The sequence below is a fragment of the Schistocerca gregaria genome, chromosome 7, assembly GCF_023897955.1.
Source record: "Schistocerca gregaria isolate iqSchGreg1 chromosome 7, iqSchGreg1.2, whole genome shotgun sequence".
NCBI lineage: Eukaryota > Metazoa > Arthropoda > Insecta > Orthoptera > Acrididae > Schistocerca > Schistocerca gregaria.
The window spans coordinates 288,241,982-288,314,070 of NC_064926.1; the positions used below are offsets into that span (position 1 = coordinate 288,241,982).

Below are 72,089 nucleotides of genomic sequence, written 5' to 3' on the forward strand. Positions count from 1 at the left end.
AAATAAAACTTGAGAATTCCCCTTTTTGGGGAATGATTTGTCTAAAAGTAGGAAAGAAAACAAATTACAAAAACATTTGTCACATACTTGTATGCTCCTTGAATTTTGAATGGGGAAAATCCGCTGGTATTCCTTGAAAATCTAAGACACTAAAGTGAAGACTGAATTTCAAATTCCCAACCAGCTTTTCTTGTGCTGCTCACAATTTCGTGCATCATTCAAAGATGCATGGAATGTTTCTACAAACTGCTTTGTTTCTTACTTTTATACAAATAATGTCACGAACATTTACACCTCTTTCGAAAGTGTAATTTTACATGTTTTTATCCCCAGATGTCTGCGACAATAGACGATTCTGTCTGAACACTATATTAGTAAAATAATGACACAATTAGCAAAGTACTTATATTATTAGTTAAGAAGAAGAAGACGCTATACGTCTCTAACTTAATGCTTAAGGAGCAACAATTTCTGAGAGAAATAAACCATTTGCTATGAATGGATTAACCGCATATACTCCCTGTTATCTTTAAATTTGCTTTTTATCTAGGAACTATTTTCTGCGCTATTGCAGTTTTGGATTATTTGCCATTGTCTAGTTTAAGATTTGGTGCCATATTACAGCACAAAAATAGGATAAAAATAACAACTTTGTTGTATGGCTGTGTCATTTTTGATGATAATGGAGTCAATGGCTGTTATCAACAACATGAGTAGACACTAACCGATTTCAATCAATATGTAAAAACGTCTCCTCTTTACCTTTTACTGAAGCACGCTATGCGTGCGCTGACCATTTCTGATACAATTACTTCTTTCATTATTACAGGCCAGCTCTCTTTTACTGAACTACTCAGGATGTTCTTACTTATAATTTAATTTCTAAATCTTTAATTACTAGACATACTGACATACTGGTACAGCCCAACATCTGTTAATGCATACCAAATACATTCTAACCCAAGAAAAGTCGACGTACCACGAAGGATTACATGAATGGGACGAAACTCTGCAGATCCCGAGCTGGTCAAGCGCCTTCTGCCCACAGTGCTCCAAGTGTTCTCAACTATGGAGAGATTGGGCAGCCTTGCTGGTCAAGGTATAATTTGGCAAGCAGGAACACATACAGTAGAGGCTCACGCCGTATGCAGTTGCGCATTATCTCGCTGAAACGTAAGTCTCCGATGGCTTACCACAAAAGCCAACAAAAAACGGTAGAATATCGTGTGTAGAAGTGCCGCAAATAACATAGAGATCCCATTGTGAAATGAAATGCTACGCCAGACCATCACTCCTGGCTGTCAGGCCATATGGTCAGAGAGAGGTTAATGTGCTACTGGTGTCCAGGGCGTCTCCAGACACGTCTTCGCTGGCCAACGGAGCTCGAGCCTTTAAGACAATTCCACTTATAGGTCCTAGGCAGCAGTGGACTACCATTTGGTCACCAGCCATACGATACGCCATCAGGAATAATCGTCTGGTGTGCCATTTCAGTTCATAATAGGATTCGTTTGGTTGGTCTGACTTTAATCTCCTTCTCTTCCCTCCTCCTATGATTGTCATACGGACCATCTTTACAGTACAGTGGTACGTTGACGATATTCTACATCGCGTTTTGTTACAATTCGTGGTAAGCGATCCTGGGCTTACATTTTAGCTACGTAATGGTGAGGTTTTCGGCTGCGTCTCTTGGTTCTTCCGAAACCGTAACATGCCTAGTGCGGTTAGCAATGCTTCCATTGTTCAGAATGTTCGGAGCAAGACTCTTCAATCAGCTCGGAATTTTGCTGATTTCACGAGCCAGTTAGACTAGTTGGTGCTAACTGACTTTCGTTCCTCATATGGATAAAATGATCAGTGTTTATATTATACGTACATTATGTGCATTTTAATTTCTGGTTGCTTTTGTATACTCAAGCCTCTGGTTATTAGTGATTGTTCTGTCATCATCGGCAGGTTACTACCATAAGAGTACGATGCAGCGCTTAACGCAAAATCAACTTATCCCACCCTTTTTAATAAAGCTTTTGCCGGAATAAAAGTGGCTGTTTATTTTGTCATTCTTCGGCAGCAATAAAGGTTAATAACTATCCAAAAAACAAGTAGTGGATTGAGAATAAACAACGTAAATGCGAAAATAGTGCAGAGTAGAAGAAATGAGAGTATCGAGAGACTCAACATCGTAATAGGTGGTCACGAAGTAGACGAAGTTAAGGAATTCTGCTAACCTGGCAGGAAAGTATCCCACGAAGGGCAAGCAGGCGGCACATAAAAAGCAGACTTTCACAGGGAAAGGGAGAACAGTGGGAGAATCGGTATAGAAAATAAATTAAGCGTTTGGACGTTGTGCTACAGAAAAATTTTGAAAATTAGGTAGACTGATATGGAATGAGGAAACTCTCCGCAGAAACACCCGTGAATGTAACTGCTAGCAAGCATGACAAAGGTATTGGACAGGATGGTAGGACATATGTTAAGACATGGCGGGAAGAATTTCTTTGGTACTAGGGGGAGCTGTAACAAGACATAAAGGAAAGAAGTACGCAACAATCGACTATCGGTGGATTCCTTTGGTTAGGCATCTCGCCATTCTAATAGATTCAAATTTAACTGCGGATGTTTCCGTAAACATCTCACAGCCTGTACATCATAGGGACAACTCTCTGCTCTTGTGGAGAAGAAGAGGACGCAGATCACCTTTACTTTTGGTGCCCCGGACCACTTGAAAGTACCCCAATCCTTTTACAAGAACCGGTGCAGCTTGGTCTTGCGTTGCAAATTTCCCTTGGGGTTTACCAGTGTGACAGGTTCCCATTACTTCCTGCGTGATGTACAGATTCATTGTTGCAGCAGGTTTTTGCATCTAAGGCCAACGTAACGCGGAAAGTGCACTCTACAAAAGATTTCTACTACGAGTGGTATATGCTCGCATCTCGTGGTCGTGTGGTAGCGTTCTCGCTTCCCACGCCCGGGTTCCCTTGTTCGATTCCTGGTGGGGTCAGGGATTTTGTCTCCCTCGTGAGGGCTGGGTGTTGTGTGATGTCCTTAGGTTAGTTAGGTTTAGGTAGTTCTAAGTTCTAGGGTACTGATGACCATAGATGTTAAGTCCCATAGTGCTCAGAGCCATTTGAACCCTTTTTGAAGTAGTGGAACGTAAACGTGTGCTTTATCTACGACTTCCATGTGCATGTAAATAAATACTCGGACAAAAATTTTCTGTCAACACCCGCATATTTTATGTAACTGTGAGAGATCTGTGCGGTTTAAGACCAACAAATACAGTTGAAAAGGAAACGTTGAACGAACTGTGTTGCTAAGAGAGTGGCATATTATTCTCTCCATTCCACCACCCGACAGCTGGCGTTTCGTTCGCTATATTGGTTCCATCGGCTTCAAATGGTGTTTTGATGGGGTAAAACACATCGAGATTCTTCATTTTCCATATGACGTGTGAAGCACATAGGTCTACATTTAACTTAAACTAACTTTTCTTCGGTAAAACCAAAAATCGTTTCCGGAAACTGATAAATCAGTTACGGATGTTAAAACCTATGATGCACTGTAGATGTTCACATTTTCGACATATTCGGAATTACTATTTTATGCTTCGTTATAAGGATTGAAAAATGTGTCTCGGTCCGAAACTAATCACGGAATGAAGAAAAGTAGAAAATTGTAGTTTGGACCTTTTTTTTTTGTTCTAATGATTAACTGAATTTGATAACCCAAGCTACTCCAGCATCCTGGGAGTTTGTGCATATTTACTCAAAAACTTAAAATAATTCATCGGGAACGTAAAATACTCTGACAAAAACTACAGTTTCTTCTCAGATAAAACACTAGAAAATCTCTTTTCCGAGTATGTTCAAAGGGATATCATTAAATCTCGCATTGTAGATGGTGTTTTGGTTGAGGTGGATGGAAGTGGGTGGTTGTGGCGGGTAAAAATTGTTATGCTAACTAACTAAGACTCGGCACAGCCAACACTCAATGCGTTTTCTATTCTCTGCCTTACCAGCTCGAACTATTATTTTGTAATTATGTGCTACCATTTATTCGATTTGATTTTTAACCTTTTATACCAATTCATTATTTATGTGTAAGAAACGTTGTAGCTCTCAAATTAAGCCTCGATGCAATCCAGTGCTGTTCAAAGAGCGCACTAATCGGCTTCATCATGTTCATTCACTACAAATAATAAAATAAGATTACCAGTAATGCCAAAATCAACACCGGAAGATGAAACAGATGCTAGTTCGAAGAGTTTTACGGAGTAAAAAACAGAATTTCACAGCTGCAAGTTGTTCACTTAAACTTTCCCCGATAATAAACGAAACAAAAAAGAAACAGTGCTAGAAAAAGCAATCACTTCAGATGAACAGAACTACCCAGGTCGAAAACACAGGCGGCACTGAACTGAGTTGCGCTATATACGCCTAGCGGCTGAAATGTTTACTACACAAACTTCGCCGACGGCAAGGTTGTTTTTTAGCTACCCCTTCGTACTTGTTTTGCACGTAACCGAATTCATGAGCCACTGTGAGCACGAACCGTACGCCAGATGAGTGACTACCCACAAAAGCAATGAACGTCGATATGGCTCGAAAAGAAGCATACCCTAACAAGGTCGCTGGCGGTGTGGAAGCGTCCTGAACTTTGGCGCCTTAATATCTTCGCAGAATATTTAGGTAACGATTCAGTTTCCTTGGAAGGCAGGAGGAGGCACCCTTTCCCTGCGAAAAAAGGTCCATGGTTATACCTGAGAAAGATGAAAAATCGTGCATACTTTGTATTTTCAAAGCGCTGTTATTGGACTTCGTGAAGACTTATGGAAATATGAATAAATTAACTTTACTGGGCTATCTACGTTCTTTTCAGAGTAGTGCCACAGAAAGTAGTTTCTCCTCACAGAACAGAAGCTATAAGTAGTGACACCTTCTGATATTCGAGAACGGGACCTTACGACATGACGTTTGTCACTTCCAGTCAAACATCGGTATTTTTAGCGAGGGAATAATGTAGCAGCCTACCTTTTATGTAAAAGTTGGTAGTTGGTTGTTGATGACTGCAGATACAACATCGCTTTTACAGTACTCTGCGGAAGGTAGGTCTTGGATATTGGTCACTGATGGGATCGTGTATATGATTAGAGATCACACCCTCAGCATCATGTAAGGCCTGTAGATAGTGTATTGAGTCACGCAAACTGGTTGTAATACAATAAAATAACATCAAAACGACAGCGGCAGGTCTTTCATTTCATTACGCTTTATGTAAATGGCAGTGACATCTTTAATAACCTCTAATCGGTATAAGCCAGTACAAGAGTCGTTTCAGTAGGATTTTGCCTGCTGTGTAACATTTTTTTCGAGGAACAGAGTTTCTCCATTAATCAGGGTCAAGAGAGTTTGCACATCACAAAGTTATAGATTCTCGTCAAAAACAACTGGAGACAGTCACCACTCCTGTCTTACAAATCTATTCGTGTTTAATCTCAAGACAGGTCCAACACATTGAAATATTGTGAAACACTGTTTTTATAATCTGCACATTTTTCCATCACTGAAATCCACTGACTGGAGAGGTAGACGCGAAAGCGTAATTACAGCACTATGTACTTACAGTGACTTCTCGGTATGTTTATACTGCAAGTAACAATTTTCCCTCCTCTTCCACTCACAAATATACCAGGGGAAGATGACTATCAGTAGAACTCGTACGAACCAAAGTTTGTCCTACATTATTTTCGTGGTCCTTACATGAAACGCATCTTGGCAATAGTAGGATGGTTCTGCAGTAGTCGAAAGGAACGTCACCCTTCCTGTCAGGGGTTCCCATTTAAGTTCCAGAGCGTTTTTGCAGCACCTTCCGTCTGATCGAATCTAACGGTAGCAAATCTAGCAGCCCACCTCTGACTTACTTCGATGTCCTCCTTTAATCCGACCTATAGGGAGATCCAAACGCTGGAGCAGTACTCAGCAGTGGATCGAAATAGTGTTCCATATGCGATCTCTTTTACAGATGAACCAGTCTTCCCCAAAACCCTAATATTCAGAAGCCCACCTTTTGACATCGCCACTACATTCCTCACATGCTCGTTCCATTTCATATTGCTTTGTAAAGTTAAGTCTAGATTTTTAATGGACCTGACTGTGTCAGTTTGTACATTACTGATACTGAATTCGACCATTACGAGTTTATTTCTCCTACTGTTCTACATCAACTAATATCTGTCTGTATTTAGAGCGAGCTGAAATTTATAACAGATTTGGTCTAAGTCATCTTGTATGCCGCTACAGTCACTCAACGACCACACCTTCCCGTACACCACATCGTCATCAGCAAGCAGCCGCAGATTGCTGTTCATCCCGTTCTTCAGGCTTATATGGGGAATAATAGCCGTGCTACGCCCTCCCAAGGGCTCTCTTGATGATGCCCTTGTCTCTTTTGAACACTCGCCGTCTACGACAGTGTACTGGTCATACTGCTGAAGAGGTTTCGAACCACTCACATGTCCGAGAACCCTTTTGTACGCTCGTACCTCCATTAACAGTCTGCCTTTGCGCAACCTGACAGACACATTTATGAAGTCGAGGAATACTGTATATGCAATCTTCATCCATAGTTCGTAGGATTTCACGTGAAGAAAGGCACGCCGAGTTTCGCACGAGTGTTGCTTTCTGAAACAAAATTGATTTTTAGGTATATGTTATTTCGTCTCAAGGGATTTCATTACGTTCTAAGTCGAAATACGTTCAAGATTTTTGCAACATACCTATGTTAAATATAATGGACTGCAATCGCTTGAGTCAGTTCTTTTACCCTTCTTATACGTAACCACTTGGTTTCAAGTTGCTAGGGTCAGTGCGTTGGTCGAGAGATTAGCAAGGTACCTAAAGGGCCAATCCCTATGAGTACTCTTTGCAATGCAGATTAGGGATTCCATCCAAGGTTGGCGACATATCGTCTAAACTCCTGATACTATGTCATCCATACTGAAGTGTACATGGGGGCAAACGACGATACGTTTGCTCAATATTCCTGGGTGAGTGATTTCTTAAAACTTTCACCTACTTGAGAAATATTTCAGTCATTTATACATGTAATAAATACTCGATTGCAATAACAGTAAAAGCATTGCAAGAGCTCTACTTAAAGCACATATATTTATTTTCTTTAATTTCGAAGTTTTTTGTGCCTCCATTTACTATAACTGCCATCAGTTGTTGGTTAATCTTCTTGATTCTTGCATGAAGCGCACAAACATATTTATTCACTTATTTTTTGTTTTTTTTTGTATGATTTTTGCCTTACCTGCAGCTCTTGAAGTAATTTTACTATAGAGCATTTATTCGAAAAATAACTACTATTAAACAGTAAAAACTTTTATTTTCGTTTTGTTGGACATAGTTGTCCCAGTGTGCAACAATGGTAACTAGTGTACTCGCATTTGGATAATTTGGCATGACATGAAATATTTGCTGTTACGTGAATAAATAATGTGGGATGGTATTTTAGGTAGTTTTCGAAATGTATTACAATCTTTATAATTTATATTAATGAAAAAAGCCTAGTACTAGTATAATTACAGATCTCCTTTAGTTCATGTGATCCAGTAAAAGAGAGTTCTCCGCTGCTGATAAAAGTATTATACAGTATTTGGACGGCTTCTAAATCACAAATATAATCTGTTACAAGATGAAAAGGATAAAATTTTAAAGAAAGGTGATATGGAAAATAAAGATGCGCATGTTACCATTGAAGATCGTTAAAAAGACGTACGTAGTGCAGTTAGCAAAAGAAGACAGTCGGAAGAAGTCATATTATAGACAAAGCTGTGGTACCAGAACACCTTCCACATTCACCAGAATTTTAATGGAGCTCTGCTTACGAATAAAGACATTTCCTGAGTTTGGAAAATATCTTTCGTTTAGCATCAGTGAAAATGCTCGGCAGCAGGAAGAAGAGGAAGGATAATTTATTAGCAGATATTAATACCTTCGGAAGTTAGCAAAAGTGAATTCACAAATCAATAATCAAGAGATCAAGAAGTAAACTTCGAAAAGACCTGAAGATAAAGGAAGATTACATATAGATTACACCATGATGAGGCACATATTCGGATATAAGATGCTGGATTGTACGGAGTGCCCCAGAGCGAAATAATAAAGAAGTGAATTAGGAAGCATGGCGAAGAAATGGTCAAAGCAAGCATCAGTGAAATTATAAGAAAGGACGTCAACATTACAACGGGAATGACATTGTTAGAAGCCGACGAGGGATCGAATAGATGGGAAGAGACATTAAAGGCATTCTTGAGAAAAAAAAATTAGAGTCGATATGGGACACTTTGGGGATGAAGTACTAGATTCAGTGTTCAGGACAGTTGTGGAAGACTTGCATCAAATAAGGAACGAGAGATGGTATAATACTTTCAGTATTCCCGAACTCAGTGAAGGACGTGATAACCAAGCAACTGTACCTGTTATCCTGAGTCTGAAAGCTTGGGGAGGTACCATCAGTCTTTCGAGAAAATCTTCAAGATAACAAGGGCTGGAAAGTAACAGAACTATGGCATAATCATTTTCATGGCTTAAGCATCCTAGACGCTAAGGACAAAAGCATACACAGGTATGAAAAAGAAAGTCTGTATGACAGCCGAAGAAACGTTTGTTCTTCGGACAGGTAGTTTTCTGAGACAATGCTACATATCCATTAATAATGGCAGCAATACTTAAGGAACATCAACATACATTCATAATACTTCTCGACTGGGGAAAAGAAGATGACAATGTAAAACGGTGGAAGTTGATCAAAATTTCAAGAAACATTGGAATAAGCGAAAGGGAAAGACGGGGTACATACGGTATGTAGAGAAGGTCAATAGAGAGCCTTAACAGTGAAAGACCAAGAACCAAGTGCTCAGATTAAAAAGGGTGTAAAACAGGAATGAAGTCTTTCGCCAATACTCTTCACTCCACAGATCGAATTATTGAAACAAAAGAAGGTTTCACGAATAATACTCAAAATCGGCATGAAAGGATATCAACGATAAGATTCGTGGATGACTTCGCTAGCTTACGTGAATGTAAAGAAAAACTACGGGTTTACGAGTACAGAATTTGGTTTGAGAATAAAATGTACATTCCTGGCCATTAAAATTGCTACACCTGGAAGATGACGTGCTACAGACAGGGAGAAAGTGCTGTGATATGCAAATGATTAGCTTTTTAGAGCATTCACACAAGATTAGCGCCGGTGGCGACACCTACAACGTGCTGACATAAGGAAAGTTTCCAACCGATTTCCCACACACAAACAGCAGTTGACCGGCGTTGCCTGGTGAAACGTTGTTGTGATGCTTCGTGTAAGGAGGAAAAATGCGTACCATCACGTTTCCGACTTTGATAAATATCGGATTGCAGTCTATCACGATTGGGGTTTATAGTGTCGCGACATTGCTGCTCGCATTGGTCGAGATCCAATGACTGTTAGCAGAATATGGAATATGTAGGTTCAAGAGGGTAATACGGAACGCCGTGCTGGATCCCAACGTCCTCGTATCACTAGCAGTCCAGATGACAGGCATCTTACCCGCATGGCCGTAACGGATCGTGCAGCCACGTCTCTATCCCTGAGTCAACAGATGATGACGTTTTCAAGACAACAACCATCTGCACGAACAATTCGACGACGTTTTGCAACAGCGTGGACTATCAGCTCGGAGGCCATGGATACGGTTACCCTTGACGCTGCATCACAGACAGGAGCGCCGGCGATGGTATACTCAAAGACGAACCTGGGTACACGAATGGCAAATAGTCATTTTTTGGGTTGAGTCCAGGTTCTGTTTACAGCATCACGATGACGACATCGCAGTGAGCGCACATTGGAAGCGTGTATTCGTCATAGCCATATTGGTGTTATCACCCGGCGTGATGGTATGATATGGTATGGTATGGTATGGTTACACGTCTCGGTCACCTCTTTTTCGCACTGCCGGCACTTTGAACAGTGGACGTTACATTTCAGATGTGTTACGACCCGTAGCTGTATCTTTCATTCGATGCCTGCGAAACCCTACATTTCAGCAAGGTAATACACCACCGAATATTTCAGGTATACAGAAAATGCTCGACGTCTGCGCTGGCCAGCACATTCTCCAGATCTCTCACTCACTGAAAACGTCTGGTCAATGGTGGCCGAGCAACTGGCTCGTCACAATATGCCAGTCAATACTCTTCATGAACTGTGGTATCGTGTTGAATCTGCATGGGCACCTGTACCTGTACACGCCAACCAAGATCTGTTTGACCCAATGCGTAGGAGTATCAAGACCGTTATTACGGCCAGAGGTGGTTGTACTGGGTACTGATTTTTCAGGTCCCCTGAATAGGTAAGGCGTGCACTACACGCCGGAAGTGACTACAATGGTAGCGGAGTACATGTGGAGTGCACATGGGGGTTTTTTAGGTTAGAGAATTCCCTCCCTAGGCCCGACAAGACGCCCCATGAGACGCGGCAAGGTAGGAGTAGGCAAAATGCAACAGGGAATAACAATATTAATGTGCTAATAGTAAACTGCAGGAGCGTCTATAGAAAGGTCCCAGAACTGCTCTCATTAATAAACGGTCACAACGCCCATATAGTACTAGGGACAGAAAGTTGGCTGATCCAGACGTAAAAAGTAATGAAATCCTAAACTAAGATTGGAATGTATACCGCAGAGACAGGCTGGACAGTGAAGGGGTAGGCGTGTTTATAGCGATAAGAAGTGCAATAGCATCGAAGGAAATTGACGGAGATCCGAAATGTGAAATGATTTGCGTGAAGGTCACGGTTAAAGCAGGATTAGACATGGTAATTGGATGTCTCTATATGCCCCCGGGCTCAGCGGCTGTTGTGGCTGAGCACGTGAAGAATAATTTGGAAAATATTTCGAGTAGATTTCCCCACCATGTTATAGTTCTGGGTGGAGATTTTAATTTGCCGGATATTGACTGGGAGACTCAAACGTTCATAACGGGTGGCAGGGACAAAGAATCCAGTGAAATTTTTTTAAGTGATTTATCTGAAAACTACCTTGAGCAGCTGAACAGAGAACCGACTCTTGGCGATAATATATTAGACCTTCTGGTGACAAAGAGACCCGAAATATTTGAAACAATTAATGCAGAACAGGGAATCAGCGATCATAAAGCGGTTACTGCATCGATGATTTCAGCAGTAAATAGAAATATTAAAAAAGGTAGGAAGATTTTTCTGTTTAGCAAAAGCGACAATAAGCGGATTACAGAGTACCTGACGGCTCAACACAAATGTTTTGTCTCAAGAACAGATAGTGTTCAGGATCAGTGGACAAAGTTCAAAACCATCGTACAATATGCGTTAGATGAGTATGTGCCAAGCTAGATCGTAAGAGATGGAAAAGAGCCACCGTGGTACAACAACCGAGTTAGAAAAGTGCTGCGGAAGCAAAGCGAACTTCACAGCAAACATAAACATAGCCAAAGCCCTGCTGACAAACAAAAATAACGCGAAGCGAAATGTAGTGTGAGGAGGGCTATGCGAGAGGCGTTCAATGATCTCGAAAGTAAAGTTCTATGTACTGACTTGGCAGAAAATCCTAAGAAATTTTGCTCTTATGTCAAAGCGGTAGGTGGGTCAAAACAGAATGTCGAGACACTCTGTGACCAAAATGGTAGTGAAACAGAGGATGACAGACTAAAGGCTGAAATGTCTTTTTCCAAAGCTGTTTCACAGAGGAAGACTGCATTGTAGTTCCTTCTCTAGATTGTCGCACAGATGATAAAATGGTAGATATCGAAATAGACGAAAGAGGGATAGAGAAATAAAATCGCTAAAAAGAGGAAAGGCCGCTGGACATGATTTACACCGAGTACGCGAAGGAACTTGCCCTCCTTCTTGCAGCGGTGTACCGTAGGTCTCTACAAGAGCGTAGCGTTCCAAAGGATTGGTACAGGTCACAGGTCATCCCCGTTTTCAAGAAGGGATGTCGAACAGATGTGCAGAACTATAGACCAATATCTCTAACGTCGATCAGTTGTAAAATTTTGGAACGCGTATTATGTTCGAGTATAATGACTTTTCTGGAGACTAGAAATCTAGTCTGTAGGAATCAGCATGGGTTTCGAAAAAGACGGTCGTGTGAAACCCAGCTCGCGCTATTCGTGCACGAGACTTAGAGGGCCATAGACACGGGTTCTTAGGTAGATGCCGTGTTTCTCGACCTCCGCAAGGCATTCGATACAGATCCCCACAGTCCTTTAATGAACAAAGTAAGAGCATATGGACTATCAGACCAATTGTGTGATTGGATTAAGGAGTTTCTAGATAACACAACGCAGCATGTCATTATCAATGGAGAGAAGTCTTCCGAAGTAAGAGTGATTTCAGGTGTGCCGCAGGGGAGTGTCATAGGACCATTGCTATTCACAATATACATAAATGACCTGGTGGATGACATCGGAAGTTCACTGAGGCTTTTTGCGGATGATGCTGTGGTGTATCGAGAGGTTGTGACAGTAGAAAATTGTACTACAATGCAGGAGGATCTGCAGCGAATTGACGCATGGTGCAGGGAATGGCAATTGAATCTCAATGTAGACAAATGTAATGTGCTGCGAATACATAGAAAGATAGAACCCCTATCATTTAGCTACAAAATAGCAGGTCAGCAACTGGAAGCAGTTAATTTCATAAATTATCTGGGAGTAGGCATTAGGAGTGATTTAAAATGGAATGATCATATAAAGTTGATCGTCGGTGAAGCAGATGCCAGACTGAGATTCATTGGAGAATCCTAAGGAAATGCAATCTGAAAACAAAGGAAGTAGGTTACAGTACGCTTGTTCGCCCCCTGCTTGAATACTGCTCAGCAGTGTGGGATCCATACCAGATAGGGTTGATAGAAGAGGTAGAGAAGATCCAACGGAGAGCAGCGCGCTTCGTTACAGAATAATTTAGTAATCGCGAAAGCGTTACGGAGATGATAGATAAACTCCAGTGGAAGACTCTGCAGGAGAGACGCTCAGTAGCTCGGTACGGACTTTTGTTGAAGTTTCGAGAACATACCTTCACCGAAGAGTCAAGCAGTATATTGCTCACTCCTACGTATATCTCGCGAAGAGACCATGAGGATAAAATCAGAGAGATTAGAGCCCACACAGAATCATACCGACAATCCTTCTTTCCACGAACAATACGAGACTGGAATAAAAGGGAGAACCGATAGAGGTACTTAGGGTACCGTCCGCCACACGCCGTCAGGTAGCTTGCGGAGTATGGATGTAGATGTAGATCTATGTACCTAAACTGAGTGAAAATGTAATCCCATGTCAGTTCTCTTGTAATAGATTAGTCCCATGAATACCCGTTTATCATCTTCAATCCTTCTTGGTGTAGCAATTTTAATGGCCAGTTGTTTAGAAATAGCATAAATGAGATTATGAATAAACTTAACAGCAAAATTGCGGACCATCGTGTAAACAAAGTGAAGTTATTTTCGTGGCTTGGAGACAAACTAACTGAAGGTGGATGACACAAGAAGCCCGTACGTAGCCAACTAGTGTAGATAAAGAAGGCATTGTTGTCTAATAAAAGTACACCAGCATCAAACTGCGGCCATACTTTGAGGAAGAGTTATTTTGTGAATGTACGTTTGATCACTGTAATGTGTGGTACTGATTCATGGATGTAATAATATCGAAACAGGGTTGAATCGAATCATCTGAAATGTCATACCACTGACGGATATTGATATCTTCATGAACTTCATGGACTTCTCCTCAGAACGGCGAGAAAAGAACATGTGGCAAACACTGACAAGAAGAAGGGACAGTAGTGGACAATGCGTGTTAAGTTCTCAGGGAGTAACTTCCATGTTACTCGTGGTAGCTGTTGAAGGTAATATTTTAGCGGAAGACAAACTGCTGCAATGCATCGAACAAATAACTGTGAACATAGGGGGCCAAATGGTACTGATTGACGAGGAAGATAGCAACGAGACAGCAAGTCGTGTCAGTCACGACAAACTGTTCAAACGACAGATGACTTAAAAGTAACTGGAATAAACAACAGTCCTTCAAATTTATTGAAATCCTCGGGACAGCAAGCGATTGAAAAAGCCATTGCACAACTATTACACTTGGTATGCAAGTCCGTGAAATATACTGAGACATCAAATAAGGTAATAACTTCATTTACAAAACATGCCGGTGCTGTATAGATGTGAACACCACCAAACCAGCAATGACTGCAGAATACAGAAACTAAACACTTACTGAAGAATGGGAAAACTTGAGGCAAGTAACCAAGGTGAAATTCGTTTTGTGTTACGGAGATATGTTTGGTCAAAGACAAGTAAACCTACCTTAATAGAATTTACAGATTTAGAGAAAGCTATGGCCAATATTCCTGGGCTTTGCTCTCCGAAATTTTGAACGGTGCAAGGATGAAGTACAAGTAGGGAAAGATTATTCATAACTTGCACAGCAACCATACTGTAAATACACAAATGGAAGGAATGGAAGGGGTGCAGTAGTTGCGATATGAGTGGGACAGGGTTCTAGCCTCTCTCCGTCGATACGGAATCTGTACTTTGAGCAAGTAGATAAAAATCAAGAAGATATTTCTAAACTGGTAGAAGAAAGAAGAACTTTGAGGTTGCAGACGTTGCAATTCTGTCAGAGAGGGCAAAAGGATTTGGGAGAGCAGCTGAGGGAAATTGATAGAGTAAGCAATTTATGAATGTGACATAACCATAGTACAACAATAGTAATGGAATATAATCCAATTGGATTTTCTTCCTTCAAATTTGGTTAATACTGGGAGCCTTGCATTTTTAGAGTCAGACGTAAAGACATACTTCCCTTCCAACACACACTTTTCTGGCCTAATTACCTGTAGCGATAAATTAATCACTCATATTTATCATTGAAGGTTACGTATTTGTGACGATTACACTGCTGCAGACAGTCGCAAGTGTGAAGTAAATATATTTCCAATATTAGTACTTAACTGATAATGTACAATATGAATGTAGCAAAATGCAGGTCTTCGTTTGATAGGACGTATACTTTGTGTGCTAAAATTTATTTCAGCGTTTATACACCTTCCTTCCTATTACACAAATGATACACTTTTTGTCCTAGTGCCGTTGCGTTGTGGTTCAGACTTCATAGTTATTTTTTAATGAAACATAATCTCTAATCGCCCACTGACCGTCTTGGCTTAGTTTTAGAATGAATTTTCCAAACGAATCTCGATCAAGATCAAAGTAATTTCTTCAACAAAGCCATAGTCAATTCAAAGTCACATCATTCTTCAACCGAACTGGTAATCCGCTGCTGAACTTCTCATATCGGTGAAATGTAATTCACTGATTGCCATGCATCTCATGAAGTTACATGCTGCGTTCACTGATTCTTTTCACCCTACGTCCCATACAGTTATATTTAAAATCAGTTAATGTTGGGGTAAGGAAATCGCTTTGGTAATGTGTTTTCAACAGACGAAATGGCGTTGCTGAGATAGAAAGGGGGAAGCAAAGTTTTTTGGTATGCAGATTATAAAACTGCCTTAGGCTATGAAGTTGTGCTGCTGGCATTGGTTGCAGGTACAGTGACTTGTAAGATATGACTTGAATTTTACCTGCAAAATGGCATTAAGATGAAATTTGTGCAATGACCCGTGGAATAGATAACTGCTGACACAAAAGGAATATACATTAATTGATACACAACGGTGATACCGTTTTTGGAGCCGATATTCATTATTTTCAAAAAAATAACCAACAGATAACAAAACTAACTTAAGACCTTCATTGTAAACCCTTAAGATTTTTTTAAAGTAAAAAGTTTCACCAAGAGGACACTACTCGACATCGCCGAAAGTATTTTGCTGAGTGCGAAAACGGTTGGTGGGAGAGTGAACCGCACAGGTTTCAACATAAAACAGAATTTAAAAACCTGTAAAGAAACTGATGGTATTGCACGACTTAGAGATTTCTTACAAAATGGTGGTATTTAGAAATAAAAGACATTTTTCCCCAAAAAAATCGAAATTACGTAAAATATATAGCATGAACCCTACTTACTACTGTAGAAAAAACGACAACTCAAAAGTTATAGAAACGTATAATGCAATTGCCTTCTTCAGTTAAAGCTCATGGCTACTTGAGAAATGTATTAACCGAAGCGAACGATTGGTATTACTTTTAGAACGTTTTCTGTCAGTATAAATGCGTTTTTTTTTATTTTCCGTCACTCACGTTTCACTTCGAATGATAAGCAACTAACAAGTACAGACAAAACAAGCACGTACTTTAAGATTGTTTACCAAAAACGAATAACGTTAAGACGAGAAATCTTTTTGACAGTAGTATTTTAAGTGACTCATATGCCTTCTGTGACACTATCTGAAACTAAAAGGACCCCTGCTCCGTCCGTAACTATTGTGGTATTAAACTGGTTGTATTTCAATACTCGGATACACCAGGCCTGTCGTACAGTAAATTGCGGATTCAACATACATTTACATTTATGGTACACTTTGTACAGATGAATTTTAAAAACAGAATCTCTGAGGAACATTTCAATCCAATAAAAATTAATGTTTGAAAATTCTGCCTGAACTGTATCGTTAATGTGATGAACTGCGAGTTATGAGAAGTGCACAAAATGTAGTGTTATCGAAAGGAAATACAGCAAATCTGAGTACGTGAACCAAAACTCAGTATATCAGAAAAAGGGCAATGGAAAAGTAAGATAAAGAAATTGGACAATAACAGGAAATGTAAATGAAGTGTAATTCGATGGGAAAAAGTATAATGTGTCTATCTAGATCCAATGGTACACTCCAAAATCTTATTTTTGATAGACGACAACTTTGGTATCTAACCAAAGATTGTAGACGTACCTCTAATATGAATGACACTTCTTAGACGAAGATGTCAGTACAGTTCTATTAAAAATTATGAAAAATACACCGCTGAATCATATTGGAAGAGAATGAGTGACGCAAGTTTGTGATTCAATTTCCTGTGGACGATACAGTTGTTCCAGACGTTTCAGTAGGACGACGTCAGAATGATTTAGGCGCGTTGGCAGTTAATCCGTGTCCAGCGGAGCAACAGCAGTGGGAGTCCTCAACAATTTGCATCAGGTGTTGCCTACTCCACTATTGGCAACTCGTCTCCCGGCCTCGACACACAGCAATCGACTTGGCGCTACCATCCCACCGCAGTGGACGTGACTTGAACACATGCCACAGCAGTGCGCATAGTATATAAAGGACATACAGCCAGGCACAGTCACAGATTACCAGTAGCCGTCAAGCTAGCAACATGTACAAACAGGTGAGTGGGGTTGGCTAGTGGGTTCTTACACGTTACGTTGCACAATAGTTAGCACTATTGAGTATTACTTAGAGATGTTCTAACACTGTGGTCGTTAAGTAACGGGAAACCTGTTTTACGTAGTAAGCAAGGAAATATAATTTGATATGTATCTTAGTAGACAGTCCATTCTAGTATGGAGCAGGGAAGGAAGATGGTGAGATAGTGGCAAAGAAGTACCCGACGCCACACACCGTCTAGTCGGTTGCGGAATTCTGATGTAGATAATGCACTTCTAATAATTAAACCCAGCTCTGTAATGTACATTTTCAGGAAGCTGGGACTAATGTGAAAGGTAACGGACAATCACTGTGCCCACGAACCATTCGTGAAAATAGTTGGGGAAGCAGTAAAATTGTACTGGTAGCAGGGGAACCGTCAGAACACACCATGAGACGAAGTGCTGCGTTTAAATCCAGATGATATAATTATTCACATATTATATTAAAGGCATAACTACTTGTATATGGTATAAACAGTCTCATAATATTGGAAAAGCCTTACATTTCTTTGAAGACTACTTAGCACTTAGCAGTATGTCATTATTGTTCACAGATTAATACGTCTAATGTAGGACCAGATCGTTTAATGCTACGATAGTTTCTTGTTGTGAATTTAACTCTGTTACACTTCAGTGTATAAAGCATCAGGTACTCCTCGTTCGACGTCTCGGCAAGTATCACAGTTTTAGAAAAGGTACACAATAAAATTGTGTAGCCTAGCAACTCTCTTCATAACAATATTGCAGTTCACTGAACGACATTAAATTTCAAATCTGTCTATACTGCGTCATTATCATGAGTTAAGAACACAATTTTTACAACAATATTATAATCTGACGGTGAATTAGAGGAATCGTCTCGATCTGCTCACCGGTGAAATGTGCGAAATCTTTCACGAAATTTGTGAATAATAGTTTGGAGAATTTACCTCACGATGATACTCAGCAGTACCAGTAACCACAGTGATTTAATTTTGATGAACAACAACGATGCTAAGGTCTGTAGAAGAGCGTACACTAATTGAAGGTAGTAACGAAGTGCTGTGACAGAACACCTGAAAAAAAATCCTTTACGTGAATGTTAGGCAACCGGCAGATCACGGGTCGGGCCCAGTTCGCGGCAAAAATTCGGAAAGCTACCCCTAGTTGATTGTCTACTGCAGCTGAATATCTCAGAGCCATATTTTGTTGTTTTATTATTTCTCGTAATAACATTAGTCAATAATTGTCCATTGAGGACGTGTTGGATCAGTGCAGCTGTTGAAATTGAGCGTAACGTCTAAAGACTGAGCTGCAACCAGTTGGTTTGATTAAGCTGTAACCAGCTAACTTTGTAGCCGTATTTTTCGATGGCAATATTTCAAGATGCCTAACAACACATCTTCAGATGTTTACATTTATATATGTGTCTTGTACATTGTTTCTTTTACTAACGCCGTTTGAGCATCTTGCACCCTAAGTTATTAAAACAACAGTTGTAAGGCATCGTTAGTGAAGATATAGTGTTTACGACACGTAAATAAACACATACATCTGAAGGTGGGTGAACAAACAATGAATAACATAAACGTGTGTCTTAGGCATAATTTTTCGGTTTGGTGTGTCGGGAATATGGTGCCATTCATATCGACGCGGTACTTTATAAACATTAACAGCACGGACGCTATAGTTTTCCCTTTATGCGTTGCTGTCGTGCCATGTGATGAAGCTGCCTGCGAGCTTAAGTACGTGAACCAGGCTCGCGGATCACCAAAGGTTGCCCATGTCTTTGTCTTAGGCTGCTGCTAAGCCATAACTCCGCCATTTCCTTTCTTACAAGTGTTCTAGTTCCGCTAGTATGCCTAAGAACGTTTGTACAGTTTTATAAACGAGGGATGAATACTGGCAGAAGCAAGGCTATCAGAGGCTGTTGCGAGTCATATATAGATTGCTCAGGGGGTAAGAACATTGTTCGAGGAAAGCAAGGTTTTATGTTCGAGCTCTGATCTCAGACACAGTTGCAACCGTGCTTGAAATTTCAAAACAGCACACACCCTACTGTAGAGTTAACCATTCATACTATACAATATTTAGCTATTAACGGGACTCAGTATTACTCTTCGACATTGGGCATAGGATTATTAGAGATTGCCTGACAACAGGAAAAGATTTAGGACATGACAAGGACAGGTCAACTGAGTAAAGAACATCATACTTTCCATAAGATTAAAATTTTAAACTTTCTCTCTTAGTAATCTGTACCGCATTATATCTAACTTATTCTGTACATCCAGTAGGCCAGGTGGCTTTCGCAAGTAGTCAGTGCTTATTGAATGCGCTGTCCTTTGCAGGTGCTCGTCGTCCTGGCCGTGGTGGCTGCCTGCCTGGCTGCCCCCGGCCCCAAGCCGGCCCCCGGCCTGCTGGCCAGCTACGTGGCCGCCGCCCCCGTCGCCTACACCGCCCCCGCAGTCGCCGCCCCCGTCGCCTACACCGCTGCCGCAGCTCCAGTTGCCTACGCCGCCCCCTACTCTGCTGCCTACGTCGCCCCGTATCACGCTGCCTACAGGACAGCCATCTTGGGATAAACTCCCCGCATTCCTTGCACGCTACGCTGCCTGTATCTGATGATTCAGTAAACAAAATAAAAAGTTTAATTTTATATTTAACTGGTGTTTATTTGACGCCATTAAGTGATTTCTCAGCAGAAATGGTTTCTACCCACCGTCTGTATATCTGTATAAGTTGTGAAATGTCCAGCAGCTTTGACATCAAAGTTAGCAGAAATAAATGATTAAGCAGAAGCTCCTGCGAGTGCCGGTAGCATCACTCATCATCTACTAAACAATGAGTATGAATCAAGGTAGACAGTATCAAATAATTCAGTTATTCTGAATCTGATTTGCGCACACTCGTCTTAAGTATGGGCAAATAATATCCTTACAGCAAGAAAAGCGTGTATATAGGTTACAGTTACTTGTGTGTGGCATCTGCTAAAAGGAGATATCTACATTTTCCTAATTCCAAGCATGTTTCGACAAACACGCGTCACTCTTTTATAAATGTTCTGATGTTGCTCGATTAATAAACAACCTCTGTGGGCTACCAGCGATCGGGCCCTATATTACATATGGCAATAAATTAAATCACACTTACAAATAACTCTTGTAAGGACTCACAATTTCACAGCACCTGAAAAAATACCGGCAAGAATTCGTCAGGTGCAACTTCGTCGTTCGGCAGCGAGACTTGCATCACTTTTCTAAAGCCGACCCTAACAAGCAACTGTAACACGTCACAGGATTTGTACTGCAGTAGCGAATGAATCCAGACTAACATTAATCACCAAATATTGGTTTATTATTGCTGTACGAAAAGTATGGGAGGGGAGCGATAGTCCGACCAAGATAAAAAATGGTAAGATATCAATAAAGGTCTGGTTTATTAGAATAATTAGCCCCACACTCCCTCGCATAAATTATTATGACGCGCAGCATCTGCTATACTTAATACAGTTGCATTTACCTGGTCTCCCGATCGGCAATGTTGAGAAAAGTACAGATATTTTATCCATAGTTTGCCGAATGAAAACAATGATTTACTTTCTCCAAATCGTAGGTTAAATGTTGCACATAGACGTAACAAAATATCGTATACTGAGCTGAGTCTAATCGGCACTCTGCTGCGTGTTTCATCAAAAACCATAATCAGTCACACTGCTGCTAGCTACACGCCAAGCCGTAGGAAAAGGAAAACGTTAACCCCTTACCTAGGACTGCTGAGAAGAATACATAGGAGCGCTGTTCAAAATCGGTTCAAGAAAAATCGGTTATTCTCTAAAAACAAATATTGTAGCCACCCACACTACAATTTCAATACCAGATCATGCCCTGTTTCTCTAAAGTTGAGTGGTAACAGGAATATTAGACCACAGCCTATCTGGTACATATAACTTCTAAACGGCCTGCATTGGACGCTCGCAGCAGCACGCAACAAAATGCGGCTTATGCGCAAAACTGCTCAGCACCGACTAAAACTCTCCGTCCGAACAGGCCATGGAAGGAACAGCGGTACCGACTGGTCGCCTTGTCATCAGTCCACAGGCGTCACCGGGAGTGGAGGGGCATGTGGTCAGCACACCACTCTCCTGGCCGTATGTCAGTTTACCATAGTGGAGCTACTACTTATCAATCGTAGCTCCTCAGTTTGCCCCTCAAGTGCTGAGTGCACCCGGCTTGCCAACAGCGCTCGGCAGACCTGATGGTCACCCTTCCAAATACTAACCCTGGCCGACAGCGCTTAACTTCGGTGATCAGACGGGAACCGGTGTCATCACTGCGACATGGCCGTTGGCTCAGTACCGACTAACGCATAATAATTAATATGCATTGCACTACATGACAAGCCCACGTATTACAGCGAACATCTGGCCACAAAAAGCTGCCTGTCTCAGTACAACTGTTTCCATACAAGTGACTCTTTACAACGGCCAAGCTGCAACTGATTCCATTCCTTCCTTCAAATACACCGCACTCATGTAAGATCACCACGCCGTACTCGCTCATTGGGTGCAATACACCCTCCGAAGATCATTAGCGGGTACTAAATACCTACCATGTAGGAGCGGTTCAAGAAAAAAAAAAAAAAAGAGACGCTGTCATAATAGATATGAAAAAATAAGTAATTGAAATCTAGGGTTGTTGAATATACAGACACTTTCAATTGTAAAAGCAAACTTCATCAATGCTGACCTATTATCCACCCGAAAAATATTAAAATCAACACAAAGTAGCTGTGTGGTCCGCGCGACGGAATGTCGTACCTCACGGCCCGGGTTCGATTCTCGGCTGGTTCGAAGATTTTCTCCGCTCAGAATCTGGGTGTAGTGTTGTCCTTACCAACATCATTTCATCCCCATCGACATGCAAGTCGCCGAAGTGGCATCAACTCGAAAGACTCAGACCAGGCGAACGGTCTACCCGAAGGGTGACCCTAGCCACACGGCATTTCCAGCACAAAGAAAAAAGAAACGGCATGTGGCTGAAAGTTGCTGGTTCGTTTGCACTCTATTTTTCTGCCAACTATATTTTGGCCTTTCGTAAATCGCCAGAATATTATTCCTGTGCTTTGCATCTTTGTATTCTGGTCAGCTTCGATTAGTAGAAATGGTTTCCACTGACGCATTTCCTGTCTTTGGACACCTGGTTTGGCCATCAGCCACTGGGAAATGTTCACAGATGTTGAACCATGACGCGATATAGTTTCAAACGAGTTTACGCCACCCTTTTCATGGCGGCCGGTGTGGCTGTGCGGTTCTAGGCGCTTCAGTCTTGCACCGCGTGACCGCTACGGTTGCAGGTTCGAATCCTGCTTCTGGCATGGATGTGTGTGATGTCCTTAGGTTAGTAAGGTTTAAGTAGTTCTAAGTTCTAGGGGACTGATGACCACAAATGTTAAGTCTCACAGTGCTCAGAACCATTTGAACCACCCATTTCATGATTTTCTGGTTGGGCGGCAGTCTGGTTATTCTGCTTCTTATTTTGTCTGGTTGGCGATTCACGCTGGTTTGGAATTATGGGTGAAATCAGTTCAATTACATGCCGTAGTGACTAACAGGCAGATGTACAGCTCCGCTTATACCAAATCTTAAATGGATCCTTTCATGTTGTGAAATAGAATCGTAGTTTGCTCACTTTTCGTGAAGTCGAGGATCAGTATTCGATCGATCGAATGTTTTTCAACTGTCGTTTTCATAATTCAAACATAACATCCCCTTCTGCATTACAAATGATTTATTGTCTTCCTAGAAGTCATTTAATGCAAACATGTCTATTCATTACGCTTTACAACAAACTTAATTTGAGTTAGCTACATTGAAAACCAATGTGGGCTTTGGGCTTTGTGAATCAAACACATATCTGATAGATATGCCTTTTCTCTGAATTATTTCTTTCAGATCTTCTCATTTATTACCTTACATACACCATTGGCCATTAAAATTGCTACACCAAGAAGAAATTCAGATGATAAACGGGTATTTATTGGACAAATATATTATACTAGAACTGACATGTGATTACATTTTCACGCGGTTTGGGCGCATAGATCCTGAGAAAACAGTACCCAGAACAATCACCTCTGGCCGTAATAACGGCCTTGATACGCCTGGGCATTGAGTCAAACTGAGCTAGGATGGTGTGCACAGGTATAGCTGCCCATGCAGCTTCAACACGATACCACAATTCATCAAGAGTAGTGACTGGCGTATTGTAACGAGCCAGTTGCTCGGCGACCATTGACCAGGCGTTTTCAGTTGGTGAGAGATCTGGAGAATGTGCTGTCCAGGACAGCAGTAGAACATTTTCTGTATCCAGAAAGACCCGTACAGCACCTGCAACATGCGGTCGTACGTTATCCTGCTGATATGTAGGGTTTCGCAGGGATCGAACGAAGGGTAGACCCACGGGTCGTAGCACATCTGAAATGTAACGTCCACTGTTCAATGCGAAGAAGAGGTGACAGACGTGTAACCAATTGTACCCCATACCATCACGATGGGTGATGACGAATACACGCTTCCAATGTGCGATCACCGAAATGTCGCCAAACGCGGATGCGATCATCATGATGCTCTAAACAGAACCTGGATTCATCCGAGAAGATGACATTTTGCCATTCGTGCACCCAGGTTCGTCGTTGAGTACACCATCGCAGGCGCTCCTGTCAGTGATGCAGCGTCAACTGTAACCGCAGCCATGGTCTCCGAGCTGATAGTCCATGCTGCTGCAAAAGTCGTCGAACTGTTCGTGCAGATGGTTGATGTTTTGCAAACGTCCCCATCTGTTGACTCAGGGATCGAGACGAGACTGCACGCTCCGTTACAGCCACGCGGATAATATGCCGGTCATCTCGACTGCTAGTGATACGAGGTCGTTGGGATTCAGCACGGCGTTCCGTATTAGCCTCCTGAACCCACGGATTCCATATTCTTCTAACAGTCATTGGATCTCGACCAACGCAAGCAGCAATGTCGTGATACGATAAACCGCAATCACGATAGGCTACAATTCGATCTCCTTACACGAGGCATCACAACAACGTTTCACTAGGCAACGCCGGTCAACTGCTGTTTGTCTTTTAGAAATCGCTTGGAAACTTTCCTCATGTCAGCACGTTGTAGGTGTCGCCACAGGGTGCCAACCTTGTTTCAATGCTCTGAAAATTTAGTCATTTGCATATCACAGCATCTTCTTCGTGTCGGTTAAATTTCGCGTCTGTAGCACATCATCTTCGTGATTTAGCAATTTTAATGGCCAGTAGTGTAACATACTTACAAGATGCTGTACCATCATCTCGTTTAGATCTACTGCTGTGGTCCTTGTCACAACTATGCTCAGATGTGACACGAACAGTTAAATAATTGAACCATACGATGTTATTAAATAGAATTTCTTATAAATACCCAGGTCTTTGAATGGATTACACATGCGGGAAGGTAAGTCATCCGTTGCTTTTCCGGAAGGTATGATTTCTCAATACACTGCACAGTGTTCCAGTATATTCCTGCAATATTTTGTTCTTAAATGATATAGATGAAGGCTTTCAATAAATATCAAGTGGAAATTCAGTGACTGCAGATACCACTGATCGTTCCCATGGCATAGCTTTGGGCATATGCTGAAAGTACACATGCATAAGATTTTTAATTAGGGCATCCACGGACTGGATACATTGTTTTGAAATGTTACCGCTTCAGCCGTAAATACTTTATTTATAAGAAAGATCAGTTTCGCATCCTTCTATCTGCTCATCCGGTGCAATAAACTGAAGTCATATTCTGATGAGAAAAGTGAATTGCACGACCCAACGTTCACAGTCAGAGAAAAACTCGTGACTATGAACGCTGCGTCTTCCAATTCTCTAATCTAATCAGAACGTCACTTCTTTTACTGCACCTGATTGTTCAGCTAAAAAGGTTTAGAAATCGGTCGTACTTACAAATATGGTACTTAAGGCTGAAGTGTCTTTACCTTTCAAAATGAACGCATGCAGGCTATAGGTGATACCGGGGCACAGTGGCCGTTGGGGCAAGACAGCGAGTTGGTATCACTTCGGTAAACTGCGGTTAGAATATGCCACCGACCAAGGATGGTGATGGCAACAATACCATCGTCCTTCTACAAAAGCGTCAGCGCAGTCAAATTGTCGAGCGAGAAAAGGCAATCATTTTGTCTTTTCTTGTTAGTGAATGAAAATTCTTTTTGGTCATGATACTTTGTTGTGAACTCGAAAACAACGGTCCAACTACACAAGTAAGTACAACGATTAAAGCCCATAGCTTAAGGATTTTTTTGACACTGTAAGCAGCGATAAATGTTGACTACGCGTTCATAAACGAACTAAAATATTTACAATGCTGTGAAGGGCCAAAATACCCCATGTAAACAGGGGCACCTGATCTCATGGTGCCAACCTACCCTTTATTGTCACTTTGTCAGTACACTTGTTTAAAAGGTCTAACGTAGGCGACACCGTAAGCAGGTTATGTCCTGCACTGATCTGAAAAAGGGTAGGATGTTTCATATTTTTGTCATATTGATTTTCATCGATGCCTCCTTACACGTGACCAGCTGTGCTTCCCGACATCTGGAGAAACCAGGTCATTAGAGAAATCGCAACCAAGAAAAACTAGACTGATGACCTTAGAAGTTAAGTGCCTTAGTGCTCAGAGCCAGCCAAGAAAAACTGGAACAAACAAACGAAAAAGAAATTCAGCAATACTGACAGATACTCAAGTGAAAGATGTGGTACAATATAAACAACAAGCCTCCACAGAAAAGAAACCGCTTTTAACGGAAGTGCGAATGTTCAGCGTAAAAATTTATTTTCTAAAAAAGTGGTTACGATCAAGATAAATCACACGATGAATTCCTCAAGTAAGACGTAGAAAGGAAATAGTCACTCCGAAGGAACATCTTCGAGATGTAGATAAGCATTCAATCTCTTTTAGGTGTCTTAAACCACTTACTTTCAGCTAACCATGTGCAACTGGATTCACCGTACAGGTTATAAGGTGTGAGCACACGTGTTGTAAGCAGGCTGTTTAGATTTTCTTATTGGTAACGCCGCTTAGCGCTCGGTATGAAAAATCACTGGCTGTGCTGTGCGCAGTCTGTGTTTAGTTTGCATTATTGTCTGCCATTGTAATGTTGAGCAGCGGCAGTTGGATGCTAACAGCGCGTAGCGTTGCGCAGTTGGAGGTGAGCCGCCAGCAGTGGTGGACGTGGGGAGTGAGATGGCGGAGTTTTGAAATTTGTAAAAATTGGTGTCATGAACTGCTATATATATTATGACTAGTGAGGTAAATACATTATTTGTTCTCTATTAAAATCTTTAATTTGCTAACTATGCCTATCAGTAGTTAATGCCTTCAGTAGTTTCAATCTTTTATTTAGCTGGCAGTAGTGGCGCTCGCTGTATTGCAGTAGCTTGAGTAACGAAGATTTTTGTGAGGTAAGTGATTTGTGAAACGTATAGGTTAATGTTAGTCAGGGCCATACTTTCGTAGGGATTTTTGGAAGTGAGATTGCGTTGCGCCAAAAATATTGAGTTTCAGTTTAAGCACAGTCTTGTATAATTTTTTCTAAGGGGACGTTTCAGTGTCATACGCTAAAAATGATGTGAAAGTCTTTCCTATGAATGTTTCAACGTCCTAGCGGTTATTCACATGAAGACATACAGTTTACGGGCTTTCTTACCAGTGTTGTAACAGTATGACGTATAACACAATTTCTGATTATAGTTTTAGTGATAAAGCTGATGAAGTTTTGGTCTGCCCGCTTAGCTCAGTGATAAAGGGTTAGCCTACCATGCAGCAGGTCCAGGTTAGATTCCCGGCCAGCTTGAGAATTTTCTCCGCTCGTGGATTGGGTGTGGTGTTTTTCTTACCATCCTTTTTTTATCACCTAAGCGCGAGTCGCGCAATGTGATTTTGTCTGAAATGAGACTTGCAACCCGGTGGCAGAACTGCATCCGCATGGAGCCTTCTGGCCGTGAACGCCACACACTCGTTTCATTTGTTTATTAAAGTAAAATGTAAGTATTGAAGTTGATACGTTTTATATTAAACAAATAATCTCATGATTAAATTAAATAGTAAAAATTACATGGGCCAACTGGCAGATATAGGTGGGGAAATTTGGGGTAGAGGGGCAGGCCCAGTTGGTATCATTGTACTGTGTTTTATGAATAGACAAAGAGTGAGAGGCCTCAATTACTTAGCTATGCTGGAACTGTGTACTAACTACAGAAAAACGTCGCTGGATACTTTTACAACACAAGCTATGAAAGAGAAGGAAGAAAAGAGGGCCCATGTGCCCCAGTCCTCCATATAATTTTTGGAGTGATCCTTAATTACTTATTAGACGACCCAGGGATAAAAAAGAATCGAGCAAAAACATAAAATATTCCTACGTATTTCCACCAGCTGAACCCATAAATCAGCATAAAAATGACGGATTAGTTCTTGCTCTGTCGGTACTATGTCATATGCTACACGATATTCTTCAGCTGCTTTTTGGTTATACACATTATTACTCATCCTGTGGCAATCAGTATAATATTTTTTGTGATTTAATTCGTTGAAATTCTTGTCTGAGAGTGCTTGTGAAGTGTAAAATCTGTTAAAGTAAAATGCCCCGAAAGTGTGTGTAGTTATTAAATATTTTAGTACATTGGTAGTTAAATAGCACTTTAATTATACAGTCTGATTCCTCTTGTAAAGGCTGCCCATCAGCATGACAGTTAGAGACTGGGTTAAGTCAGAGGCACCACGTATATGTTGCAACTTTTGTTCAGTTACATTGCGACAATGGCTGAAAAGTCACAAAAAATCTAGACATTTTCCTGTGCCTTTTATTTGCCTGGAACCAACAAACCATACACACAACTGTTATATCTGGTTGGTCCTACCTTTAAGGGCCGGATCCTCAATGAGGAGAAGAGGAACAGTTCAATATCCTGATTCTCCACATACTGTTGAAACTATTCCTCATTCAGATAGTTTACTGGTTCCTACCTGACCACAAAAATATGCCCTTGAACAAGAAAATGGAGTCAAAGTGGAAGAAGAAGTACCAAACAACCTGTCCGAATTCCATGACTGAATTTGACGTAAAAGATGACAAGCCGCACATAATGATTCAAGAGAACTTGATGATTTCAGAATGAGATTTTCACTCTGCAGCGGAGTGTACGCTTATATGAAACTTCGAGGCAGATTAAAACTGTGTGATGGACTGAGACTCGAACTCGGGACCTTTGCCTTTCGCGGGCTAGTGCTCTACTTGAATGATCTCTTTCGAGACCTTGACTTGTCCAAGGAAAAAACAGAACTTGTGGATCGTATTCAATGTGAGATCAGGATCCCATTGTACAGGCGAAGTCTTTGGGATATGATTCTATTTCTATCTTTCTTTCTTTTTCTCAAAGGAAAGAAAGTCTTGTAGTTTACTTTGGTTTTATAGGTTTGATGTGAATGTGAATCGTGATCTAAATGGTTGGAGTCTGTTCGTAGACTCCTCCAGGCTTGATTTCTGAAATTTTTGGCCTTTACGTACAGGTTGACTACAAGGATCCGGGTGCGAAAAGCCATTTGTCCTGACTTATCATATAACGTTGAAAAAAATTGTAAGTAGGTTCTTTAGGTTTTTATGTTGGTAACGCCACGTAGTGCTCTGTATGAAAATCACTGGCTGTGCTGTGTGCAATCTGTGGCTGGTTGGCATTGTTGTAATATTCGTTATTGTAGTGTTGGGCAGTTGGATGTGAACAGCGCATAGCGTTGCACAGTTGGAGGTGAGCCATCAGCAGTGTTGGATGTGGGGAAAGAGATGGCGGAGTTTTGAGAGCGGATGATCTGGACGTGTGTCCATCAGAGACAGTGAATTTGGAAGACTGGATGTCATGAACTGAAATATATATATATATATATATATATATATATATATATATATATATATATATATATATATATATATATAACGACTTTTGAACACTGTTAAGGTAAATACATTGTTTGCTCTTTATTAAAATCTTTGATTTGCTAACTATGCCTATCAGTAGTTTGTCCCTTCATTTGTTAGAATCTTTTATTTAGCTGGCAGTAGTGGCGCTCGCTGTATTGCAGTAGTTCGAGTAACGAAGATTTTTGTGAGGTTAGTGATTCATCAAAGGTAAAGGTTATTGTTAGTCAGGGCCATTCTTTTGTAGGCATTTTTAAAAGTCAGAATGCGTTGCGCTAAAAATATTTTGTGTCAGTTTAAGCACAGTCATATTATATGTTAATAACAATTCCATATACGACACAAGCATCACTTTGAATGCAGAAGAAAGAATGGTAAACTGATATTTTGCAATTGAAAGATTCAAGACAGCAACGGCCACTGGTACTTGACATTTTACCACGAAATAAAGAAATAAAATAAACGACTACAAATGTACAATTTAAGCAACGACTGACAGCTTTTATTACTGAGTCAGACACTAAAGTACTTCGACCAACTGTCAGAGTCTCTTAAAATCCTATTTAACCAAAACAAAAATAAAACACTAGTTACTTAAGCGATTTGAACACATGTGGAGCCGTCGGTATTTACATGAAAGGATAGTGCATTTAAAAACGGTAAAAAGTCCATGAAAATTCACAGTAAACACAGAGATTTTCTTCTGTTACTGAATTTTTTGAATTTGTTTGAGCTCCACATGAAATGAATTCGCAATTTGTGTAAGAACTACCATGAGCAGCAGAATGGAACGACGACAATGGAAACTTGTGCCGGACCGGGACACTACCCCGGACTTGTCGCTTATCGCGAGCGATCTCCTTACAATCTGGCTATCTGTACATGACTCAGAGCCACACACAGACCTCAATATGCGACCAACCATGCGTGTACGACTAGTACTCGTACATCCATTATGTATATTCCCGTACAGGTCAGACATTGTACTTGAACGTCGCTTGCCCGTTATCGTCATATTAAATGCAATATTGCATTGCCTGTGTTATTCTGACAACAATGAATGCATATCCAAAGGAACTTTGCATCGTAATCAAAATAATACGGGAACTGTAATATCGTTATGTGACGAAATGTTAGCATGCCACCCTACGTATAATTCAAGATCAGAAATGTCCCTACTTAAAGAAAACCCTGCCATGTTTAACTAACTCTACAACACTTGAATACAAGAAGGTATAAAAATATTTAATGGCAAATTGTTACCGAAACGTGAAAATCAACACATGGCCTGAACATAAAAATTTAATTTAAAATCATCTATTATATTAACTTAAGTTTTAACAACTGGCTCAGGCAAATTGTTTTACGGCAAGCTGTTTACAATGTCACATTCTGACAGTGTCGTCTGACGGATAGCATATTCTCAGAACCAGCAGCTAGTAGTACAGATTCCACTGGTCCACACAGGCCCCTTAACCGCTTAATGTGATGCACACAATTAACATCTCAGAACAACAAAAGGAACAGTCTACATTTTAAATCCCCTCTACTTCGACCGTCGTCAGTTATTTTACGCCCTAAGTAGCAAAGCTCATTTACCACTTTAAGTTTCTCATTTCCTAATCTAATTCCCCCAGCATCACCGAACTTAATTCGACTACATTCTATTATGCATGTTAAGCTTTTGTTGATTTTCATCTTATATCCTTCTTTCAAGACACCATCCATGCCGTTCAAGTGCTCTTCCAGATCCTTTGCCATCTTTGACAGAATTACAATGTCACGGCAAACTTCAAAGTTTTTATTTTTACTTAATGGATGATAACTTCTACTCAAAATTTTTCTTTTGTTTCCTTTACTGCTTGCTCGATATACAAATTGAATAACATCAGGGATAGGCTACGACTCTGTCTCACTCCCTTCTCAACCATTTCTTCTATTTCATGCCTGTTCACACTTATAACGACCATCTGGCTCCGTCCAAATTTCAAATAGTTTTCGCTCCCTGTATTTTACACCTGACACCCTCAGAATTTCAAGGAGAATATTTCAGCCAACACTGTCAACCACTTTCTTTAAGCCTACAAATGCTAGGAATGTGGTTTTGTCTTACCTTAACCTATCTTCTAAGATAAGTCGTGGGATCAGCATTTCCTCACTTGTTACAACATTTATAAGCAATCACAAATGATCTTGCCCGAGGTCGTCTTCTAACAATTTTCCATTCGTCTGTAAAGAATTCGTTTTAGTATTTTTCAAAAGTGATTTATTAAGCTGATAGTTCGGTAATTTTCGCACCTGTCAACATCTGATTTCTTTGAAATTGGAATTGTTACATTCTTCTTGAAGTCGGAGGGTATTTTACCTGTCTCATACGTCTTGCTAAGTAGATGGTACTTTTTTCATGGCTGACTCTCCCATGGCAATTAGTGATTCTACTGAAATGTCCTCTATTCCCTGGGCCTTGTTACGACTTAGGTCTTTCAGTGCTCTATCAAATTCGTAACGCAGTATCATATTTCCAATTTTATTTTCATCTATATCATCTTCTGTTTCCGTGATATTGTCACGTAGACGTAGGTGTAATTATATGAATGACGAACACTAACTTCACTTAACGAAAGTTTATTCAGCACTTGCACATACAAGAGCACAAAACGGCCTCCAGCCAGAACACATGCAGTGTGTGTACAGCTACAGAACATTCCAGTACGATGAGTCATAACATTTGTAGATACTTCTAGAATATACTCGAACCGAATAAAGGAATTAAAATTGTACAGTCCAGCTGAGTTTTGAACTCATGACTCTAAATGCAACAGTATATATAGTACCACAACCAGTACACCACGGTGTTACTCAGCTTCCTATGCGACACTGCTCCCTCTTTAAGATAACAGCGTCTCGGTGTTACGTCCTAGTCCGGGAACGAATCATCGGTCCTGCATACTCCGACTCCCGATGACTGATGCTCAACCTGGCGGTGATCTTAGAACTTCCTTTGCCGCTACGCTCTTCGTCACCTTTCCCCTTGTTGCCTGTCGCTAGAGCTTCGAATTTACCCTGGGGTACTGGATCCTTGTAGCGGTGCATTCGAAGGACGTGGACCGTATCCCTGATCTTCCGTCGTATTGTGTGGGGGCCGAAATCGTCATCTTAATAAGTATCATCAGACAACTGGATTACAACCTTGTAAGGTCGAAAGTAGCGCCTGAGGAGCTTCTCAGGGAGACGAACTTTCCGAACAGGAGTGTAAATCCAGACAAGGTCACCAGGCTGGTAGATAACACAGCGGTGGCTCGCGTCGTGCCTGCAGCAATCGTTTCCTTTAGCCTGCAGCGTGCGGGGTCGAGCCAACTGTAAGTTTCAACTGCCGTTTCTGATTGTTTGTTGCTCATATTTTAAGCAGTACACACTACAACACTGGGTGAAACTAATGATTACAATGTCTGTTGCTACACAGTTCCTGCATCATTAGAAAAAAATTGCTCTGAGCACTATGGGACTTAACAGCGGAGGTCTACAGTCCCCTAGGAATTAGACCTACCTAAACCTTACGGACCTAAGGACATCACACACGTCCATGCCCGAGGCAGGATTCGAACCTGCGACGGTAGCGGTCACGTGGTTCAAGACTGAAGCGCTGCATCATTAGATAACGAAGTCATTCAGACAGGCATGCATATCTGAAGCGTCAAATATCGTTCATGGTGATTACAGCAGCTGTAAAAACAACTATTACGAAAAGGATTAACGACGTCCCAGATATAGCGAACACTGAGCGATGCCGTATTACAGTGCTTGTGTTGTTAAGAAGAACCATTAACATCGTATCGTTCTTCGTAACAACACAGCCTCTAGAATATCGTTATTATCTTCTGATACCAGGCAGCGACGTGTACGGGAATTGCATAATGTGACACAGGAACGATAACATATAGAAGTTAGATATAGCAGTGAGTCGTGCACAGGTAGGATATCGCTAGAGTAAGGAGGGAAATCCGGGTTTGAGTCCCGGTCTGGGACAAATTTACATGGTCGACATTCCCTAATAAAGCTGATCGTTGTTCATATTGCAATTGTGAGTACATGTCATTTAATTCATGTACTGAGGAATTCTACGGCATCTCGAGTGGGCCACTGAATCCCGCAGTAATGTCTGAATTTGGACCAACGGGTGAAACACTGCAGTGAGCTCCCCGTAGGTTGGTAGTTCTACGGTATCTAACTAACAAAGAGAGCTTTCGGGTGAAAATGTCATACCTGATTAAACTTGTGCACCCATCTCTTAACTCAGCTGCTCCCAGTAACAGTGATGGAATGAGTGTTACATATTATTGTGAACTCTCTTGGAGAGTAGCAAATTTTGTGGCATGTGACCTTTAGATCTACATTCTCATCTACACCTATTTTCCGCAACCCATCTTGCGGTGAGTGGCAGAGCGTATTTTGTCTACACTGTCACTTTACCCCTTTCCTGTTCCAGTCGCGTAAGGTTCGCAAGGTAAACGATTGCCATTAAGTCGCAGTGAGCGGCCGAATCTGGTTTTATCTTCATCTTCCATACGAGAGATATAGGAATCTGAGCCGAGCACGGCTCATGTTCTTGCCATTTATTGTTTTTTTATACTCTACGCGCCTGGAAATTGAAATAAGAATACTGTGAATTCATTGTCCCAGGAAGAGGGAACTTTATTGACACATTCCTGGGGTCAGATACATCACATGATCACACTGACAGAACCACAGGCACATAGACACAGGCAACAGAGTATGCACAATGTCGGCACTAGTACAGTGTATATCCAACTTTCGCTGCAATGCAGGCAGCTACTCTCCCATGGAGGCGATCGTAGAGATGCTGGATATAGTCCTGTGGAACGGCTTGCCGTGCCATTTCCACCTGGCGCCTCAGTTGGACCAGCGTTCGTGCTGGATGTGCAGACCGCGTGAGACGACGCTTCATCCAGTTCCAAACATGCTCAATGGGGGACAGATCCGGAGATCTTGCTGGCCAGTATAGTTGCCTTACACCTTCTATAGCACGTTGGGTGGCACTGGATACATGCGGACGTGCATTGTCCTGTTGGAACAGAAGTTCCCTTGCCGGTCTAGGAATGGTAGAACGATGGGTTCGATGACGGTTTGGATGTACCGTGCACTATTCAGTGTCCCCTCGACGATCACTTGAGGTGTACAGCGAGTGTAGGAGATCGCTCCCCACACCATGATGCCGGGTGTTGGCCCTGTGTGCCTCGATCGTATGCAGTCCTGATTGTAGCGCTCACCTGCACGGCGCCAAGCACGCATATGACCATCATTGGCACCAAGGCAGAAGTGACTCTCATCGCTGAAGACGACACATCTCCATTCGTCCCTCCATTCACGTCTGCCGCGACACTACTGGAGGCAGGATGCACGATGTTAGGGCGTGAGCGGAAGACGGCCTAACGGTGTCCGGGACCGTAGCCCAGCTTCATAGAGACGGTTGCGAATGGTCCTCGCCGATACCCCAGGAGCAACAGTGTCCCTAATTTGCTGGGAAGTGGTGACATCGATGTACTGTGGAGACCTCACGCTCCACGTGTTGAGCAATTCGGCGGAACGTCCACCCGGCCTCCCGCATGCCCACTATACGCCCTCACTCAAAGTCCGTCAACTGCACATACGGTTCACGTCCACGCGGTCGCGGCATGCTGCCAGTGTTAAAGACTGCGATGGAGCTCCGTATACCACGGCAAACTGGCTGACACTGACGACGGCGGTGCACAAATGCTGCGCAGCTAGCGCCATTCGACGGCCAACACCGCGGTTCCTCGTGTGTCCGCTGTGCCGTGTGTGTGATCATTGCTTGTACAGCCCTCTCGCAGTGTCCGGAGCAAGTATGGTGGGTCTGACACACCGGTGTCAATGTGTTCTTTTTTCCATTTCCAGGAATGTATTTCTGTACTGCCTCCTCGTTTTCTTATTCCATTTACTGGCGTCACTAATTTCTTGCCTTACTTGCCCGTGAGCGGCAGCAGCAGCGAGTATCGATAAGTGCACTGTCATATAATCTCTCGAGCGACCGAGAGTATTTCCTGGTCGTTGTATGTCAACAGTCAGTTTGGAGACGGGTCAGCAGGGCAGTGGTGTCACAGCAACAGTGACTCGCAGACGGAGCACCGGTGAGCCGCTGCCTATCAGTGCTCGCCGACCGCTGGCGACACACATCAAATGTCCAACGAATGGGTGGCTCTGAGCACCATGGGACTTAACATATGTGGTCATCAGTCCCCTAGAACTTAGAACTACTTAAAATTAACTAACCTAAGCACATCACACAACACCCAGTCATCACGAGACAGAGAAAATCTCTGACCCTGCCGGGAATCGAACCCGGGAACCCGGGCGCAGGACGCGAGAACGCTACCGCACGACCAAAAGCTGCAGACCACAACGAAGGGAGATTGGAGCAGGACTACCGTTGGTTGGTCGTATGGTTGGTCGTCTCATCGGTCGCCGAATATTTGGTCCTTTCACCGTTTCTGGGCCTGGCAGTTGGTCAGTTGGCGTGCAGCAGCGAGGAAGTCTCCACGGTGCGTAGTTTGGCCAAGGCCGCTTGTGGCGTTGACTCGTGGTCGGAGGGTGTGGTGCTGTTCCCATTGCTACGACGTCAATGGCTCACAGATCCTGGACACGATAATTGAGTTTTGATTTAATCTACCAGCAAGTAACGACTGTTCACATTGCGTAGTTTGGTTTTCGTTTATGGCTGCTGTGACGTTCCCGCGAGAAAGTACGTGAAATTTTAGTGACCCTCTTGTGCAGTTTAACTGTACTTGTTTTTTGTGTTTTTTTAATTTTTTTTTATTGAAGTGCACCAGCGGAACCTTCGCCTTGTGGCCATTACTGTTCCGGTTACCTGCCCTGGACGTCTACGTAAATTTAGGCAGTGTGTAAGTAGGCTGTTTTGGTTTTTTTATTTGTAACACCACCTCTGTATGAAGATACTGGCTGTGCTGTGTGCAGTCTGTGGCTGGTTGGCATTGTTGTAATACTCGCCATTGTAGCGTTGGGCAGTTGGATGTTAGTGGTGCATAACGTTGCGCAGTTGGAGGTGAGCCGCCAGCAGTTGTGAATGTGGGGAGAGAGATGGCGGAGTTTAGAAATTTGTAAGAATGGATGTCATGAACTGCTATATATATTATGACTATTAAGGTAAATACATTGTTTGTTCTCTATTAAAATCTTTCATTCGCTAACTATGCCTATCAGTAGTTAGTGCTTTCCGTAGTTTGAATCTTTTATCTAGCTGGCAGTAGTGGCGCTCGCTGTATTGCAGTAGTTCTAGTAACCAAGATTTTTGTGAGGTAAGTGATATGTGAAATGTATAGGTTAATGTTAGTCAGGGCCATTCTTTTGTAGGGATTTTTGGAAGTCTGATTGCGTTGCACTAAAAATATTGTGTGGCAGTTTAAGCACAGTCTTGTATAAGTTTTTCTAAGGGGACGTTTCATATGGTGACCCTGCCAGGATACGAACCTGGAATCTTCTGATACACATCGATACCATATTTCTCTAACACATAAATTACGCAGCTATCTAATCATTTTACTACATCAGTGACAGATGTTTACGTAATTACACAGTAGGATAACTTCGAACTTACAAAATTGTATTTTGTCTGTACTTTGTGAAATGTTCATATTTTTTCGGAATCATTGTGATACTATGAGAACTTTGAATGACATATTTGATATGAGATCATGATTTTTAAAGTAGGTTTGAGGTAGATGACACCTTTGACATGAGCAGAGAATTTTTTTTTAGGTTTTGAAATTATTGCAGAAAGCTACGACGTTTTTGAGATTTGACTGAAGGTGTTATGATGTTATTATTACGATGACAATGTGAATTATGCTGCTGAGGTATGTTTAAGCTGATGCTATATGAGTTATTTGGTTATGCTACGTGTCTGTTATGATGAAATATTGAAGAAGTGTTGACGAATATGTATATGTGTAATAAGGTAAGGAATAATGAGTAGTGGTTAGGGACTCTGATTTGTGAAAAAGGATGTAGGAAACCAAAATTGTACCTTAAGGGTTATGTAATGTGTGTAAATGCCTAATGTATTACAATGCCGACGAAAATTTTTTGGACGCTATTATAGTTAAAGGATTTTGTTTCTACAGATCTGTAACTCAAATTCTTGACCTGTGAAATATTTTTATATGAGACTGTCAATGTAGCTGAAACTGCTGTCATAAATATTTCGGTAAGAGGGCCATGTGACCTTGATGTAATGCATCGTTGACGCCCAGCACTGCGTCGCCTGGAAAAAAGCCATTAGTGTGTGCCTTTCAGAGGCACAGGTGGAGAGAAAAAAAAGAGGCCATTAAGCTCGCTATTGACATTCCTTTCTAGAAAGCATCGCAAAAACGACACGCTCATTACTTGGAAAGATACTTTCTTACATCTGCACACCTGATAATGACAAGCGTCTTTCTACGAGAGTTGAGAGGATTTGTACTAACTTATGTAATGTCACTTAACTATTGAATGATATTTTTATGCTTTGCCTTTCATAGTTGATTATTTCATTTGATATCCGGTTTCCAGCTGTATTACAGCATTGGTTTTATAAAATAAAATTAAATCCATTTGCTAATGTGAAAACTTCTGTCAACAGATCTGTTAAATAATAATTTTATGAACCACATTCTTCAAAAAAAAAAGTAGCACTTGAATAGGAAAGAACAATAAGAATGGACTAGTAACAGTAACTGCATACATAATTTTCTTTTCAAGTACTTGTTTATTTCATAGAATTACTTTTGTGATGCACCACTTTAATGACAATGACATTAAGATGTGAATATACGTTTCCCTTATCTGCATTGTTGTCTTTAGTGTAATATTTTTTTCTGCTTGAGCTTTGTCATGTTTAGGTGTAAGTTATTGCATTTGCTGCTGCTGTGTGCCTGGCATAGTGTTACTGAATTTCACTTTGTATTACTCTGTTAAGCCAGTTTTACTAGGGATTTATTTTTCTTGTTAGTTGTAATATTGTAATTGCTTTACCAATTTCCATTTTTTTGGGTCATTGCTGTTTGCGTTAATTTGTTTTGTGCTGCTGCATTGCCTCGTCCCTTAGTTTAGCATCTGAGCTCAGTAGTTTTAAGTTAGCTCAAGAGGGGGTAGCCTATATAAAAGAATGAGTTGCGATGAATTGGAAGAAATGCACTGAGAGGTTATACAAAAAATGTACAGAAAGCAGGTATAGGTAGGATTTTCTTGGAAATAAATGATGAGGTAAGATACTGGAAAATAAATAATGAGGTAAGAAATATGTGAACATATAAATACAAAAAGCATGCTTTGATAGGATTTTTTTGGCTCGAGCAAATTTTGAAATAAGAGGGACGATCTATGGAATGAAGTTTTAAGTTGAACTGCAGTACCAATGTTACACTGAAAAGAAACACTGTCCTTTCCTTTTGTGTATCCCACTATGTGTTTGTGTACCCTTGTTTATTTATTTTCTTCCTGTCTCTGTGTACTGTTTCATAGAACTTTTTCTCTTCTAATACTAACCTACATTCACTATGATGAGGAATACTGTTATCCTCGAATACAATTTGCATTAATAACATGTTATTTACTTTGTAAATATGTTTACACATTATTTATTCAGTTTTGTTCTAATGTTCATGTGTGAAGTTGATGTTTCAAAAGTTATTGTGACGTTTTATGTATGTACTTATGTCATAATTCCTGTAACACTTATGTATTTGTTATTTCGATTCTTTTGTAAAGCCTGTATTACTGCAAATGTTATCTGTATTATTATGTTCTTTAATGATATATTTTGTACCTTTATTATTGTATTGTTATGTTATAAAATTGTAATTGACACCAATTGATCAAATAAATAATCTGTAAATTACATTTCACTGCACATGTTTCTGTTGGTCATAGTATATGGACAGCATGTGAGAAGTAGGGACTCATAGTGTTTGCACGTGTGTTAATAATTCAGCAAGAGACTCGATAACAAAATTGCTGGTTCTAAGGACATTTCAAAAAACATTTTTTGTGAGTGCACAAGTGGTGGTTCATGTACTTGCCATATTGTCTGCAAGACTCTTTTATGATGATTGTGTACTTCCACAGTCGCAACAGATGTCTGCTGGCCGTCTCTACAAGGACTACAGAGGGTCTGCAGCTTTGATGGTCCACCAATACCACTTTTTCTACAAGGAATATAGTGGGTCTGCATCTTTGATGGCCCACCAATACCATAATCTCTAACAAGACTACAGTTGCTGTGATGACCTACCTATCAATATTCTTCAACACTTCGACTGACTCTGCTGTGGGTTTGCTCTGTTGTGGCCCATTACCTGTGTGCATGTCAAGAGTCAACACTGTCTTTCCTTAGGAAAGACAACACTACTTCTTCCAGACTGCATGGAAATCCACTACTTCCGTGTGCCTTTTCTTTAACTGCTCAGACTTTGAGAAAAAACTGCAATCTTACTATGATGGATGATCAGGACTGTCTTTGTGGACTGTGAGACAATTTTGTATCAATAAGTGTGTGCATTTGATTCTTTGTTATTGTAATTATGATTATGAAAAAAAATTTCAAATCTGTATTGGCCAATGCCCCAAACAATTTGTAAAATTTTTTGTGAGGAGCATTGGGGGCTATGTAAGTAGGCTGTTTAGGTTCTATTATTTGTAACACCACCTCTATATGAAGATCACTGGCTGTGCTGTGCGCAGTGTGTGTCTGGTTGGCATTGTTGTAATACTCGCCATTGTAGCGTTGGGCAGTTGGATGTTAGTGGTGCATAACGTTGCGCAGTTGGAGGTGAGCCGCCAGCAGTTGTGAATGTGGGGAGAGAGATGGCGGAGTTTAGAAATTTGTAAGAATGGATGTCATGAACTGCTATATATATTATGACTATTAAGGTAAATACATTGTTTGTTCTCTATTAAAATCTTTCATTCGCTAACTATGCCTATCAGTAGTTAGTGCTTTCCGTAGTTTGAATCTTTTATCTAGCTGGCAGTAGTGGCGCTCGCTGTATTGCAGTAGTTCTAGTAACCAAGATTTTTGTGAGGTAAGTGATATGTGAAACGTATAGGTTAATGTTAGTCAGGGCCATTCTTTTGTAGGGATTTTTGAAAGTCAGATTGCGTTGCGCTAAAAATATTGTGTGTCAATTTAAGCACAGTCTTGTATATGTTTTTCTAAGGGCACGTTTCAAGTGTATTTTCCTCATCGTGTTGTTGCTGTCCAGCATGGTGTGTAGTTTTACAGCTCAATGTATAATTGGTTGTGGACGCCAATACCTTCTATGATGTTCAATTGATCTCCCTATTGTGTGCTGGTCAGGTGGAGCGGCAGTTATCTTGTCGGTTGGTCCGTTGATTGTCTGTCGACTGGGTTGTCGTCGGATCGAGAATTGTTGGGCCGTCTTCCTGTCTCACCTAAGCGAACATAAGTGTTTGAATTCCAGACCGAATCTCGGAAGCTTCTGAGCGCCTTTGGGTGTCCTGTCTTTTCTTATTTTTTCTGTTTTTTTCTATTTGTATAGCTTCTAGTCAATTTTTAATTTAAGGTTTATTGCCCTTAAGGCGTAAGATCATTTGGTCCTTCAGCCTAATCTCCAAAAGTGTTTTAGGATATGGTTCTTTGTCTTTTAAAAATTTATTTTGGTTTGAGTCTTATGGGCCTTAAGCCGTTTTTTAAATTAAAGTTCTTTTGCTCTTAAGGTGTCAGATAGTTTGGGCCTTCAGGCGTATTAAAGAACTGTTTTGAGATAAGGCCTTCTGCCTTCTATATTTCTGTTTTTGATGTGAGTCTTAAGTAGTTGGTTTTCTGCCGATTTTCTGTTACAGTGGTTTTGCCCTTAAGGCATGAGATTGTATGGCACATTCAGCCGGTAATTATGATCCTAAAATTAATGTTGTGTTTGTTTCTAAATTTTGTTTGCTCTTGTAATGTTTTGTCAAATTAATAAGGTTGTATGTTCGAGTGTAGCTGACAGCCGCTTATTTTGGCCCCTTTCCACAATTTAAACCACATGTGTGATGTTCTTAGGTTAGTTAGGCTTAAATAGTTCTACGTTCTAGGGGACTGATGATCTAAGAAGTTAAGTCCCATAGTGCTCAGAGCCATAAATTACCTGTCCTGTCCTGTTGATTTAGCAGTGCGTATCAGAATCAATACATATGTTAACTCTTCTAGAAATGTTCGCTGTCGTTACTTTATTGGTAAACCACACCTCTTGCAGTGTCAACTACTGGAGGTAGTTGATTGTCTCTGTGACGCTTTCTTGCTTTCTATATGAAGCTGTAACGAAACGCCTTGATCTTCTTTGTATATTCTCCATATTCCACACCGACAATCAATATCGAATTATTGGTTGATTGAGTGTTTTCTATGCTACTTCCTGCGTTTCCTTTGGATTCGTACAATGGATCCCAGTCAAGAATCTGATATACTCGAGATTAATATTATGTGGCTATTCCATTACAGATCCCTCCGTAGTTGTGCGTATTTTATTGAAGTAACTATTTCTAGCGATTGTTCTGCAATTATATTATTATACAATAAATGATCTTTCTTTCTATGTACTCGCAATGTTTATATTTCCTTATGTTGAGGGTTAGTAGCCACTTCCTGTACCAAGAATCGATATTCTTCGTGTCTTTCTGTATTTCACTAATATTATCTAACTTCACAACTTCTCTAAATACATCAGCGTGGAACTTGTGAAGTTATGTACTAGGTAATCTATATATATTTCAAAAGTAATGTTTCTGTAACACCAAGGGGCACATTAAAAGGTAGCTTCACGTCTAAAGGCCTCTGTCATTTCAGAATGACATTCTGTGTTCTGTTTGGTAGAAGCTCTTCAATACATTCTCACCTCTAGTCTGTTGTTCCGTACGCTCGTCTTTTGTTCATTAGGCGGCAGCGCGGAATAGTATCGAATACCTTCCCAAAGTCAAGGAACATGGCGTCTACCAGGGCGTTTGCATCTACTGATTTCTGGATCTCGTGGGTTTCACAAAACTGTAGTTTTTGAACCCATGTTGCTTCCTACAGAGGGGATATCCGCCCTCCAGAAAGGTCGTATTACGCGAACATAAAACATGTACAGCTGACCTACGTCAGAGCTATAGGCCTATGATTTGTGCAGCTGTTCGATGATCCTTGCTGAAATCAGGAATGACCTGTGCTTATTCCGATCATCAGGAATACGTTACTCTGCTACAACAAGAGGTGCAAGTTCTTTCGCATTCTGTGTGTAGAATGTAATTGGCATCCTTTCCTCTGTCGAGCAATTTCTGCTGCTTTTCTATCACGTATTTACTTATTTCGAATGTCCGGCCCCGATAGCTGAGTGGTCAGCGTGACGGAATGTCAATCCTAAGGTCCTGGGTTCGATTCCCGGCTTGGTCGGAGATTTTCTCCGCTGAGGGACTGGGTGTTGTGTTGTCCTAATCATCATCATTTCATCCCCATCGACGCGCAGGTCGCCGAAGTGGCGTCAAATCGAAAGACTTGCACCAGGCGAACGGTCTACCAGACGGGAGGCATTAACCGCACGACACTTCATTTCGAATCAGCTATGTTGTCATTCGCGGGACGATTTAAAAGAGGCAGCACAGTGCTTTCTTCCCCTGTGAAACAGTTGCAGGAAAAAGAGCTTTAGTATGTCTTCCGTTTTTGTGTCGTCCTCCATTCCACTGCCAGTGAGGTCTTCGAATGCTTGGACACATGTCTTTATCCGTTTACTGGTTCAACATCAGACCAAAATTTCTTAAAATTTTCTGTGAAGCACTAGAGTGAGGTTTTAATTTCATATTCGTTTCTACGTACGCCTATCCTAATGGTAATTTTGTTTCATTTTACTTTTGTTTTTCCTTTAGGATTTGACTTCGCTTTAATCGGTAATGAAGCTTCGTTGGGTTTTGTAAGTTTTCTAACGAGACTGTTGAGCCAAGGCGGGCCTTACCCATCCAACGTTGTTTGGCACATACCTATCTAAAGCATTTTGTAAAATGCTCTTCAACTTTATCCACTGATACCCAAAGTTGTTAGTGCTGCAAATGAAATGTTCGTGCCGATCGCTCAGGTAATCTGAAATCTGTCTCTTGCCTCTCTTGCTAAACAGAAAGATCTTCCTGCCTTTCTTTGTATTTCTGCTTACAGCCGTTTCCAGTGATGCCACAAAGGCGTTGGTCTCTTTGATTCATTCTCTGGTAGAGCACTTCCCCTCGAAAGGTAAAGGTCCCGAGTTCGAGTCTCGGTCGGGCTCACAGTTTTAATCGGCCAGGAAGTTTCATATCAGCGCACACTGCGCTGCAGAGTGAAAATCTCATTCTGATTTCAAACATACTTTTTGCTAATTTTCTATCTACCACATTAATACCATGATGTCACTAAATCATGTCCATATAGCTGTCCACACGCTCCTGACCTCCGCAGCAAATTCTATCCTGCAACATGACCTATTTGCATGAGGGTCGGTAAATGGAAAGCTAATTAGCGGGCTGTCTGCATTACCACATCAGTTAATCGAATTATAATAACAATCCTTACATCCTTTATTTATACGCGAGACTATCATAGCAAGTTAAAACGGATGTTATGTTACAGAAATGAGAAATTTGAAGACTGAACAATTGGATTGCATGCACACAACAGAAAAAGTCCTCACTTACCCACAAGCTTCCTATTGGAAACATCCTAGACATCTCAACAAATACATTAATCTCGTCATAATGCTTCTAAGAAATGAGAATCTGCAAGTAACATCAAACTGAAGCACTACATCTCCTACAAAGAATACTGTTTCTTTCTCAATCACAGAAATCATCAAGTCCATTTATCTGTTTAACATACCCTCCAGCTACTAGTTTATTGAAACGGTACCAAAATGTCACCCAATAACAGGATAAGTAAACCACTGAAATCTTGAAACTGAAATATGCAACTGAGTTTAGGCTACTCTATCAGCCAAGTTCCTACGTTAAGTTCACATATGCCTACACTAAAATATTAAAGCTTTCTTATGCAAAGTGGAATTACGAGTAATATTGCACACAGAGATCTCACAGGAAGTGCCTTACTTCTTTCGGCGAAAGAAAGACTGATTTTAGGTGCGCTGACAAGACACGAATTCTTTTTAGATTTCTGGTCTTTCGGCGTTGTAGCTGTAGAACATTTAGCTTGTTTGCCTCCCACAAACTTCTAACACATCTCTATTCGGTGCTGTAGCACAACAAAAGCCTCTCATAACCTAGGTGGGTAAAAAAGACCACGAAAACTACCTTTACGCCACAAAAAATAGTGCAATTACTCCGCCCCGCAATAGTCGTGCCGAGTGCTACGTTACGTTTTCTAGCAGGTAAAGTGTCACCATCCCCCTAAGGCTCTCGAATAGAGGTGTGGAATTGGAAAGGTCTATTGAAAAACTAAAATAAGATAGTGGAACGTCATGCCACCACATTTGACGAAACAGATACAGTTCGATCTCGACAATTAGTAAGCTCAATATTAGTGTATACGGAGGAACTCCTTAGAGGCAGTAGCCAATATGCCACTCGGAAAAGCGTAGCAAAAACTTTGGATGTGAAATGGAGAAATGTGTAAGTCTGCTGCTAATTACGATACACAGTAGTGGAAATCAATATGGATCAATGGGATGTCAGGTAGGGTGTGTCAGTAAGAGCGTGAAAAAATTTAACAGGACCTAGAGGATGCTCCACTGAAAAGTTTCATTTAGGAAACCTAGCGTCGGAGAAGCCAGCTTATTGAGATAATATGTTTTCAAGTTACATCACTGTGTACTTTTTTATTTATATTAGTTAACAGCAAATACCATCACTGACACAGTGAACGTAGTATTTGTACTGTATATTACAAAATATTCATAATCTGACGGCCATAAATCTCAATGCAATCATGAGTTGAACGAAAAAGATACTGAAACATCCTGACCAATACCCCTATAGTCTTTAAAATCACATCACCAGCAGCTACAACTGTTTCTACTAATTAAATCTCCATATACATTGGGGTCAGAAACTCAAGTGACTTTAGATATCATAGGAAATAATCAAGGGAAATCAGATCTGGTGTCCTGGCAAACCATGGGATGGGACCTCCCCTTCCAACCCAGCTACCAGGAAATACTGTACCGGTACTCCTCCATCGTATTGTGCTGTACGTCTCTGAACAGTACTGAGTAATGAATGGGTCTGTCATTGATTCTTAGAACGTTCTGTAATGGTATGGAGTAAATATGACACAATAGAGACACATTAAGGGAAAGTAAACAAAACTTGCATTATGACTTCCTCGTAATCACGCTCGATATCATTGTTTCCTTGCAGGAAATAAGGCATGTACATGTAAATACCCCCCCACCCCACGAACCATGGACCTTGCCGTTGGTGGGGAGGCTTGTGTGCCTCAGCGATACAGATGGCCGTACCGTAGGTGCAACCACAACGGAGGGGTATCTGTTGAGAGGCCAGACAAACGTGTGGTTCCTGAAGAGGGGCAGCAGCCTTTTCAGTAGTTACAGGGGCAACAGTCTGGATGATTGACTGATCTGGCCTTGGAACATTAACCAAAACGGCCTTGCTGTGCTGGTACTGCGAACGGCTGAAAGCAAGGGGAAACTACAGCCGTAATTTTTCCCGAGGACATGCAGCTTTACTGTATGATTAAATGATGATGGCATCCTCTTGGGTAAAATATACCGGAGGTAAAATAGTCCCCCATTCGGATCTCCGGGCGGGGACTACTCAGGAGGATGTCGTTATCAGGAGAAAGAAAACTGGCGTTCTACGGATCGGAGCGTGGAATGTCAGATCCCTTAATCGGGCAGGTAGGTTAGAAAATTTAAAAAGGGAAATGGATAGGTTAAAGTTAGATATAGTGGGAATTAGTGAAGTTCGGTGGCAGGAGGAACAAGACTTCTGGTCAGGTGGCTACAGGGTTATAAACACAAAATCAAATAGGGGTAATGCAGGAGTAGGTTTAATAATGAATAGGAAAATAGGAATGCGGGTAAGCTACTACAAACAGCATAGTGAACGCATTATTGTGGCCAAGATAGATACGAAGCCCACACCTACTACAGTAGTACAAGTTTATATGCCAACTAGCTCTGCAGATGATGAAGAAATTGAAGAAATGTACGATGAAATAAAAGAAATTATTCAGATAGTGAAGGGAGACGAAAATTTAATAGTAATGGGTGACTGGAATTCGGGTGTAGGAAAAGGGAGAGAAGGAAACATAGTAGGTGAATATGGATTGGGGCTAAGAAATGAAAGAGGAAGCCGCCTGGTAGAATTTTGCACAGAGCACAACTTAATCATAGCCAACACTTGGTGTAAGAATCATGAAAGAAGGTTGTATACGTGGAAGAACCCTGGAGATACTAAAACGTATCAGATAGGTAATATAATGGTAAGACAGAGATTTAGGAACCAGGTTTTAAGTTGTAAGACATTTCCAGGGGCAGATGTGGACTCTGACCACAATCTATTGGTTATGACCTGTAGATTAAAACTGAAGAAACTGAAAAAATGTGGGAAATTAAGGAGATGGGACCTGGATAAACTGAAAGAACCAGAGGTTGTACAGAGTTTCAGGGAGAGCATAAGGGAACAATTGACAGGAATAGGGGAAAGAAATACAGTAGAAGAAGAATGGGTAGCTCTGAGGGATGTAGTAGTGAAGGCAGCAGAGGATAAAGTAGGTACAAAAAAGGGGGCTGCTAGAAATCCTTGGGTAACAGAAGAAATATTGAATTTAATTGATGAAAGGAGAAAATATAAAAATGCAGTAAATGAAGCAGGCAAAAAGGAATACAAACGTCTCAAAAATGAGACCGACAGGAAGTGCAAAATGGCTAAACAGGGATGGCTAGAGGACAAATGTAAGGATGTAGAAGCTTATCTCACTAGGGGTAAGATAGATACTGCCTACAGGAAAATTAAAGAGACCTTTGGAGAGAAGAGAACCACGTGTATGAATATCAAGAGCTCAGATGGCAGCCCAGTTCTAAGCAAAGAAGGGAAGGCAAAAAGGTGGAAGGAGTGTATAGAAGGTTTATACAAGGGCGATGTACTGGAGGACAATATTATGGAAATGGAAGAGGATGTAGATGAAGACGAAATGGGAGATACGATACTGCGTGAAGAGTTTGACAGAGCACTGAAAGACCTGAGTCGAAACAAGGCCCCCGGAGTAGACAACATTCCATTAGAACTACTGACGGCCTTGGGACAACCAGTCCTGACAAAACTCTACCAGCTCGTGAGCAAGATGTATGAGACAGACGAAATACCCTCAGACTTCCAGAAGAATATAATAATTCCAGTCCCAAAGAAAGCAGGTGCTGACAGATGTGAAAATTACCGAACTATCAGTTTAATAAGCCACGGCTGCAAAATACTAACGCGAATTCTTTACAGACGAATGGAAAAACTGGTAGATGCAGACCTCGGGGAGGATCAGTTTGGATTCCGTCGAAATGTTGGAACATGTGAGGCAATACTGACCTTACGACTTATCTTAGAAGAAAGATTAAGAAAAGGCAAACCTACGTTTCTAGCATTTGTAGACTTAGAGAAAGCTTTTGGCAATGTTGACTGGAATACTCTTTTTCAAATTCTAAAGGTGGCAGGGGTAAAATACAGGGAGCGAAAGGCTATTTATAATTTGTGCAGAAACCAGATGGCAGTCATAAGAGTCGAGGGTCATGAAAGGGAAGCAGTGGTTGGGAAAGGAGTGAGACAGGGTTGTAGCCTCTCCCCGATGTTATTCCATCTGTATATTGAGCAAGCAGTAAAGGAAACAAAAGAAAAGTTTGGAGTAGGTATTAAAATTCATGGAGACGAAGTAAAAACTTTGAGGTTCGCCGATGACATTGTAATTCTGTCAGAGACGGCAAAGGACTTGGAAGAGCAGTTGAACGGAATGGACAGTGTCTTGAAAGGAGGATATAAGATGAACATTAACAAAAGCAAAACGAGGATAATGGAATGTAGTCAAATTAAATCGGGTGATGCTGAGGGAATTAGATTAGGAAATGAGACACTTAAAGTAGTAAAGGAGATTTGCTATTTAGGAAGTAAAATAACTGATGATGGTCGAAGTAGAGAGGATATAAAATGTAGACTGGCAATGGCAAGGAAAGCGTTTCTGAAGAAGAGAAATTTTTTAACATCGAATATAGATTTATGCATCAGGAAGTCGTTTCTGAAGGTATTTGTTTGGAGTGTAGCCATGTATGGAAGTGAAACATGGACGATAACTAGTTTGGACAAGAAGAGAATAGAAGCTTTCGAAATGTGGTGCTACAGAAGAATACTGAAGATAAGGTGGATAGATCACGTAACTAATGAGGAGGTATTGAATAGGATTGGGGAGAAGAGAAGTTCGTGGCACAACTTGACTAGAAGAAGGGATCGGTTGGTAGGACATGTTGATGAGGCACCAAGGGATCACAAATTTAGCATTGGAGGGCAGCGTGGAGGGTAAAAATCGTAGAGGGAGACCGAGAGATGAGTACACTAAGCAGATTCAGAAGGATGTAGGTTGCAGTAGGTACTGGGAGATGAAGCAGCTTGCACAGGATAGAGTAGCATGGAGAGCTGCATCAAACCAGTCTCAGGACTGAAGACAACAACAGCACATGTAAATAAACAGAACAGTACTTTTAAACTGGAAAGCATGTTAGTTGTCAGTAAGGTGGTAAAAAGTATTGCTAGGCAAAGCACTAGAAACGTTTACTCCCATATCTCCTTATACTGGCTTCTACGACTCCAGGTTCCTTATCTCAAATTGTTCAGTGGAGCATTCCCTATGTCCTGTTACTTGTTTGTAAGTCGTCACGGAAACACCCTGTAGAAATAGTAACATTACCGTTTGGAATAGTTGTACACGGTGTAATGAAATATTGTGATCTAGGATACTGTCAACTGCAGTCAAATGGTATCGTACCTGATGTCAATAGCACGATATAGCAGTAAGTGGCTGGAGGAGGTGATGGAGGTGTGGAAGTATTTACAAAGGCCGTCCGTTCTGTGCTGTGTTAGTGTGGGTGTACGTGCCTTTACTGCAGATAGAAACAGATTCTATCAATGATAATGCACGTTGTGTGCATAACATATGAATCTGTCAATCCAAGCGGTAAACAGTTATCACGTTATAAAAATCCAAAAATCTGTGCGTTCACGGAAATGGCACTGTCTAATCGTCAAATGGTCAAGAAGTTAAATTTTTCAAGTACACTGCTTTTCTTAAATGTGGCGCACGATATGAACAGAAAGGAAAACATGTGCAAAATAGAAAACTATCTGTGGTTGGAAGCAGTCTCTTTTACACAAAGCAAGGACTACAAATTGTTATGCTTCTCGACTTGTTCCTGATTTACGGTTGTCAATAACAGCCAGACGTGTACGACAATTTTTGTCACATGACAAACATTTTGCATTCAAAACGTTCTGCAGAAAGACTGGAGAATCCTGTTCTAACACCCAAACATGGCTAGATTGGAGTTGCTGTAAAACATTTGTCATGACTTCGGAATAGGGAAAAGAACACCTCAGAGATGAGGAGGATATGGTTGTTTGGTTGGTTCCTTGGTTGATCTGGGGGAGGGACCAAACAGCGAGGTCAACGGTCCCGTCGGATTAGGGAAGAATGGGGAAGGAAGTCTGCCGCGCCCTTTCCTTTCGGTATTGATTTTGTTAGGGTTTGTAGTTCTTGCACTTAAATTACTGCCCAGTTTTCTGGTATCGCTGTTTTCGTCTCACAGACGGCCTGAAATTGCCTTCTGTTTCTTTAAAATCCCTTGCAAGTATTCCCAAATAATTTTCCATGAGGTTCAGGTCCCAGCAACACAGCATTTCATACGTAGGACACCCTGAACTGGAGAGGCATGATAATTAATTTTATAAAATCCGGTTCAGTTGTACTGAACGTAACACTAAAACTGAAGCAGATATGTCTAAATTAATTAACATACACATCATGACTTGCTGATGACCATCGTCGGTGAGTACTGCAGCGATTTGGGGAGAAGTCTCAACAGTCTAATATTTCCAGTGTTTACTTCTCGCGTCATAGTGTGGGGAGCCTTCAGGTACGACTTGTGGTCACATCCAGTAGTGACTGAGGGAACTCTGACGCCACACTGGGACAGATATCCTGCGTCCTCGTGTGTTACTTCTCATGAATCAGTATCATAGCTTCGTGTTTCAACAGGACAATCCTTGTCCACTCGGGGCACAAATTCGTGATGCTGAGATACCCGTGGACACGTGGACAGCAAGGTCCCCAGATCGGTCCGTGATAACACATGAATGAGACCAACTCCGCCACTGTACACATATCCAGTATATCAAGGTTCACTTACAAGATTTGTGAGCCAGTATACCTCACGAGTGATACATCGATCTTATTCCATTATTCACGATAATATCGGTGCATTAATCCCGGTCAGACGTCGTCCAACGCCATACAGGTAATTGGTCTCAGGTGCCAAATTCTTTGTAAATTTGACTCTGTTTTAGTTCAAATGGCTCTGAGCACTACGGGACTTAACATCTGAGGTCATCAGTCACCTAGAACTTAGAGCTACTTAAATTTAACTAACCTAGGGACGTCAGACATATCCATTCCCGACACAGGATTCGAACCTGCTACCGTAGCGGTAGCGCGGTTCCAGACTGAAGCACCTGGAACCGCTCTGCCACTTCGGCCGGCTGACTCTGTTCTCTAATCACTAAAATAACTTAACATATCCTGTTACCAATGAAGTTCCCGTTCATGTCCTCCTTCCGTTTTAGGTGCTTTACTTGTTGCCGGGCTGTGTATGTCTTGGATTGGGTGTTCTATGTATGGAATTGAAAGGGGATCGTAAGAACTTACTGGTAAGTACAAGCGGAAGTTCAGTTATGAATGTGCGGAAGCTGTGCTTTGAATGTGGAGAATGTACTGTAATTAGGTAGCTCAGCCGGTAGAGCAATTGCCGGCGTAAGACAAAGGTCACAGCTAGAAGTTCCAACCCGGCACACAATTCTAATCAACCAGTAAGTTTCAAAATATCACGTACCCCGCGGCAGAGTGAAAATTCAAACGGGAAACAAGTTGCATATCGATTAGAATTACCACAATCAATCTCACGGAGGAAGGTATGTGAGAATAGACCGTGTATTGTATCATATTCACAGTGCAAACCTTATGAGAACAGCTTTGGACAGAAGGTACCTAATAGTAACCTTAAGTATCCATCGCCATTCGCTATACAGCGGCTTGCGCAGTGTAGATGCAGATGGGCCAGGTGTTGCCTCTTATGCAATTGGCAGCCAAGCTCCTGGCCTCGAATCGGGCCATCGGTCGGTAGCTTCGCCTTCTGCGTCACTCGACGTGCGTTGGATACTTCCCGAGCTTACGCGCTTTGTATATAAAGGCTAGGCAGCAGGTTGCTTCTTCAGGTTACCAGCAGGTATCAAGCTAGCAACATGTACAAGCAGGTAAGCATCTGTAGCATCAAGTATCTAGACGAATCTTCGTGCTGTATCCAGGCTTGGACGGCTGCAATGTTTGGAGTTGTTTCAGCTTTTCGTACCCTTAACGAAAGAGATATTTAGGAAGATATAGTGTTCAAGAGAAGTGTTTCTCGGAGGACATAGTGTGTTTCTTGACTCGTTTTGGTACGTAATTTCTCTAAATTATTTGAGCTCTTCTCGCCGTGGTACACGCCTCTCTTGTAACATACCCCAATACACTTCATTGAATATTACTGGGACGCTCTTACGTTTTTCTACTTCTCCATTAACCCATACTGATATCTGACCTGCACCGATGAACTACATTTGAGAACTGATTCAATAATAGTAACCTAGGTGAGCATTTCTTGTGTGTAGTCCTTCAGTACGGTACATCTGATTCCTCACGGCAAGATTTGATTCTTGAAGTTTTCCCAGGGCACTGAATGTTAGATGAGGTTTCGGGATTGTCTTCATCGGATATAAATGCTTCCTTGCACATTAAAGCTGTGTTCCGTACCGAGACTCCAAATCAGGCCTTTGCCTTGCACAGGGAAGTGCTCTACAAAGCAAGCTACATCGACACGACTGACGATTCGTCCTCAACGTTTTACTTCCGCCAGTATTCCCTTTCCTGCCTACCAAACTTCACACATCAGCGAGACTTGTCAGGACTAGCACTCCTAGAAGAAAGGATACTGCGGTGACATTACTTATCTATAGCATAGGGAACGCTTCCGAAATTAAATTTTCATTCTGCAGCGGGGTGTGCGGTGATGTGAATCTTTCTGGTAGATTACGAGGTAGTTCCGCCAAAAGTAACTCATTTTGGAAACTCTGATATGTTTGTTTCCAATTGCAGTGAAAGATCGCAGATTGCCTAGTCATATTATATCGCATGCTTCCGTGTATTTACAACGTAGCTTTACACTTATATCTGTATAGAATCAGCTGAATTGTATTCAACAAGCTCTGATCATCTGCAACTCCCACAGTATTTCGAGAAATGTTGTATTTTAATCCAGATATCTGAATGAGAATGACTAAATGAAGGAGAGACAAGGAGCTTCGATGTTTAAACTGTTGATATTTATATTCGAAAACTGTTTGACCGCTAGTGGGAAACATAACAATTTATCAATATCCTTTCTCTGACTCATCACTCTGGAACCCCTCTGAAAGCCCCGCAAAATTAAGTACTAGGCAGATTGTATAACTCGGTTAGCAACTCAAAGATATTCTACGACGCCTTGACAGAAGTCCTACTTGCTTTCCACTTTTTCTAATATAGTTGGCCGTATGTTCCACCACGTGCACATTCGACAGAGCACTCTTTCATTTCTTATGTTAATCGGTCCCTCAGTTTTCAGCATCCTTCTGTAGTGCCACGTCACTGACACTCGGTTTGTTATTGTGTTTGCCCTTAGCCAATGATTTACATTCGTACAATGCTAAGCCCCGGACGAGCAGGATTAGAAATTTCGTTGTCAAATTAATGTCTATGTCTGATTGTCAAGACATCTTTGCCTTTGGATGTTCGTTTCTTTCTTTACATTCTTAGGCTCTCCTTGCTTCGTCTGTCAGGCGTTATCCAGTTCTCTTGAAAAGAGGTAACGTAATTGTGTTAGTCCAAAAGGGTTTTCAGGAGAATATCAGTGTTGTTGAAATGCTAGGGAGCAATGAGTGTCTGCTGGAAAATAGAGGTGTTTCGTGCTAGCTAAGTAGATATGTGAATACCCATGGACAGAGAATCAGGTGTACCTTGTGAACAGATGACATCAAAGCAGATTGTTTATATGGTGTCTGTTCTTTCGGACATGTCCACATCACACTGAAACAGTCGTGGTGCGTAGGTTATTGTTATGTATTCCAGATCGTATGGGTGTCTCACATTTGGCGCTGTTTGTAATAAACAAGTGATTTAACGTCACACTACAGTCTAAACAGGTAATTAAATACTGGGAAAGTAGCGCTTACGCTAGTCCTTGTGTTGGACCTGCAGGTGCTCGTCGTCCTGGCCGTGGTGGCCGCCTGCCTGGCCGCCCCCGGCCCCAAGCCGGCCCCCGGCCTGCTGGCCAGCTACGTGGCGGCCGCCCCCGTCGCCTACACCGCCCCCGCCGTCGCCGCCCCCGCAGTCGCCGCCCCCGTCGCCTACACCGCAGCAGCTGCTCCTCTGGCCTACGCTGCACCATACACTGCTGCCTACAGCTACGGATCTTACGTCCTTGGATAAGCACCAAACGGCTCTGAAATGCCAAAATGACTGTTACATCCGACTGAAAAACCGTCAATAAAGCTGCATTAATTAATACTATATGTTTAGTTGATTCTAAAATGTCAACATGAAAGCCTCCCTTTCCTCACAATTATACCCGTTTCCGTTGTTTTTTTATTCATTTTTTCCCAAGCACTTCTATCTCACAAGCTTTATCAACGATAGATCACTATCATCACTATTATGTACATTTTAATCAACCATTTCACGCAGTAGTGTGCAATTTACAGGTGACATATGCTTTACGCCAATGCAAGATTGCAAATGATTGCTTCGTGCGGCACTGCTATGGTAAAAATATTCACAATGTTCAACACAACAGAAAGGAGACTGCTCACATTATCTCAACTTCCATGTATTAGGTTGCTAACCTTTCTGGACACCTACCCTTGAATGTAATCCGAATACAGCTAGTAGCCTTTTCTGCATTATCACCTACAGTAACACCTAATTAAACTCTGGAATGGAAAACAATATTATTTGAAAACTTAATTTTAAAATGACGAAAGGTAAATGTTATGTAGTACCTGTAGGTATTTCATTAAACCACAAACCACCAATTAACGAGTCAGTTAGTAAGTTGCGGCACTGTTTATTTCCAGCAACATTTTTTCTTATAGAATGTTGAAGCAAGAACACGAATTCGCACTTGCAAGATAGCAGTCCCAGCAACCGATCCAGAACTAAATTTTCGGCAATCTTTCTGATGGTTTGCAGTTACGATTTTCTCTATCAAAAGCTTTTAAACATTCGCACGGATAGTTTGTTTGTCGCTCTCTCCACCCCACTGCCGGAACAAGGCTAACTATTCCCGTTGAGGGTAGACACTTGTAGCAAATCGTGCTTCAAATGCACCACCCCTCTCCTTAGGGATACTTGTTTCACGCACACTGCATTCACATTTAAAATGAAGCATGTTAAAGTGTGTGCACTATACTTATTGTTTGAAATCTACTTGATTGCTGAGCTCCTTACATATGAACTGACTGAAAGCGGGAGACTTCAGGCTGCCAATGCTTTGTGCCTGACCACAAACACTAATAATAATAATATTAGAACAAATAAGCCCTCGGTCACAAATATTGAGTCAAAAATTGACCAGGTTTCGACGCTACTATGAGCGTCGTCTTCAGAATTAGGCTAACTGTCCTAAAACATATTAGGTAAATAATACATTAAGGGAATTATAGTTTGTAGTGACTGGAAAAAGATGCAGTACTTATAAGTCACATATTAAAAAAGATCTAAGCCGGAAAGGCGACGTTATGAATAGTTGTAAGTAAGTTGGCGAGCCGCTAAGGGCTGCTCGTAATTTAGAGAACAAGGATTGCAACAAGACTGAGATGCCCACATTAGAATGTGTGGTCAAGTAAACATGGTGTTGCTACGAGCGCCTTCTAGTAGCCGCAGAAACAACTAGGCTACTGGACATTCAAAATTAGACACATGGAATTGTGATGCAGCTGATTAAGGCATAACGTAAGCACTAATAATAATAGGATGAAGTTACTTATTTATCTGCTTTAAACAGAGATACATTTTATAACGTAAAAATACATTAGTTATGACATACAAGAAAACAGCAAAGATGTAACAGGAAAACATCATTTCAGTAAACTGCATGAGGAGATCTCAATCAAAGATCATGCAATGGCTTTATACAGTCGAAAAAGTTTTTATTTCGCAGCTGCAGCTGTTCGTTGAGAATGAGGCCATCGTGACGAGACAGATGTTTGAAAATCTCCACTTCTTCTAAAACATCTAACCTACACCCCTTCTTTTCGGTATGCAGAATATAGGTATCGCCTATGGCTTTAGGCACATCGCCAGTAATTAAGAGATGATCGGCAAAGGATGAATTTAGGAGACAGGTGCCGCTCTTTCTCAAAAGATGTTCTTTATATCTGATAAAAGTAGAAATAATAATGCAGGTTGAGACAAACTGAATTATAATAACAGTTACGTAGTTACTATTTTGTTCTGCTATGAATTAGTTTATGTATCTGTTGCGAAGTACAGTGAAATAACGTCATTAGAATGGTTTATTGAGTCTAAATGTTGTAAAGAAAGGTGGTTATATTCACTGCATGTTTCGGGACACATTCTTGCATGTAATTCAAAATTCAATAGAAGACTTACACTTTCACTTATTTGCAATCATTTTGACATGATGCCTCGAAGACGGTGTCGTTTGCAAACCAACGGTGTGCAACGACCCCACATCGAAGAGAGCTTAGAAAATTAATCTTTTTTGTAAGCCGTTTTGTTTATAGAACAGTCTGAGAATATAATACGTTGTTAGTTAGCATTGAAGCAGCTGATGTTGCTACTGCTATCACAGGCGAAAAGAGAAATACGCCGAAATCGGTATCATATCACTAAAAAAGAAAAATAAAAAGAATCCTCCAGACGGCAAATATTGTCCTAATTCGTTTTATTTGTTTTTATCATTCGTCATTTCGTGTCGATATGTGACTTTCAGACAGCGAAGGACATTTCGTGTTACATCTCTATAGCTACTCTCTGGTACTTGGAACTATGATTATAAGCAGTGATGGGCAAAGAGAATTACTGTGTGAAAAAATCTTAATTTGTTTAACGGAAGATGCACATGTGAAATACTCAAAAAGATGCCCTCTTGTAACGCTATTAATTTTCACTGTAAATTAGCTACTATGGGGCACATTTTAGTACACATCCCTTGGAAGCGTAAACACTGAAGATTAAACGGCTCACTGCAGATTATGGAAAGCACCTCTAAAGGAAGCGGGCATAAAAAAAAGAAACATACCATTCTCGAAGTTCTTTCTTTCATTCGGTGCTGGAGGAAATGGAGTAACCAGGCTGTAAACCACATTGTAAAAGGCTTTTACGTAAGGATTTAACAATTTCAGGACATTCGACGTAATAATGCGTACAAAATTAAGTGTTCTGTATTCTTGTAGAAAATTTTACAGTGTTGAAAAGTATATGACAAATACGCAATAAAATGCCTTTAGATGAATTGCACCCGCGACAGGAACGGAAATGAAAACGCATCAATCTTCGACTCATTTCTTAAGTAACACAGACATTTGCTATTCTATAGATATGGCATATACCTCACTTGTAGTTTGAGTTGTATTTCATGATACCAATGATTATCATCTTCATAAATCAGCTACTGTCGTTTACATCATGTGTGTAATCTGTTCGTTTCATAAATTCTGTTTCTACATTCAAGTCTGCCTGCTTGGCCGGTCTGTATGTCCACAACGCTCACAGTTTTGCTGCTGTCACTCAAGAATCCGAACTGTTATGTATGCGTCCTAGTGTGTTACTAAACTGTTTTTGCTTTGGGGATATCAACTAAACTTTGGGTTTTCTCATATTCATTGAATTGTGATGTCGACCAACGATCGAATAACGTGAATACGCATCCACATAACACTAGTCAGCTGAATGCAACAATAATTTTACTGATTTTGCTCCCCTGTAGAGTTATACAGGTAGTCTCATTAGATATTCAACTGCATTTCTGCGTCAACAACCATTTCGGCTTAAATCATTATCAGTATCTTATGTTTTTAGGATTACCGGCTAACTCACCAGTCCGTTTGACTCACATTCTTAGCGTACGTCTAATGTTTAAGAAATCTTCCAGCCACAACGACCTGTGCTCTCCTCGCCTCGGGGAAGATGACTCGCTCTGCGAACGGCTGGAGTCTACCGAATGTAACGATCCCTACATTGATCAGACCACACGAACAATAGGTGGACGTTTCGTGGTGTATGATTGGCATACTCGCCTTTCACGGCCTAATAATTCCGCGGACGTCGTCCATGATTCACACATGGGAAAACGGAAAGCTGAGTTTTGCATGAGCGGTGCTTTCTAAATCCGCGCTGATTTTTGGATGGAAGCTTTTTCGTCCCAACGACATTTATTACATTACAACTCACAATGTGTTCAAGAAGCCTTGAACAAAACGACGTTAAGAGCTTCTGTTCCGTAAGAAGATGGAAAATCCACGAGTTGTACCGGTCATGGACGTTTTGAACTAAGTATTTATTGCATTAATTGTTGAAGAAAATTGGTATCTATGATAAAGGCAGAAAAGATAGTTTGATTCGTATAGACCCGATCCGATCTGATACAGCTTTCCATAAGTCTTATATCATTCAGGAACTTAATGCGTTCCATTCAGTGGCTGCAAAGAACTGTTGTTGTCCTGAGACTGGTTTGATGCAGCTCTCCATGCTACTCTATCCTGTGCAAGCTTCTTCATTTCCCAGTACTTACTGCAACCTACATTCTTCTGAATCTGCTTAGTGTATTCATCTCTTGGTCTCCCTCTATGATTTTTATCCGCCACATTGCCCTCCAATACTAAATTAGTGATCCCTTTATGCCTCGGAACCTGCTCTACCAACCGGTCCTTTCTTCTTGTCAAGTTGTGCCACAAACTCCCCTTCTCCCCAATCCTATTCAATACCTCCTCATTAGTTACGTGACCTACCAATCTAATCTTCAGCATCCTTCTATAGCACCACATTTCGAAAGCTTCAATTCTCTTCTTGTCCAAACTATTTATCGTCGATGTTTCACTTCAATACAAATACTTTCAGAAACGACTTCCTGACACTTAAATCTATGCTCGATGTTAACAAGCGTCTCTTCTTCATAAACGCTTTCCTTGCCGTTGCCAGTCTACATTTTATATCCTCTCTACTCCGAACATCATCAGTTATTTTACTCCCCAAATAGCAAAACTCCTTTACTAGTTTAAGTGCCTCATTTCCTAATCTAATTCCCTCAGCATCACCCGACTTAATTCGACTATGCCTTCGTAACGCTACTTTTGGGGAGATTTTATCCGATCTCCTTCGTAATCATTCTGCCGCTATTTGCGTCCTTCAGGCTGATCAGAAGAAAGTCTATTCACTCAACAATATACCTAATGGTTTTTATCCTCTTATCTACACTCTTTTCTTCAGTGGTAACTCTTAGGGGCGAAGTATGTTCGGTACCCCCCTGTCACCTGTTATGGTGAATTATTTAATGGAGGATTTTTAAAAGAAAGTTCTGAAAAATACTTCGCCTTGTGTTTCTTCAGATACGCTGAAAACAGAAATGTCGTATGACCGCACTTGCATGATAGGTTCAAGAGGTCCTCCGAAATCTGCACTTTATGCATCGGAGCATCAGATTCACATGGAGGGTGGATGAAAATGTCCAAGTCTCATTACTGGAAGTCCTGGTAACGCGGATGGCACTTTGGGACAAAGTATGTTGACGAAATCAACCAACAGCGTTTGCACCTGCAGGTCTCCAATTGCCATCATCTCTCACAATCTGAGTGTATGCTAGTATACTGGCCCATAGGGCTTGCACAATATTATCGGGCAAAGAAGGCCCACCAATGGATCTCAACCACATCAAGCACGAAAAAAAAAATCGATGTGGCGACAGGTAAATAAGACGTGCCTTCGGACAGACGGTATAAGACTGGCAAACGGAACACGATGAGGAAAATAAGACAGTACTCTATCAATCGTAAGCCACCGAAGTATCAAATGAAATCGGCAAAATCCGACGTCGGCGTGACATTAAATGCGTTTCCCGTCCCCTGCCGACGTGAACTGTAGTTGCTCAATAATAGTTATGAATGCTGGTGTTTTAGGACAGCTGCGAAGTCTCCCGTCCTTTCCCTAATCAGCCTTCACTCTTCGCTTGTTTGAGATTGTGGAAGTCACTAGAATTATTGGTAATGTGTAATTCAACTTTCCTATGGAGAATACATATAAAATAAGTTGCAGGATGGTGGGTGGTAGGGTGGAGGAGGATGGGACGAGGGCGGGGGGGGGGGGGGGGGGATAGGGAAGTGGATGAATTATCCTCACAGGTACGACAACTTTGACAATAATATAACACCGTAAAGTTTTGATGAACACCAGTTACAACAATTACTGAGTATGTCATGATGTAAAGCAGTAATAACTGCAAATCAGTACAACGAAAGTTAAGTACAAAGTAATATGTCGGTCAGAGATAACATTTATAGTGAAAGAGTGTTGCAAACGATGCGAAAAGAAAATTCAATGCGTCTACAATGCTCAATCATGGAAATGTTAGTCGCTTTCTAGCTTGCTTGCTATCAAGTCGTGAGAGAGCACCGTTTGTTATAGTACTACAAACGGAACGCTACGAGATTGTTTTTATTCAAAAAAAGTACTATTGCGTGATACAGATGGGTGGACTTTCTTCACGGTTATTCTGACTTGAGAACTTGAACTGAAGTGAGTTCTAATAGTGTACGACGAGTTAATGAACTTTAATTATTGAAGGTATTATTGCTGGACTCAACCTTCATCAAAGCTATCAGTTACAACGAAGAATGGCATAGTATCGAAGACTACAATACCTGATTAGCCCTGAGCAGGAAATTTTAATACGACCACACGAAGATAATATCAATACGCTGATTGTAAAAGTTGTCTTAATTGTCACCATCACCGAACTGCAAAAAATCGTAATTGATCTGATCCATCGGGGTGCGTCTAGTGTGATGATTATAAACTAATTGCTAAGAAGGAACAACAAAAACTGTTCGTCAGTAATGGAAGTCTCACGTGTTGGTTCCATCATATATTGAACTGTGTGATAGTTGATGATCAAAATTAATTACCTGTGAACATTTTTTTTGAATGAGTGACTTGATGCGCATTGAGCATTGAAAGGAGTGTTTTGCCGTAACAATATTACGACTCCGAAAGCAAGATGGCGTTATAGATTATTTCTGGATTTGCGTCGTCCCTTAGTGAACAATTTTGGCTAGGAACGTCACAACAACTACTGATACTGAACCGCAAATGAATTTTTCCTCGTTTCAGTGGTGTGAAACGACGTCGGTGATGAATGATTCACTCAATATTGCAATAACTATCTAACCGGGCATAACAAATCATCATAAGCCATAACAGACAATTAAAATTAGCAGTTCGCATCGCTGAGTAGACTGTGCGGACTCGCAAACGGACTTTCATGCAATACGCGAGGATCAATTTGCTTTAGAGGTTTTCAGGTGCTGTTCCTCGTTATCCGACGTGGACGACCATCACTGCGCGTCGCCTCTCCATTCCACCGGCCGAGCTGCAGCTGTAGCGGCTCAACGTCAACAGCGACAACAAAAGGGGAGACAAATACCATCCAAATGCAATTTCCTACAATATACAACCAAAACACCGTAAGTAATTAATACGTCTCCTGAAAAGGTAAACATACACCGAATATTACACGTTTCATGGGGAAATCACTGATTTATTTACGAATTAAAACTATAAAAGTCCTTGCTAATACAGAAGACGCATTAATGAATTTCAAGTTCTTGTTCTGGCTTGCAAAACAATATATCTCACAACAGCAGAAAATAATACATTTTGAAAATTAAATGTGTAGTATGTTACAGTGGTTGGCAGCATTAACTACTTTTGACTTCTGCCCAAGTAATAAAATGTGTTTGAACTACTACTTGTGTAACGGTTTGATACGTGAGGGTCTTTTCTGTTGTTGTAAAACTGAGTTAGTCATAGTCAGTTCACATTAGTATCCAGTTCGCTTTATAATCAAATAATTTTCGCTTACTTAAGGTTCACATTTGGCTATCTTCCAGCCTAAAAATATATTAATTTCTTAACTTGGACTCTTAAGGCTCGTTTACGCTGGGGCAACATCTTGCAACATTGTGGCGTGCTAGGGAAATGTGGAGTGCGTAGTCTTGTAGTATGCTCCAAACGGCTACGTCGTGCGGCCTATGTTGCATGCAGCAGGTTCATATTAAAGCAACAGAGTTTGTAACACACTGAGTCGGTCATGCACGAGAATGGGTGACAAAGTGATTGCAGCGGCTGCTTACTAGGTCATTGTATATGCCGCTAACTATGGAATTGAATGTAAACGGAAAAGGAAACGATAGTGGAAGAGAAGAATATTTAACGAAGGTCCACACACCAGTATACTGGGAGATCTAGCAACAGATAATTGTGCCATATTTAGTAATTTTACCAATGACGTTATTCACTACAGTTAACTACACTTATTATTCTAAAGAAACATTCCAATTGCCACGACTGTATTTCACCAAGAATTCGACTGGCCATCGTATTACGATTCTTAGCCACTGGGCACTCGTACAAGTCACTAATTTGCTCATTCAATGTATCATATTCTGCTGTTTCCCTCATAATGTCAGAAGTAGGTAAAGCTATTTCATCAGTGCTGAAGAATTACATTCAATACTCACTTTATTAAAATAATTTTTCATTTTCATTTTTAAGTAAGTTATAATCGAAACTAAATAATAGGTATGAAATATAACGATTATTTTTTAAATCGCAAAAACTGATGGAGTTCTTCTGATGTACCTGATACGCGAATGAATTATTCCCTCTCAGCAGTATCATATTTAGTTGACTTCTGGACAGCTTATTTCTGCACTGTTTTCCGGTACGACTACCGGTAATGATGTGATTTTGGAAGTTCACTTGTCATACTCCCCCCAACGCTGCTTTAAACATCACAGTTCCAGTGATGTGTTTCACATATGTTTGTGTTGTCAACGAAATTTTCTTATTTCATTGGCAATGAACTCTCCACACACACTCCACTCATCTCAGTTGTTAACAGTTTTTAAAATCGGGTAAGCTTCCTAAACTTGAGCATCTCTTTTCTTTTCGTGAGCTGTTCTTTCTTGTGTTTAGTAATTTTCTTTCTCTGTGTTTCCCCATGAGACGTAATTGGTGTCAGAGGCACATTGTCTTCAGATGGCTGACTTGCATCTCCATCTTTTGTTTCTGTGTCCTCTGTGTCGTCATTCTGAAAAAATAGGGAAAGTAATGACAATGTTGTACTTTTTAGTTTCCAAAGTATAGTGAAGAATGTAGCTAGAAATTTCGAAGTGAAGTGGAACTCCCTTCACAGTGTAGGAGCCGTAAATGGCAAACACGTGCAAATTATGTCCTGCCACTACTCAAAGTGAATATATTGACTACTAAAACATTTAGCATCGTCCTTATGGCGATTGCAGACTCTTGTTACTGCTTTCAATATATACATTTTGGCTGACAGGGCAGCGTAGCAGATGGAGGCGTTTTTAAGAACACTTCGTTTCATAAAGCATTAACGTAAAATAAATTAAACATTCCTCCACCAGATTCTCTTCCAAGAAGAGAAAATTTGACACTATATGTTTTTGTAGCGGACGAGGCATTTCCATCGATCACACATATAATGAAACCGTATGCTGGGCAGTTACCAAGGTCGGAAGAAAGAATATTAATTACCAACTTTCTCGCACAAGACGTACTGTCGAAAATGCTTTCGGAATAATGTCCTCGGTTTTTAGAGGGTTTAGGAAACCATTATTACTTAAAGTCGAGAACACTGAAATAGTTACAAAATCTGGTACGTATTTCCATAATTGTTTAAGACAAATTGCAATGTCCCGAACTACTTATTCACCTCCTAATAGTTTTATACAGAAGACGTAGATAATCATGTAATTACTCTTGGAGAGTTGAGATAAGCTACTCGCGACTATAATGGCTTAACAAATTTGTCAAAGGTACCTCGAAGACCTTCCCGTGATGCACAGGCAGTACGAGAGTAATTCAAAGAATATATTATGACACCACATGGAAAGTCTGAGTGGCAAGAGAGATACCAATAGTATCATCTTGTACCAATGGATATGTTTGTACTACAAAGTATTTCATTTACATAAACAAACAGTATTATCTAGATGAACTCAAACATTTTAGTTAGTTTCTACGTACACGCTGGTTTGTGTGTTCCACTGTCGTAAAACGTGCTTTAAAACTACAGTTTATATTTACTGATTACATATTCATTCGAAAGCATTTGGTATAAGGTACCATATGTAGTCTATTCATCATCATAATTTTTTTAAAAAATGGAACTTTCCAAGAACACAATAAAATTTCCTATTTTACAAACATACTTATTGATAATTTTGTTGCCATGGTTGATTGAATGATTAATTAATTAAGAGGGGTTATGGGATCAATTTGTTGGCATGGTTTGGTATGCTACAGTACTCAATTCGAAATATGGATAGTTACTGAAATCGAGATACTTACAGTTCAGCTGTCCACTCTAAGATGAATTTCATTCATTCATATGCGAACGATTTTCTTTCCGTATTATCCACTGAGCCGCTTTTTTTATTCGTCACACGCATGTGTTCGCGATGAAATGCACTCCTCAAGTTTTTGATCTTCTTCCTCACAGAATTCTCATCGATTTCATATTTTGAAGCGAGATTTCGTGTCTCTTTTCACTACATTTTTATAATTGCTTTCACATGCGTTCCACAAAACCTCAGTTCGTCAGAAGTCCTCTGTGAATGCAAAATACTTCTTGTTGGACCACTCTATATTTTCGAATTTACCGCTGTCGCAAAGAAAATGTCGCACACGAACCCACTCAGCTCGGGACATAGCTACGGCACATGGCGACATGACGCACGGTGCTGTCTATGCAGCATGAATCATGCGACAATGTGCGTCTTGTAGTACGCGACACTGTTGCATGCCAAAATGTTGCAAGATTGTCCCAGAGTAAACGAGGCTTTAGATCCTCTGTAACCACGACTTTGTTATGTATAATAACATTTGCTCATTTAACTCCTCAGAGAAAGATGAGCAAGTGAAACATTAGTACGAGGCTACTACATTATTTGGTGTTTATTTCTCATTACAAAATTCTATAACGCCGTTTCTGATTTTTGTTTTACGAGAGAGGTCAATAGCGTTATCAGCTTTAAACGTTTTTATCAGCTTTGGACAAAGTTCAGTATTCTGAGAACTTAAGTTCACATATGTAGGTAAAGCTGCATACCACTTTATTGATGTGGTTATTATACAGAAATGTGTCATAACAAATCTTCACGGCTTCCTATCGACTTAATGTTGAACACAAAGTATATTTGCCAGCTCTGGCACAGAGAGGTCACTTTTTCAGCATCATTCCGTCTTTGCGATGCACCTGGTAATTATTCTGCTTACCCACCGCTTCAAACATTATCCTCTCACAATGATGTCTTTTAATGGCAATAACTGCACGTAATCGGGCAGTACCGTCTTACTTCATTTCTCAATAATTCACAATATGCTCTTAAACTTGAGCTCACATTGTTTTGTAAACTATCACTCGTCACATTCTCTCTTAGGAGTTACGCAACTTCAGACGCCCCAAAATTCAATCTCAAATTTATATTTCACCTTGTTTTTGGATGTCTCGTCACAAGTATGTATTATTATATTTACAGAATTACTTAAACTCTTTCTGCCTGTCTGCCTGTCTGTTTCTCTCTCTCTCTCTCTCTCTCTCTCTCTCTCTCTCTTCTCTCTCTATAGCATTACACATTATGAAACAATTAATATAGTTTTGCAAACTGTTCTTCAATAACACACCACGGAATTTATTGAATACGTTTAAAACGAATATACAATATCTTATTTTCATATATTTGACAAATATCATTCTTTCTTGTTACGTCCTGATACACAATGCCACCTAGTAGTGGTTATCGGTAAATACCTTCTTTGTTCCAGTCATTAGTGAAGGTGTTACCTTTACTCACGCACGTCTACATGTTGCGTGGTGCAGGGTACAAATGGCGCGACAGTGAATATACATGGCTTTTTGCGGTTTAGACCACTGAAAATTAGATGGTCGACACGTTTTATTGAGAGCTAAGGCACTGTCCCTACTGTTCAAACCAGTACCGCACCAAAACAGCTTAATATGCATGAGTTTATTGAGTTGAGGCTAACAATAATACAAGAAATTAGTTACTGGGAGGCGCCTCATGTGTTGAAAATTATGTGCACAAAATGTAATGAGGAAAGAAATTGCTTCATGTGACTGTAAGGTGTGCGGCCCCTCCCGCAGGAGGTTCAGGTCATCCCTCGGGCGTGGGTGTATGTGCTCTTCATAGCACAAGTTAGTTTAAGTTCGTTTAAGTAGAGTTTCGGTCCCTCAAGAAGTTCGGTCCCTTAAGAATTCACAAACATTTGAACATTTGAACATTTGACTGTAAGACCATATACGAGCGAGAGATTAAGTATCGCCTGGTGACGTTGCGGGCACGTGACAAGGTAAGGAATGTATGTAAACGAGGTAAAGACGAATGGGGTATCATTCTAGCTACGATATCTGCTGCAAACGGGGAAATCTACCTACGTAAGCGACTGCCATGGCCCGACGTCTGGAATCGTACGGCTCGGAAACGGAGAAACTCTTCGGCTATTGGTGTGATACTACCCTGAGAATGAATGGACATTCTGCAAGGACGTTGAAACTGAGCAGACGACATGTTTTTGGACGTCTACGCCTCTTCACAGCTCATGGAGGTAGAACGCTTGTCCAGTATGTAGAGTAGGATTGTCGCCCATATATCAAATTAGAGGTCAGACTACAGTGCTATTACAGACATGTTATGGACAGCATCAGTCAGTCTGGTAGTGGTAAGTTCCTGTGGGTCCAAACTGCTGAGGCCATCAGTCCCGAGGCTTACACACTACTTCATCTAACTTAAGCTAACTTACACAAAGGACAACACACACACCCATGCCCGAGAGAGAACTCAAACCTCCAACGGAGGGAGCAGCGCGAACGTGGCAAGACGGTCAAGGCCACTCGGCTAGCCCGCGTGGAGGCATCACTCTATACATCTTGTCTGCTTGTCTGCTTCCTAAGACCACCATGCTCTACCATATTAACCCAATGATAACCTCAGTTACCATTACAGTGGGCACACACACACGGAGATTTGACCATGGATCAATGAAAATGTGTCGCCTAGTCGGATACATGTACCACTCCTCACAGGCCGCCCAATGAGGCAGTGTTATTCTATGGGAGACATTTAGCAACGTATCCTTGGGACATGTGCCAGTAATCTGAGGCACCAAGACAGTTGTGGACGAGTTGAACATTATTGCTGACTACCTACATCCACTCTTACATTATGATACTTGCCAGTACGATGACTGTCGTGTAACATGGTGAGAGTCGTGATGCAGTGTTGGAACGAACTTACTTTGATGGCCTGCCACCAAATTCACTTGACCTGAACGCGATGGGATACACGTGGGACGCTGTCGTGCGCTCGTTCCTCGCTCGCAAGCCATTGGTCTGTCATTTACGTGAAATGTGTAGACGTGTGGTCTGCCTACTGTAACCCACCGAGGACTCGTCGAATCGATGCTACTTAGGATCACTTAAAGTATTACAATGCATGTATAGGACACTGATGTTCGTTCACGTAGTTATCATTAGATAACTGGTGCACACCTTACACATTTCTGTCATGGACAAGAATGTAAGTAAAGATCCTATCCCACTAAAGGAGTGGTTACCCTGACAGGTGAAATTAAATTTTGTTAGTGTTAAAAAATGTGGAGTTGTTTTTCGATCAGGGGGCTAAACTGTTTTTAAAAGATTGTTACTACTAGTACTATTTCCTGTTGCACTGATTTCACAACTGACCAATAGTTTCATTATTTTCTCAAACAATGGCGTTAACGCCTGACACAATGCGTTACAGTTTGTGAAACAAATCTATATACATCGTCTTCCTCACATTGCCCATCCACTACATACTTCGTACTTCGAAACACGCATCAATACAGTGAGACTTGTACGTCACATATGCTAACGGATCTCATGCAAATGTGTTCTCAGAGCTTGAGGAAGCTCCCGCAATAAACCAGATTTCTTCGTTAATCGCTTCATAACAATGTATGAATTAATTGACCGTTCAACACAACAGTAATTGTGTAATGGCTACCACCCTGCTGCAGAGCATCCACTTTATCAACATTATTATTTTTGTTACTATTATTATTATAACTATTATTATTAGACGCAACTTCTTAGAGTGGTAGACGAATGGAGACGTATCGTCTTCAGCAATGAGAGTCGCTTCTGCCTTGGTGCCAATGATGGTCGTATGCGTCTTTGGCGCCGTGCAGGTGAGCGCCACAATCAGGACTGCATACGACCGAGGCACACAGGGCCAACACCCGGCATCATGGTGTGTGGAGCGATCTCCTACACTGGCTGTTCACCTCTGGTGATCGTCGAGGGGAGACTGAATAGTGCACGGTACATCCAAACCGTCATCGAACCCATCGTTCTACCATTCCTAGACCGGAAAGGGAACTTGCTGTTCCAACAGGACAATGCGCGGCCGCATGTATCCTGTGCAACCCAACTTGCTCTAGAAGGTGTAAGTCAACTACTCTGGCCAGCAAGATCTCTGGATGTGTCCCCCATTGAGCATGTTTGGGACTGGATGAAGCGTCATCTCACGCGGTCTGCACGTCCACCACGAACGCTGGTCCAACTGAGGCGCCAGGTGGAAATGGCATGGCAAGCCGTTCCACAGGACTACATCCAGCATCTCTACGATCGTCTCCATGGGAGAATAGCAGCCTGCATTGCTGCGGAAGGTGGATATACACTGTACTAGTGCCGACATTGTGCATGCTCTGTTGCCTGTGTCTATGTGCCTGTGGTTCTGTCAGTGTGATCATGTGATGTATCTGACCCCAGGAATGTGTCAATAAAGTTTCCCCTTCCTGGGACAATGAATTCATGGTGTTCTTATTTCAATTTCCAGGAGTGTATTAAAGTTGTCATTTTCTTTTCGGACCCTCTAGCCAATATTATCTATGTTTCATTATAAATAATTTTATGTTGTATTCTGGGTATAATTAATGCTGGTCACGAATGTATAATGAAATAAAAGTTTCGCTTCACCAGGCAGCAGTTCATCTGCTTACAAAAATTGTCTAATCGCCCGCGATAGGAAAATTCAGAGAGACTCTTTCAAAAATTAATAATTCCTTTTCTTGTTAAGGCGTGTGTTGGATGTTGAAAGCAGTTGGCGACTTGTGGTTTCTTCTCATTTTTCTCTTAGTCAGTGAATCACTATGTTTTCTCAAAACTTTTCCAGATGTAAGATATAATTCGCACATATTTATGAAAAACATTGAAACTCACCTGTACAAAACTCTGTATTGGATCAGACTCCTTTCTTTACTAAGATTAATAGATATGGCTGTTTACCATATAAAAAACTTCGATATCTCCTAATTAGACACGTGTTCCTTTGTTATTTCGCTGGTTTTCAAAACAAACTGTTCGATAGTACAGCAGGCGCTACCAGAGGCGCGGACTCGTCTTCACTCATCACGGTACACTTTTTCCTTTTTCCTTTCTAAGCTTTGTGTAAGAAACTCTGCGAGTGCTTTAAAAGCATTATCAAAACAGCTTTTACATCCGTTGTCACAGAGTTTTGCATCAGAAAACTGAGGACAAAGTTTCAAACATTTTTCACTCTTATATTTCATACACCTTCCCCTGTATACTGATGAAGCAGAGTAATTATTACTGAGGGCCATTGTTCATACAACTTATTACCTTCTACGTATTCCTAAATTCCTAGTTTTATTATTTGTTTCCCTTTGTTCCAATACATCTGCCGCATATTACACGTATTGGAAGATTCTCTGTCACTGCCGCACGTGATTAATTCAAAACTTATTAATTAAGGCGAAGATGTGAGGTTATGTTCTATAGTATGTAATATTTTACCGAGCAGGGTAGAGCAATGGTGAGCAGTCGCGTTCGGTAGGACTGCGGCTCTCACCCGCGTAAGGTCATCCCGATTTAGGTTTTCCGCGATTTTCCTAAATCGCTTAAGGCAAATTGCTGGATCCTTCTTTTGAAAGGGCATGGTCGCTTTCATTCTCTATCCTTTCTTAATCGGAGCTTGTGTTCTCACTCTAGTGACTTTGTTGTCGACGGGACGTTAAACACTAATCTCCTTCTCCCAACGGAATATGACGCTATAGTTTAGTAAGCACTTTATAACAGTTTGTTGTTAGAAAATGTCACAACAACTGGACAACGAACCTTTCATAGGTTTGTTTCGTCGAATTCATCCCAGTAGATTTTTTTGTGTATAGTGATGTAACTTTGCAATTATTATTATGCTGTAAGACATGAAATAAATATAGATCTTAGCAACAATATGTTCAACACTCAAAAAATTATGGCGAAGTCTCTTTCCGGCTGTAACTATTTAATATATTTTGACGTTTCACAGCACTTTAACCACCATCATAATAGTGACTCGGAGGAGGTAAGCTTCAGTAAGTTAAGGAGATTAAGAACGGTAAATAGTTTTTTCACACTTTTTGATTTTTATCTAATTATATAACTTGCAATTTTCCAAATAAATTGATTCATATATCACTTATAAACTCATATGGGAAGTATTTTTCTTTTTTTGTTTTTTTAAATATAATCTACACCGGTGGAAAATGTTACAATATATACAAGCGTTAGTTCAAGATATAATATCGGTACTTTTTCTATGTAGAAGGCTGTGGATTGCTGTGTTATAAAGATTAAATTTGTTTTTATTGGTAGCACTGTCAAAAACGGTATCGTATCGTTTCGTAGTATAGAGTCGCGTTGTATGACGAAGTGCTAAGATTTTTAAGATGAAAAGTGACGAGTAGATTGGTAAATCTCTCAAAGAGTAAGTAATGGCGCCAAAACTAATAATGCTGAGGATTTGTTGAAAATGGAGCACGCAGTATGGGCTACCTTCTTCCACAGGCTGTCCACTGATGAAAAACCAGTACACCACCTTTGCACTTCTGGACCAGGTTCATAGTGCAGTTACCACAATGCCCTGTACTCAAACAGATCATACAGCCATAAACATTACATCACAGCAGCGGTCATGGATATCATAGAACCAGTTTACAGAAACTAGGCAAGTCATGAATTACAGAAAACCAGGCAAATCCTGAATTACAGAAAACGAGCCTGCATGTTTTTGTTGGAATGAAGACACTAAAGTAGGGGGTCAGTGATGGTGTTATTACTTTTAATGATGGCAACACTGGTAGAGTAAAAGTGCCACAACATATGGGAATTAATCCTGGTGCAAAATACTTCAGAGAACTTGAATGGATGGACAATGTTCACACTGATAAAGTAGACTACGCAGCGCAGTTGGCCACTAAGTAGATCAGATAGAAGAAAAGAAGAAAGAACTTGGAAAAAGATCAAGAGGATGATATACAGTATGGTACAGGGTTTTTCTGAGTCAGTAAAAATACAATATTAAGTATATATTAAGTGAGTTACAGTCTTTAGAAACATTAGAAGTAGTTGCTGAAAATTTACATTTTCTGTTACATTTTTCCCTAAATCTCGAAAGCTACTTCGAGTAGAATATTCAAATTTTCAGAGAGTAATAACATACATATCGTGAGTCTTTGTAGTTCAGTAGAATCAGAACATACAGTTTAATGTCCTGTTAAAGCTACATGTTAGTGGCTACAGTGGTTCCTAAAATACTGGGAATCCAAGTCACTAAATTTTGCATTGTCCGGATAAGGCGTTCAAACTCCCCTTAACACTTGAGAATGAAGTTTTTGTGACACAATATAAAAATAATACGACACCTGATTTGAATGTCCTACAAGCATGGAACATTTTTGCTCGCTAGCGATAGTCTGTAAGTTCGTAATGCATTGTGTTGTGCAATGTGTGCTTGAAAACACCTTATTTTTTCAGTCGATATTTTTATAAATACGAACACACAGAAACTTCTAAAACGGCTGTAACTGAACGAACTCTGTTATAATTAGCTCAACTATTTAGCATTAAATTTCGTAACACACCTGAAATATTACAAAAGAATCCCATGAATCTATTATGGCGAG

At 40.9% G+C, this 72,089-nt stretch overlaps 1 protein-coding gene and 1 pseudogene across 1 annotated transcript; one reads left to right on the plus strand and one right to left on the minus strand.

The window, feature by feature from the left end:
- The first annotated feature begins 17,348 nt into the window (after positions 1–17,348).
- LOC126281703 (cuticle protein 21-like) lies at positions 17,349–54,311 on the plus strand. Its single transcript, XM_049980877.1, has 2 exons — positions 17,349–17,377; positions 54,003–54,311. The coding sequence occupies exons 1-2, from the start codon at positions 17,366–17,368 to the stop codon at positions 54,231–54,233; spliced, it is 243 nt and encodes an 80-aa protein (XP_049836834.1). The 5' UTR covers positions 17,349–17,365; the 3' UTR covers positions 54,234–54,311.
- On the minus strand, positions 21,630–21,747 carry LOC126282548 (5S ribosomal RNA; annotated as a pseudogene).
- Positions 54,312–72,089: the final 17,778 nt, after the last annotated feature.